Source organism: Glycine soja, chromosome 9 (assembly GCF_004193775.1).
Source record: "Glycine soja cultivar W05 chromosome 9, ASM419377v2, whole genome shotgun sequence".
Taxonomy (NCBI): domain Eukaryota; kingdom Viridiplantae; phylum Streptophyta; class Magnoliopsida; order Fabales; family Fabaceae; genus Glycine; species Glycine soja.
Genome location: NC_041010.1, coordinates 13771540 through 13843628, shown reverse-complemented (window position 1 = coordinate 13843628; position 72089 = coordinate 13771540). Strand labels below are relative to the sequence as shown.

The 72089-nt window shown below is 40.4% G+C and overlaps 2 protein-coding genes and 1 long non-coding RNA gene across 3 annotated transcripts; all 3 read left to right on the top strand.

The window, feature by feature from the left end:
* Window positions 1–33088: 33088 nt before the first annotated feature.
* On the top strand, window positions 33089–33338 carry LOC114425575. The gene is made up of 2 exons (XR_003669251.1): window positions 33089–33170; window positions 33271–33338. It is a non-coding gene; the product is annotated as an uncharacterized LOC114425575 (long non-coding RNA).
* Window positions 33339–33500: 162 nt separating this feature from the next.
* Window positions 33501–34689, top strand: LOC114368195 (mitogen-activated protein kinase kinase kinase 12-like). Its single transcript, XM_028325529.1, has 5 exons — window positions 33501–33507; window positions 33618–33685; window positions 34022–34144; window positions 34308–34395; window positions 34472–34689. Exons 1-5 carry the CDS (start codon window positions 33501–33503, stop codon window positions 34687–34689), a joined length of 504 nt encoding a protein of 167 aa, XP_028181330.1.
* LOC114367208 lies at window positions 34004–36172 on the top strand. The gene is made up of 3 exons (XM_028324347.1): window positions 34004–34144; window positions 34308–34395; window positions 34472–36172. Exon 3 carries the CDS (start codon window positions 35606–35608, stop codon window positions 36038–36040), a length of 435 nt encoding a protein of 144 aa, XP_028180148.1. The 5' UTR covers window positions 34004–34144; window positions 34308–34395; window positions 34472–35605; the 3' UTR covers window positions 36041–36172.
* The last annotated feature ends 35917 nt before the right edge of the window (window positions 36173–72089 follow it).

The window sequence follows — 72089 nt, the reverse complement described above, 5'->3', positions numbered from 1 at the left end:
ACATTAAATAATAACCCTAATGAATGACAACCCTACACTTGTCATCATCTTGTATTTTTAAAAATTAAAATAAAAACTAATATCAAAGTTGTTTAAGGTTAAAAATCACTTATTTGGGCCTAGAGAGGTCCATCCTATCATTGTCGTCGGGTTCACTTGGACCTTACCTCAAGGTCCTTAGAAGAAATTGGACTTGGTAGAAAAAATTGGAGGAAAGTTTCAGTTTTTAAAGAAAATTATCAAAGTTGATGGACATAAATTGAAGGAATGGGTGGGAATTGATAAAAAAAAAAAAAAAACAATGTCACTATTGGAGAACAATGCATGTGAAATTGTGAGTTGGTTTTGGTGTTGGGGGTGTAAAAAGTAAGGTTGTGGGTGGTTGGAAAAGGAAACACATATAGTGTGTTAGTATTTGTTGTCTGTGGTGGGGATTATTTGGTGATGAGAGGTGGTGATTGTATGGAGGAAACAAGACATTGGGAATTGATTGGATGATGGGTAGTAGGTGGGATGTAGGAAAAGGTGTTGAGGCATAAAAAAATAAGCGTGGTGAAAAAGTTTTGAATTAGCTAATAAAAAAATCAAAGGAAATGAATTGGAGATTGAGACAGGAATTTGTTGAAGCTTGGGCGCAACATTAAATGAGCTGGAATAAAATGCCTTGCGGAAATGGATAGAGGTAAGAAAAGGGCTGATGCTAGGTGCACCCAGCATTATTGCTAGTGCACCCAGCATATTATGTTAATGGACAAAAATACCCCCTTGGTAATTTTTTAAAACAAATGTGCAGCGCCCCTGATTTCTCTTCTTCTTCTCTCACACGACTGTGCACCCAGCGCCTCCCTATTTCCTTTTCTCACGCGACTCTTCTTCTTGACCTCTTCTTAGGCCACTCTGCTTCTTCTTGTGTCATTGTCTTCTTCTTCATCCTCGTTTGTCTCTGCGTTGTGCTTTGGAGCTTTGCATTGACGACATTGAAGACGTGAATTGGGCTGTGCTCCACCGTCGACGTCGAGGTAAGCCTATTCTCCCCATGGTTTTGGTTTCTGCTTCTTTTTTGGTTTGTAATGTGTTTAAGTTGATCCACATAGGGATTTAGTAGATCTGCATTTGAGGTAGGTGATAGGGTTATGCATACGGATCAAGTAGGATATAGATGATCCGTAATAGTATGTAGGATTACAGATGAAATAAGGATAATACAGATCAAGTTGATCCATACGAGTCTTATGGATCAAGTTGATCCGTAAGACTCGTACGGACCAAGTTGATCCGCAACACTCATACGAATCAACTTGATCCGTAAAAGTCTATTTTAATTTTAAAAAATCGAAAATAGGTTATAATTTATGAAAAATGGTTTTTATTAGGGTTTAGGGTTAGATTTGAGGCTTTTAGGTTGAAGTAGAGTACGATTGAGTAATGAAATAAGTTTCAAATTATGCGTTAATTCTTTGATGAAGTTGATATTGGTTTGAAATTTGGTTTTGAGGTTTTTTGGTTTGTATTGTATAATGTTTGATATTGTATAATGTTTAAATTGTTTGAACATGATGAGGCTTTTTGGTTTGGTTTTGAGGCTTTTTGGTTTGAATTGAAGTTGATCAAAATCATAATTGTACTATATATTTTGCTTTCCTTGGCGCATGAATCTCTCTATAGAATTCTGATTCTCACAGTTTAACTAAATTGTATAGATGCCAGAGTTAAGAAATGTGCAAAATTTTATATCTCTACAAAACTGTACAAAGTTCAAATCCCAAATTGATATGGCTTTCTATGTTATTTGACATTAAAAGAAAATAATATATATATATATATATATATATATATATATATATATATATATATATATATATATATATATATATTGACGAGTTAGAACTATTGAAGATACAACTCCTTGTGTCTTATGTTGAAAATACTACATAACAAAGTTCTTCATGTTGAGTCATGGATTATTCAATAATAATGTCATGGAAGGAAAACATGTTACATTTTTAATAGATAAAAGTAATACTTTCTGAGCTTCTTTAGCAATTGCTTCATTAGCTTCAGCTTGTGCTTCATCTTTTTCAAGCCTGCTTTTGAGGCAAATTACCTGACCCTGAAGCTGATCCCTCTCATTAGTGACATCATCCAGATCACTACTCAGATTTTTAAATGAATCATTCATTTGGCTAAAAACACTGTTCATTTCCAGGATTCCATCTTCTAAGCTCTCTGTTATCTCCATTCTTTTTGTTAGCTCATTGTTAGCCAATTTTCTCGTTGCCAAGGCGCCTTCAATATGAGTTCTAAGTTATTGATTTTCACTGACTTGCAACGTTAGAGCCTCACGTTCTTTTGAGAGATCCAACTCAAGAGCTCTAATTATGTCTGATTTGTCCTGCAACTGAGCTTCAAGAAATTGACAGTTTGTAACAACATCAACAAGTTCACCTGATTTAACAACTAGCTCCACTTCTAATACCTCCATTGTAGCCATAATTTTTTCAACTTCATCTTTTTGGTCTTTATTGTTTGATGCAGATTCCTATAGTAAGCTCAGATCATACAACAGTCCTTTTATTACATCATCCTTTCTGGATAACTCAACCTTAAGTAAGTTCTGCGTTCTGGTTAACTCAGAATCCTTTAGGTTCAGCTCATTCTTAAGTCTGCAAGATGAATTTTCCAACATATAGTTTACTTTCTTTAACTCTGTGTTTTGATGTTTGAGAAAATAAACCTGTTGGAAAGAAAATTCAGAAGCCACATCCTTCTCAATGACATCACCAATTACTTTATCATAATCAGCTTCTAGATCAAGAATCTTATCCAGCAGTCTTTTCTTTGCCTTGTTAGCTTCAACAAGTTCACCTTTCAATGCATGATTAGAGTAAGTAACATCCTTTAGAAACTCAATATTTTGTTCAAGGACCTTGCTTACTTCACCCATGTCTGTAATCCTTATGGCATTCCGGTTTAATTCAGTTACTAGGTCCTTCCTTTCCACTTTTCCCTATTTATATTGATAAGAAAAATTATAATTTATTAATAAATTAGAGTTTTAACCTTGTATAATAAATGATAAAATATATTTTATATTTACAATGAATAGTTTAAATTGATATAAAGTCATTTTTAATTGTTGATAATTTCTTAGTAAAAAAAAATATTAAAATTCAACTTAGAAATCTATAATAATAAATTTACAAATCCATTTACCGAGTAAGTCCAAATCATAATTATATTTATTATAATTTCTATAACCAAATTTGTAATTAATGAGTTTTAAATAATTAATTATGAATTTGAAAAATCTTTTAGACCGAATAATAAACGTATCTGTTTTCTAATTACCTTTTTGATTCAAATACTTTTAGTTGAATAATTTTTAATCATAGATTAGTCCATATTTATTAAAATACATACAAACAACTATATATACATATATATTCAATTAAAAAAATATTATTTCACTCTAATAAAAATTCAATCTTTTTCTTTAAAAAAAATAAAATGAAATATTTTTAATAATATTTTAACAACAATAAACCATTCATATTTATATGTTTTTAAAACTCAATGAATACTATTTTCAGCCAAACAATTTATCAATCATATATTCACAATTAATGTAATTTTATAAGTAATTATTTTGGAAGACAATCAAATTTTATTTATTTTTAATTAATTTTCATTATTTCCATTTACAATCCCACATTTATTATCTTTATATCAAATGTGATTACTCCTCCACCCATATATATTTTTGTCCAGTTTACAGTGCTTCTACAAATTGCTTTTAGATAGTTGTGAGTAGTGGTTTGCTTGCTCAAGCATTCACTTTGAAGATACTAACTGCTCATGGAAGACTGCCAACATATTTTGAAGAGGAATTCTAAGGAAAAAATATTCATCATCAACATCAAATACAAGCTAAGTAATGCAAATTTGTGTGTCCATCTTGTTTTTAGTTTGTTTTATTTTTGTTATAAACTGTCCTTTCACAGTTATTCCGTTCGTAAGGTGTACACCAATTTTAATTACAAAAAAAATGCATAACAATAATCGTAACCTTCTCGAGCTAGGGTTTCTTAATAGCCGCAAAAGGAGGCTATTTTAGGGAAAAATAACCCTTGGAACAAAACTTGGGTGGGCTGGTGACCTGTTCTGTGGTAGCACCGTTGAAAAAAAGGCCTATCAGTGGCGTGAGGCTTACACGCGTCAAAGACAAAAACGGCGAGTGGCAACGCGTCCGACGACAATTGGCCGTGAAACTTCAAGGATGGGCCGATCTGGAGAACGCACTTCTCTTGGTGGGTACTCCAGTCAGTTTCGCGGCAGTGGATGATGACGGCAGAAAATTAAATTAGTCCTTTTCTTCCACAAATTTTCACCTACAGGATATCATACCCAAGAATGAAATTTAATGAGGACAGTCTCCTACATGTTTGTTTTGTGTTTTTTGTTTTTAATAATAAAGTACTTTGATATGTTGTTAAGTAATTTGGTATTTTGTAAAACATGACCTTATGCTAGCATAGCCACTTAAATAGGACACTTGAAATGATGAGTGAAAAAAAACCAGAGAGTGAGAGGCCTTTAAAAAGATTCAACTTTTTAAAAAAAAAAAACTAACTTTCTAAGACAATAGTGCATTCTAAGTCGGTCTCGTGCTACGACCGTCTTAGAATGTAGTGTATTCTAAGTCGGTCTTCGAGTCTGGACCGTCTTAAAATGTAAAGTACATTCCAAGACGGTTGTGCTTAACCATTGTTGTAGACCCATTAGTTTTCTACGACACGTGCCACAACGACGTCACATAACCGACATAGTATGTTTAAAATAACCGATGTAGATTGTGCTTTTTTTAGTAGTGTCTTCTCAATCTCCATATCATCATTTGTTATTTACACTTCCAACGAATTTTGTTTACTTATTCATAAAGAGACAAAAGGATTATATATTGACAATGTAAATTTTTTTATATAATCATCTAATCATAACCTATGATGAATGATAAGTTTGTTAACTTTTAAAATAATTATCTTAAATTAATTCAAATGGTGATTTGTCATTTGATCACTATGTAAATTATTTTACACTATCAATGCATAGACATTAAATTCATTTTTAAATATATATTTCATAATTGCTTTTAAAAATATTCCACAATTACCTTAATTAATTCAAGAGTTGTGATGAAAATTATTTTAAATTATATATGGTTAATATAATTTTATAAATTATAAATTACCTTAATAATTATCTGAATTATATATAATTTATTTTTTATATTTTAATTAATTAAATAATTTGTTGATGGTATCCTAAATGAATATATTATATCTATGGTTTAATTGAACTAAAATAAAAGAAATAAAACATAAAAAAATTAATGATTAAACTAAAATTGTGAATTTTCTAAAGTAAAAAAACAACATCAAATGTCTCTATTTTAAATTGTAGGGAAAAATAAAGTAAAGTTAACAAAATAAGAGATATTTAAAGCATAAATCATCAATCATCTCTAATAAAATTAAATGGTTGATAAATTGTCTCTTTTTTATCTTATTATAATTAATAAATACAGCAAATTAACAATTTCAATTAACATAAAGTTATATTTTTTTTATGTAACATAAAGTTATATTAATATAATACAATCATGTGGGTTTACAGCTTCAAGAATCTCATTTCCAAAGAGATTGTACAAAAATTACATTAATTTAAAATCTTATATAAGAGATTTGAATTACAAGTTAGAAAATTATTGCAAGATAGTAATGCATTTTACTGGAATTGTGTTATGCAACTAAATGATTGGACATAAGTGGTTAATGTGATAAAATTAAGGTTGAATCATTTTACTGGAATCTTGATAGAAATGATTATTGGTAAGACTTTACTTACCTTCTGACCGAACTCCAAATTAGTCAAAATTCATTTTCCCTCATGAATCGAAGGGTTAAGACAAAAATAAAAAAAAATGAATTGTGTTATGCATTTTGATTGAACATTGAATATCGTTTATAATTTATATTAATATTTAAAAAAAAATAATTACCACCTATGATTATATTGGTTTTTAAGAAAGTTTTTGCAGTTTCAAATTTTTAAAGCAAAATACTTACTATTATTTTTTTATTAAATTGATTTTGGATGTAGAATTGGAACGTCTATGGACCCTTATGGACTCTCTTAGTAAGACATCTAGCTCTTGTTCCCTAACCATGACTGGTTGGTAAGAGTTCTAGCTTCCTATCCTTTAATGCTTCTGATATTGAAAATATCTGGATTATAGACTCTGGTGCTACTGATCATATGACACATCACTCTTCTTATTTTTCATCCTACATCATTTTAACTGGTAACCAACACATCACTATTGCTAATGGTTCTCATACCCCCGTTATTGGTTGCGGTAACATTCAACTTCAATCTTCCCTTCATTTGAACAATGTGCTCCATGTTCCCAAACTATCTATTAACCTCTTGTCTATTCATAAAATCACATAGGACTTAAACTGTGTTGTGACATTTTTTCATTCTCATTGTGTTTTTCAGGATCTTGTCAGGGGGAGGACGATTGGAATAGCTAAAGAGCATGGCGGGTTATTCTACTTGCAGCATGAGGACAATAAAGAGTGTACCAGACAGAAGGCTCTCACTTCCAATCATCAGACAAGTTCAGAACCTTGGTCATCCTGCCAAATATGACTTCAACACATGTGTCTAGGTCATCCTCCGTTTAGTGTCCTTAAGTCTTTATTTCCTTTTTTGTTTACAAAATGTCATTCAAGTCTTTTCATTGTGATGTTTGTGAGTTTGCTAAACACCGTCGATCATTGTTTCTTCCCTGTACTAGTAAAAGTTCTAAACCTTTTTATCTTGTTCATTTAGATGTATGGGGACCTGCACTATCAGTAATATTTCTAGTGCAAAGTGATTTGTTTCTTTTATTGATGACTGCACTCGGGTTAACTAGATATGTCTCATGAAAGACAAATTAGAAGTTTTCCAATTGTTTGAAAACTTCTATCATATAATTCAAACACAATTTGGGAGCCTGATTAAAAGATTGTGTTCTAATAATGGGAGAGAGTATGTGAATCAAAACCTTTCCAATTTCCTCAAAGATAATGATGTTGTTCATGAGTGAACTTGTGTAGACACCCTTCAACAAAATGGGGTTGCAGAAAGGAAAAATTGGCATCTCCTTGAGGTTGCTAGAGCTTTACTTTTCCAAATGTCTGTCCTTAAGTCTTATTGGGGGGAAGTTGTTTTAACCGCCACTTGATAAATATGTTACCCTCTCATGTTTTACATGGTGTTAGTCCTATTCAACTAATGACCACATTCTATCCTTCTATTTCCCTTATGACCAATCTTCAGAGTCGTGTCTTTGGATATCCTATTTTTGTTCATGTTCATGGTCCTCATTGGGGAAAGTTAGATCCTCGGGCTATCAAATGTGTCTTCATAGGTTATGCCTCAAACAAAAAGGGGTACAAATGTTATCACCCTTGTTGCAACCTACCCTTCGGCGGGAGGGCGACGCGTGACTCGCGGGATGCGTGTTCCATGAAAGGAATACGCGCGGAGTTGCCACCAACGTTTATTTGAGGAAAACGTCGGAAAAACCGGAAAAGACGCGATCTACGAACTTTTAAGTGAAAGGTGAGGGAGTTGTATTACGCACGGGGAAGGTATTAGCACCCCACACGTCCATCCCAAGGGACGGCAGCCTTTAATCGAATGTGCAAACGTGACTTTGGTTTTTATGTTCCCTTTTTATGTCTTTATATCCTTTTTATATTTTTCTCTTTTTGTGGTCGACAAGGGTGTTTCCCTTTGCTCCTATGTATTCCTCAATTGCAATGAGAAAATCAGACCTACGTAGTTCTTTCTTATCAAGTGATTCTTTTTTAAAAGGTGATCATTTTAAGGCGTTTGGACCTTGAAAATGATCCATTTTACTTAGTGAGAAATTGAAATGACAAACTTCAAAAACCTATTTTTATGGACGAGCTTGACTAGGTGAGTTGATTTTAGCCTTAGTTTCACTTTAGTTATTAGTCAATTCAATTAAGAATGTGAAATCCCAAAGAGAAAACGTCCGATTGATTTTCCGCTTTATTTTACTAAAAGATGTTTTTTTTATTATATTATTATTTTACCTCTTTTTTTTTATTTCCAACGTGGTTACGGCACGACCGAACGGTCGGAATTCATTTTAACCGAAGTTAACGGATAATACAATTCAAACGATCGATGAAAATTTATTTTATTTTTAGGTTAAGCGAGAAATGACTTAAGTAAAATGGCTTAAGCACGTCAAGAGGGGGTATAAAAAAGTAAATGAAACAAGAATAGAAATACACAAAACACAATGTGGACCACTACGGGTACATAGAATGAGTCGAAAAGCTTGGTTCGAGGTACTTACCTGTTGAAGATCGAAGAAAGATGAAGAACGAATGAAGAACGTCGAAGAACGGTCGAAACCTTTGCGAAAATCTTCACGAAAAACGTTACGGAAACGTTTCGGAAGCGCCTCGGCTTAGATTTTCTTCACGGAAACAATTTTTCCAAGCAAATTCGAAAGAGAGAGAAGGACCTCAGGGGCTGAACCCTTTCCCTTCTCACTTCCTCCCCTATTTATAGCAAAATAGGGGAGATGGTTGCCGCCTAGCTCGCCCAGGCGAGCAGGGTTGCTTCCTCTAGAAGCAACAGCCTTCTGGAGGAATCTTCTGGAGGGCCCAAGTGGGCCTGGTTACTATTTGCACCCCCATTTTTACTAAGTACACCCCCCTGCCCTTTTTTTGGTGATTCTTTTTTCGTAAAGTTACGGAAACTTACGAATTTCGTAACGATACTTGTTTTCTTTCCGTAATGTTACGGAACCTTGTGGATTACATAATCATCCCCTTTTTGACTTACGGAATGTTACGGAACCTCACTAGTTGTGCAACGATGCCTCCATTTGATTTCCGGTGTGTCACGGAACCTTACGGATTGTGCATCAATATTTTCTTTTGTTTTCCGGCATGTCCCGACATTTCACAAATTGCCTAATGATGGGTGCCAAGCACCTTACAAGGACCAAACAAAGGTCGCATGTCATCAAGCAAAGGTCCCCGGACGAAATTAGGGTATGACAGTTGCCCCTCTTTACTCGCCTTTTATTGGAGATAAAAGGAAAGTAAAGATAAGACACTAATTTCATTCCTCTCGATTGACGAGAGTCGCGGGTGACCATTAAATTTCCGCATGCAAATGACTTGTTGTTCCCGGGGAAAAAGGTGCAGAAGACGGTGTCAGTCTCTGCCTGCTATCAAGCGTTCTGTCTTACAGATAGCAAAAGAATGTTTATATGGATAACCACTAGGGTATTTCCGCCCGTCAGCGTGACTCAAAAGTCAGTATGACAGATCTTGTGAGTGCGGAAGATGATGTAAATCTCCGCGTGTCAACGGGCTTGTCGGCCGCAATTGACGAAGGGTGCAGAATGACCATAATTTGTCTCTGCGTGCCATCGGACACAACTGTGTCTGAACGGCAAAGGGGTGCAGAATGACCAAATTTTGTCTCCGCATGTCATCGGGCCCGCCGCCTCTGGATGACAAAAGGGTGCAGAATGACCATAATTTGTCTCTGCGTGCCATCGGACACGACTGTGTCTGAATGGCAAAGGGGTGCGGAATGACCAAATTTTGTCTCCGCATGTCATCGGGCCCGCCGCCTCTGGATGACAAGAGGGTGCAGAATGACCATAATTTGTCTCTGCGTGCCATCGGACACAACTGTGTCTGAATGGCAAAGGGGTGCGGAATGACCAAATTTTGTCTCCGCATGTCATCGGGCCCGCCGCCTCTGGATGAAAAAGGGTGCAGAATGACCAAATTTTGTCTCTGCGCGCCATCAGACACGACTGTGTCTGAATGGCAAAGGGGTGCGGAATGACCAAATTTTGTCTCCGCATGTCATCGGGCCCGCCGCCTCTGGATGAAAAAGGGTGCAGAATGACCAAATTTTGTCTCTGCGCGCCATCAGACACGACTGTGTCTGAATGGCAAAGGGGTGCGGAATGACCAAATTTTGTCTCCGCATGTCATCGGGCCCGCCGCCTCTGGATGACAAAGGGTGCAGAATGACCAAATTTTGTCTCTGCGCGCCATCAGACACGACTATGTCTGAATGGCAAAGGGGTGCGGAATGACCAAATTTTGTCTCCGCATGTCATCGGGCCCGCCGCCTCTGGATGACAAAGGGTGCAGAATGACCAAATTTTGTCTCTGCGCGCCATCGGGCACGACTGTGTCTGAATGGCAAAGTGGTGCGGAATAACCAAATTTTGTCTCCGCATGTCATCGGGCCCGCCGCCTTTGGATGACAAAGGGTGCAGAATGACCAAATTTTGTCTCTGCGCGCCATTGGACACGACTGTGTCTGAATGGCAAAAGGGTGCGGAATGACCAAATTTTGTCTCCGCATGTCACATGACCTCAGGGTCAGTATGACAGATCTTGTGGGGCGGCCGACAAAAGCAAGGCTCTTGCTCCTACGTATCCTCCAAGGAGGAACTCAGACCTACGTAGTTCTAGATAACTTGTGAGACTTGAAAAAGTCTCCACCGGAAGATGCTGACATCTCCGGAAAGGGTGCAAATGACCACACTGGACTTTGCTCATCAATCACACTTGGGGTCACTGAATGACGAGGTGCGGATAATCGTAAGGTGTCTCCGCGGGCTACCAGCTCTTGGGTCATGGTAACAAAAAGTGGTGCGGTCGACAAAAGCGAGGCTCTTGCTCCTACGTATCCTCCAATGAGGAACTCAGACCTACGTAGTTCTGGATAACTTGTGAGACTTGAAAAAGTCTCGGTGTTTTCTCCACTAAAATGCAAACATGCTTTAGCAAAGAGACAAATATTCCAACTGATTAGAGCAGCATATGCTTTTTTGAGTGAAAAACAATGCGTCTACCGGGGAAGGAGAGTATGCTGATGAAATTTTCTCATAACCATAAATGAGATTTTGGATGTTTAGCATTTCATTTCTAAATGACCATTTAGAGGAAACACTGGGTTCGACAAAAATAGAAGAAATCCACTCAAAGTGTATTAATCTCGCACAGATAAGTGTTTTATCCTAATTCCGAACCATAGATATGTCATAACTTGACTTTGCGAATTATTTCCTATCAAATCAAAGATTACATGTGTGATCATGGATCAATAGGACTTCCCTTGGAAATGGGTTTTTTTGGTGGGTTTTCCGGCTTTTGAGTTTTTTTGGCTTTTTCCTTTTCTGTTCTTGTTTGACGCGAGGTGAACAAGTCACCGACGCACATGATTTTGGTTGGTAATCAAAGGGAGAAGACCACTTTTAGGTCATGGTTTCCTTTCCTTCCTTTTGTTCATTTGGTGACAATTCTGTATTGTTCAGATATTGTCTGGTCAAAAAGACCTTTCTGCACATTTCTTCTAGTTTCTTTGATCAGGAACTTTCTTTCCTTCCTTTTTTACTTTCTCCCATTCTTTGGTTGGGAATTTTCTTTCTCCCACTCTTTGATTGGGAATTTCCTTTCCTCTTTTTTTCTTTCTCTTTGATTGGAAATTTCCTTTCCTCTTTTTTTCTTTCTCTTTGATTGGAAATTTCCTTTCCTTCTTTTTTGCTTCCGAGGGTAAGGATTGACATTCTCACCCTGGGTCAAGGTTTATGGTGAGTCAGGATTTTGGCTCAAGACTTGTAGAATGGCTAGACATGATACATGTCAGGGTTTGGTTTGGCTCAAGGATAAAAGGGATGCCCCACATTATTTCCATGACACAAATGCAAAAACGATGATTCGGAAATTTTATGCAAAACTGGTCATGCATGCACCTATGCGGACACTCAAGTGTCAAATTTTTATGGTCATGTGATGCTAGGGCTCAGGATTCATTTCCTCTATTTTAGTCAACCCAATGTTTCCAAAATATGTTCTTTTATCCATTTGTGCATTCATCCAAGTCCATTTTGGGTACTCAGGAAAATTTCACAGCATTCACCCTTCAGGTGTACACACATTTTTCCAAAAACTAGCTATGATCAGCGAATTTTTCTTCAAAGAAAAGTTGGAAGTCATCTCTTTTCAAAAGCATGTTGGCTTTTCAGCTAGACAACTTATTTTTCTTTTTTCTCTTTTTTTCCTTTTTTTATTTGTTTATTTCTTTTTCTTGTTTGTTTTTTTTTTCCTTTTTTTTCATGAGGTATTTTGCTACCTAAACATGTGTATATTTTTGTGAGGTATTTTTGCTATATACATGCATATCCAAGGTATCTTGCTACCTAAACATACATATATATATTTTGTGAGGTATCTTTTTGCTACATACATGCATATCTAAGGTATCTTGCTACCTAAACATACATATATATTTTGTGAGGTAGTTGTTTGCTACCTAAATTACATACATGCATATCTAAGGTATTTTTCACTACCTAAACACGCATACATATATTTTGTGAGGTATGACTACCTTTCGAGCTTGTGCTTATTTTATTTAAATTCTTAGGATCATCAGCAACTAGGTGTGTCCCAATAAGACTTGAGAAACAAAAGGTGATCAAATAGCAAGCAGAAATTTAAAAGTTACTAGGTTGCCTCCTAGTAGCGCTTCTTTAACGTCTTGAGCTGGACGCCTTATGACTTGTCGGTCACTGACCTAGTACTTTGCTTACCTTTGGCTTTGGACTTGGTCGCCTATTGGTCGGCCATGTGGTGTAGGCAATACTCAAACCTTTTTGTGGATGAGCAGAGGTGAACTCTAGAGGTGATGGCGATGCGTCTGTTGCCCGCTGCCGGCCATCCCCAGGCTGCTGTGGTGTTTCGCCCTGCGCCTGCCTGGAGACGCAGTACTTCTTGATGAAAGCTCGATTAGTAGGGGGCCTGATGACCTTGCTGGAGGTGACAGGTACTCCGTAGAACTTACAGAGACCCGTAATTAGAGCTTGAAAACTCCAAGACCCTGTTGGACTTCTTCGGGTCCACTGGGTGTCTTGCAGGCGCGATCCCTGCAAACAATAGATGAAATCAGAAATCAGTTGAGCGATGTGCATACTTACCTATGATGACGTGACCTTGCCGGGGGGGTACGAGCACCCTGTAGGACTGATAGAGGCCCGTAACCAGAGCTGGAAACCCCAGGGCCCTGTTGGACTTTTCCGGGTCCACTGGGTGTCTTGTGGGTGCGATCCCTGCAAATAGTAGATGGCATTAGAAATTAGTTGGAAATAATGCATACCTACCTATGTCGGGACGGCACAGACCAACTGATACTTCCGCAGGGGGAGATCGACATTACGATCACTGGGCAGAATGTTGCTAAGTAACAACGTCATTTATATCTGTGTAAGAGTGGTCATGTTGGTGCGCATGATCCACACTCGTCTCTTTGCAGCGGCCCGGGTGAAATCTTGCCCCGGTATGCATAGTAGCTGCGTGATAGCCTCCCTCTCTAGTTGTGCTTGCACAGTTGGTCGCCCTCCAATATTATGGGGTGGCCCAGGAACCGTTAAAAGGAAACTACTGGTCCCTTAACCGGGGGTGCAAGTCTCGGTTAAGCATTTAAGGATAGAGGACCTTAAATTCTCTTAAGTTGCGGATGTGGAGCACACTGAAAATGAGGACACGTAGCCCTCTAAAGGTGAGGGCGTGCAGCCCTCTCAAGGCGAGGATGTGTAGTCCTCTGGAGGTGAGGGCGTGTAGTCCTCTCAAGGTGAGGGCGTACAGCCCTCTGTTGGCGAGGACGTGTAGTCCTCTCAAGGTGAGGGCGTGCAGCCCTCTCAAGGCGAGGATGTGTAGTCCTCTAGAGGTGAGGGCGTGTAGTCCTCTCAAGGTGAGGGCGTACAGCCCTCTGTTGGCGAGGACGTGTAGTCCTCTCAAGGTGAGGGCATGCAGCCCTCTGTTGGCGAGGACGTGTAGCCCTCTCAAGGCGAGGACGTGTAGTCCTCTAAAGGTGAGGGTACTAGTACCCAAGGGTTCACCCTTATGAGAAAGCAAGAGATCGACTCATCGAGAGGATCGGTCATCCCAAATCCAAAAGATTTGGACATTTAGATGTAGGAAATCTATGTAGTTAACATGATTTTGAGGGATGCAAATGCATGCAACCTTTGTTGTGAAATTTGGGTAAATGCGGACTTTATATGAAACAATGCAATGTAATGGAAAGTTGTACAATGTTCATGACATTCTTTTCCTATTTTGTGATTTTGATTTTGATTTGATTTTTTTTTGGAAAACACAGATTGACTGTCCTTTTGAAAAAGGTGATAATTCATGCAACCTCATCCTATCTTTTTGCAAATCTCTCCGGGAATTCCCTCAGAGTGTATGTTCTTTTTGATTTAGTCACTTGACCATTTTGGAGTGACGGCAATGGAGCCATTTGATGTTTAATCAATCCATTGAAATCCTAGGGTTTGTCCCCCCCCCCCCCTTTTTTTGTTTAAAAACATCAACGGGTGAGAACTTTTGATCGGCCCGTATGTTCACTTGAGGCTCATGCACGGTGCCCTTCATTGCCCCAGTGTAAGGCTTTGAGGTACCAATCGTTGTCTTTTTTCATGACCTTGTAGGAGGGAACCTATTGGGTGAGAACTTCTAATCTGCCCCTAGGTTCACTTGAGGCTCATGCACGATGCCCCTCATTTCCCCAGTGTAAGGCTTTGAGGTACCAATCGTTGTCTTGTTTTCATAGCCTCGTAGTAAGGAAGAATGAAAGAAGCAGTTGATTCTTGCAAAAAGAATTTTCCAAGGATGAGAAATAGTTGAAGGATTTTTTGATGGATTAAGTCAAATGACTCCTATGTAGAAGCAAGATGTTTTGATGTTTTGATGATGCCAAAGGATCAAGTACTTCCAAGTTTTATTCAAGACAAGAATCCAAGAATCCAAGAAAATCAAGATATATGATCAAGTTGATCTCTAGAATCTTAGGAAGAAGTTTCCAAATTGAAAAAGCAAAAGGTTTGGCCAAAGAATTCTATCTAAATCATTTTAAATTGAGATTTACTCTCTAGTAATCAATTACCAGCAGCTGAAAATGTTTATAACAGTCACTAGAAATTCGAATTCAAAATTTATAATGTGTAATCGATTACACATGGATGGTAATTGATTACCAACAGTTTATTCAAATTTTAAAGCCTGTGATCGATTACACAAGTCTTGTAATCGATTACCAGAGAAGATTTTCAGAAAATAATTTCCAAGAGTCACATCTATTCAAATGGTTTATGAATGGCCATCAAAGGTGACTTGGAAACACAAATTTAAAGAGAGTTTTCATTGCCCAAAAAGTTTTATCCTCTCAAAAGATTAAGAGTTTTTCTGAACTGAAATGTCTTATCCTCTCAAAAAGATTCCTTGGTCAACCACTTGCATATTCAATAAGGAATTTTGATTGGTCTTCATTGTACAATCTATCTCTTTCAAGAGAGATTTCTTCTTCTCTTCTTCTTACTTCTGAAAAGGGATTAAGAGACCGAGAGTCTCTTGTTGTAGAGGATTCCTGAACACAAGGGAAGGGTTATCCTTGTGTAGTTCAGACTTTGTAAAAGGAGTTTTACAAAGAGAGTGGAAAATCTCAAGTGGGTTGCTTGAGGACTGGACGGGAAGTGGTCGAACCAGTATAAATCAAGTTTTCATTCCTCTCTTCCCTTAAACTTCTTTTATTTATTGCTATTTATCTTTTGCTTTAAAGAAGTTTATTTTGAATTGTCTTTTGAGTAATTCATGTTAAGGGTGCATTGTTAATCCAAAAAGAGAGAGTGAAAGTTTAATTGGGGAATAGTCTTTGTATCTTAATTCAACCCCCTTTTTCTTAAGGTAACTGAGGCCATTTGTCCAACATCCTATTCTTGACAACTCGTTTCTCTAAGAAGACAAACTTTCTGGAATGATAAAATGAAGTCACATGAACGTCTATATTTTTACTTGAAAACACAGTCAATCAAATGCCTTTTTTATTTTTTTATTTTGAAACTTATTTTTTTATTTTGAAACTTATTTGTTTTGAACTTTACTCGTTGTTTTACGGCACCCCCACCAACGTGCAAGACGAGTAATCTCTGATTGAACAGTCTTAGAAGTCAACACTCAGGAGCGCAGGTCGCTTGAGCAAACAGACCAATGGCTTGCACCCACATTCCAGTGAAAGTTGAATAAGCAAACATGCGTTTGTGAAAGGATGAGGGACAAAGATATCAACTTTATCCATTTCATTTAACATTGTAACTGTGGTTTACAATAATGGCATAAACTTGGAAATCCTGATGAGTCATTAGAGACACCTAACAACAGCCTTCAAAATTGCCCCATGTGTGGCATCTCTTGTCAATGTCAGGATTTACACGCAATTCTCCTCAAATTTCAGCCAGCCCGCATCAATTAGACCTTGCACCTTACGCTTCAGAGCCCTACAATGCTCAATGGAACGCCCCGGGGCTTCTCCGTGACAAGCACACATTGCGTTCGAGTCGTATTCTCGGAGAAATGGAGGTTGATGAACCTTGGCTAGGGTTATGGCTACCATTGAATTATCAAGTAGATATGGGAGCAAGTCAGCATAGGACACTGGAATTGGGGTGAATTCTACAGGCTTTCTCGCTGCAAAATTCCTTTTTGTTGGTGTTTTTTGGTTTGTGCTAAAGGTGGTCTTCGTCATTGGAAGTGCGGTAGACTGGCTTTGTGGTTGATTTAGGGATGGCCTTTGTGGATAACTGGGTGGTGGGTAATGAGGAGGTTTGTTATTGGCTGAGTAATGACATTGTTGGGTTGGTGGGAAACTTGGCCGTATAGGAATGGCAGTCACAGCATGGGTTTCTCCCTCTTTCTCACCCTCTTCATTTGCCCCAGTTTTCTCAGTCGTCCTAGTAGGATGATCAAATTTGCCTCTTTTCGGACCCACATTGATCCTTTCACTGGCGAAGACCAAATCTGCAAAGCTTTGAGGGTGCGTAGCCCACCATCTTTTCATAGTAGAGTACCGATAATGTGTCTACCATCACGATTATCGTCTCCCTTTTTGCACATGTTCTGTAGTTGCATCCTATCCGAAACCATATCAGAATAGTACTGATACTGCCTAACGAAGGCAACCATTAGGTCCTTCCAAGTATGGACTCGGGAAGGTTCCAAGTTAGTGTACCAGGTAACAGCTACCCCAGTAAGACTTTCTTGGAAGAAATGTATTAGCAATTCCTCATCTTTGCGTATGCCCTTATCTTCCGACAATACATCTTTGGATGGTTATTGGGGCAAGTAGTCCCCTTGTACTTGTCAAAGTCCAGCACCTTGAACTTGGGAGGGGTGATGATATTGGGTACTAGGAACAACTCTTCTAGGTTAGCAAAGGCATAATCTTTACCTCCTTCAATGGCCCTGAGCCTTTCCTCTTTCCCATTTCTGCCATAGCATGAGGGTTTTTAACCGCTGTGGAATGTGAGGGTTGTGGTTGTGGGTGACACTGAGGGCCCTCCAAAGTGTTTTGCAGGGGTATACCACCAACTGCTTGCCCTTCAGTGGCATATCCGAGGCAAGCTCGAAGTCGGCTAGATTGTGGTGGGGCATTCCATGTGTCTCCTCCATGGGTCGAGAGACATGTGCATGATTAGATTGAGGTTGTTGGCTCTTAATGAGTATGGGTGTGGAGTTTATTGAGATTTTCATTGAGAGTGTATGCCACATTGGGTGGTGTATAGTTGGGAGGCAAGCCATATGATGGGAAGGCGTGCTCGTTTTGAATTTGCACATCATGGGGTCGTCCGTACTTCCCAAATTTTTGCCTACCATATTTGAGGTTGGATGATTCATTTGCTTGAGGCCAGATGGGAGCATCGGGTTCACCTTAGCGATAGCGCTAGTAGCGGCAACTATAACCGCATTGGCTTCCATTATCTTCTTCATGCTCATCATGGCCTCCATCATTGTGGCCATTTGCTCTTTCATGGCCTCCATGTCGGCCTTCATCTTCTCTTGCACCTCCTCTGCTTCACCCATTACTCTAGCTCTAGCACGAGTTCGGTAAGGGCGCCGTAAAGCGTGTCCTTTTCTTTTTTATAACAATGATTAAGTTCATTTTATTATATTTTATTTTATTTTTCAAGGAAAGAATGCAATGAGCAATGCAACCAATGAAAAGCATGGATGTATGCGAATGATGTACAGTTGAAGTATTGCGAATTTTTACGCAGGATATGGGGTTGAATCAATTTAGATTTTCAACATGGTCCATGATATCTTTGTCAAGGTGAAACTGGAAGTAACAAGGACATCAACAATCCTAAATATGTTTGGCAGTAGACGAAGCAGTGATGTGACTCGATTCATCTTTTGCCCCAATTTTGCAAGACGGTTACTTCCATATTTCAACTTGACTTGATGAACCTTTTTGTAAAAGCATGAGCTTGGTTCAACCCTATAATCCAAGGAATGGCAATTCTGATCGCCAATACTTCAATAACATCTCATAGGGATGAATGACTCGGGCATACTTTAAGTTATGCATGGAAAATGAAATTGAGATGCCCGAAGAAACATCCTTTCTTAGTTAACCATGCATTAGGTACCATGTTCAGTTATTTTGTTTTGTTGTTATGTGTTTTTTTTATTTTTAGAAATGGGCTTATGATCCCAACATGGTTGGCTCATGGTGCCTAACACATGCAACTAAGAATGTAGTATGAAGTTTCACGCTTCCCCTTTTGTGTTTTTGTTTTGTAGAGGAAAACGCAAGGATGAGCAAACATGAAAACAAATGGTATGCAATTTTGTAGATCAAAAAGTTTGTTGAACGTATATGCATGATGATGCCATGACTCATGCAAAATGTGAGGCTGTAATATGATAACAGACAAATGCAGGAACGATATGTTCATTATGATGCCATGAAGAGATGTTTATGCGATGCATGATATGAATGCATTTACGGACACGAGAGCCCGAAAAATTATCTCTTCTTACTTGCGCATTTGGGGGCGCAGTGCCCCATGTGTACAATTAAGAAGGTGATATGGACCTTCTGGCTTCCCGTGACAAAGGACGAGACCAACATACAATGCATGCTAGAGATAAAATGCGGGAGTGACTTGATTCGCACTGATTTTTGGAGTAAAAACGTGGGATAAACTCATTTTATTCAAAAAGTTATAACTAGTCAAGATCTGAGCGACAATACAAACTTCCTAGCGGTTTCTAATCATATGGTCCATTAAGTCTATCATATGCTGACAATAGCTGAGAAATCCGTGGATCTCCTCGGGGGCGGAGTAGGTGTCCGCCATTGCTTTGGCATTGGCTAGCAATCGGGGAAGTTCTTGACTCCTGTTCAAAGTAAGAGCAAATCGGTCCATCCTCATTGTTGCCTCTTGGTGCAATGAATCAATTACCCTTTCCCTTGCTTCCCTTTCTGCTGATATCTTGGCGTACTCATCCTCTAGCCTTTGCTCGTGAGTCGCCACTAGATTTAGCTTCTCTTTGCACTCATCGATGATGGCCCACATATTCCCTTCAGTCTCGCTTAGCCGTTGGGACAAATTTCTTTTCGACCTAAGGCAAGCCTTTAGCTCGTCCTTCAAGATCATGCCTTTGACCCGTGATGATTCCTTTCACCTCTTCGGAGGTTGAGCTCACTATTGCTGCCCTATAAAGCCCCTCAAAACTTTGCTTTGGTCGTGTTCTTCTTTTCAGGCCTTCTTGGTTTCTCGTTCCAAGGCTTCAGCGGTGGCCATATTGACGTCCCTTAGTTCATCATACTCTTTTCAGACTTTGATGGCTATGGACTTGAACTTCTCTTCGACTACCCGGGCTCTTTCAAGCTCTGTCTTTAGGGCTTGTACCTCATCACTTTCTTCCGAAGCTTTAACCTCATCGTCTCTCACAGTCTTTAGATTTGGGAGCCAATCCAATCCTTGTGTTCGGACTCTCAGCCACATATGATAGCCGCCGATGATCCCATTACTGCTTCCCCTAAGCTCTTTGTCCTTTCTTCACGCCGCATCACATGCCTTGTGAACTCCTTAGAGTACCCTCGCATTGGGGTCACTGAAACCCCGTGCGATGAAAGGCGTGATGCTTTCGTCTGATAGCACTCCTCTCATGGGGTAGCCAAGCTGTCTTATGGCGAGGATGGGATTATAATTAATACAACCCTTTGTTCCCATTAAGGGAACATTTGGAAATCCTTCGCATGAAGATAGAATCCTGATTCTTCCTTCCTTCTAGCGAGGGAACCAATTAACAGACGCCCCTCTATGCTAGCCAAGAGTTGGTCCCAATTCGTCTTTCTTTTTTCGACGCACGAGCAGTGACCTTGTAGCGGATAGACGGGCCTACCTTATTGGAGAAAAAGGTGCAAAACCAGCCACACATAGAGAGCCGGTGTACAACAAACAATTCTTGCGCCGCTCTTTTCACACCTCTGGTCGAACGTGTCATGCATGGCCAAAAATGGCGACGACCGGGCTTTCCTTGCCATGATGAAAGGCGAGGAAAGCGTCAATCGCTGCTAGGTCCACTAACCCTTCCATATTTGGAAAGAGGACACCTCCAAAGATCAAAAGCGCTAAGATGTCAATAAAAGAAGCCCATTCGCCTTGATTTTGCCAAGGCCTTTGCCCTTTCCTCCAAACACTTCCTTGGTACTCCGACTACTCCATTTCTGTTTTGCTTTACACGGTCCAACTCTTGTGCTGAGATTTTCACTACCTTGGCAACTCTTGTCGTGGAGGGATAGAACCCAGAGAAAAGATATGGCTTCCTTCCTCCCAGTGGGCATCCCAAGATTTCTTCAAACTCTTTCACAGTCGGCACTAGCTGGAAGTCCTCAAATGTGAAGCACCTTAGGGGCTGGTCATAATACTGGGAAAGGGATGCAATCGGTTCCATGGAGACTTCTACCCTAGCTAGGTCCCAAATCTTACCATAGGCTTTGCGGAAGGCTTGCCGTTGAAGTTGACCCATTAATTGCCCCAACTCTCGTAAACTAGTGACCTCTAAGCTCTTGATTTTGACTTGATAGAACCTCTTTTTAAGCTAAGGCTTTTGACTTGATGTTTTACTAAAGTGAAATAAAATCTAGTGCGAATCGAAACTCCGACATCTATCATGGGTGGAATGGATGAATGCATGAAGAAATGCATATGACACAGATGCAATTTACGAATACGGGAGCCCGAGAAACTGTCTCCTTCTTAGATACAATGTCTAGGGGTAGCAAAGTGCCCCAATGTATGTATTTAAAACGGTGTCACGGACCCTTCGTTGGTTTGTTTACAGAGGGGATCAAGACAGAACCCATGTGCGATGCATATGCGAAAGGCGCAACACGGGAATGTACATAGTATGACAATACTCACTGAATATAAGCAAAAGGGTATATGAAACTTATGCATGGCAGTGTGAAAAATGGCACGCAGCGTGTTTGCTCCGTGCCCCTATTTAAGGGACCTATAAGGGAGAGAGCTAACTAGGCTTTTAGTAATAACCCCCAAGGTAGTCATATCTCTCTTGATGGTTTCTAGAGGTATCATCCCCTTCGAAGAACATACTGCAGCAGTAGGGACTACTAGCAACAATATGTTTTCAAAGAGAAAAACTCTAGATGAGGGTTCACTGTAATCAAGCAAGTCGGAGACCTAGCATGATCACGGATTCACCTCCACTCCTTATGTTCCCACGAACCCGGGTATAGGGCCCCTTTTCAACTCACAGTGTGTGCAAATAGTGTTGGTGTTTGTGTGCATCAAATGAATAAATATTTACCTCATGCATACATTTTAAAACGCACTAAAAGCAACAAAGAGTTTATAATCACAAGAACATAAAAAATAAAGGGAAACCAACAAAGGAGAAAGTCATGATAAAACTTTGCACAAGATTAAACGGCCTAACTCTCTAAAAATAGTCCCCAGTGGAGTCACCAACTGTCGCAACCTACCCTTCGGCGGGAGGGCGACGCGTGACTCGCGGGATGCGTGTTCCATGAAAGGAATACGCGCGGAGTCACCACCAACGTTTATTTGAGGAAAACGTCGGAAAAACCGGAAAAGACGCGATCTACGAACTTTTAAGTGAAAGGTTCGGGAGTTGTATTTACGCACGGGGAAGGTATTAGCACCCCACACGTCCGTCCCAAGGGACGGCAGCCTTTAATCGAATGTGCAAACGTGACTTTGGTTTTTATGTTCCCTTTTTATGTCTTTATATCCTTTATACCCTTTTTATATTTTTCTCTTTTTGTGGTCGACAAGGGTGTTTCCCTTTGCTCCTACGTATTCCTCAATTGCGATGAGAAAATCAGACCTACGTAGTTCTTTCTTATCAAGTGATTCTTTTTTAAAAGGTGATCATTTTAAGGCGTTTGGACCTTGAAAATGATCCATTTTACTTAGTGAGAAATTGAAATGACAAACTTCAAAAACCTATTTTTATGGACGAGCTTGACTAGGCGAGTTGATTTTCGCCTTAGTTTCACTTTAGTTATTAGTCAATTCAATTAAGAATGTGAAATCCCAAAGAGAAAACGTCCGATTGATTTTCCGCTTTATTTTACTAAAAGATGTTTTTTTATTATATTATTATTTTACCTCTTTTTTTTTATTTCCAACGTGGTTACGGCACGACCGAACGGTCGGAATTCATTTTAACCGAAGTTAACGGATAATACAATTCAAACGATCGGTGGAAATTTATTTTATTTTTAGGTTAAGCGAGAAATGACTTAAGTAAAATGGCTTAAGCACGTCAAGAGGAGGTATAAAAAAGTAAATGAAACAAGAATAGAAATACACAAAACACAATGTGGACCACTACGGGTACATAGAATGAGTCGAAAAGCTTGGTTCGAGGTACTTACCCGTTGAAGATCGAAGAACGATGAAGAACGAATGAAGAACGTCGAAGAACGGTCGAAACCTTTGCAAAATTCTTCACGGAAAACGTTACAAAAACATTTCGGAAGCGCCTCGGCTTAGATTTTCTTCACGGAAACAATTTTTCCAAGCAAATTCGAAAGAGAGAGAAGTGCCTAAGGGGCTGAACCCTTTCCCTTCTCACTTCCTCCCCTATTTATAGCAAAATAGGGGAGATGGTTGCCGCCTAGCTCGCCCAGGCGAGCAGGGTTGCTTCCTCCAGAAGCAACAGCCTTCTGGAGGAATCTTCTGGAGGGCCCAAGTGGGCCTCGTTACTATTTGCACCCCCATTTTTACTAAGTACACCCCCTGCCTTTTTTTTGGTGATTCTTTTTTCGTAAAGTTACGGAAACTTACGAATTTCGTAACGATACTTGTTTTCTTTCCGTAATGTTATGGAACCTTGTGGATTAGATAATCATCCCCTTTTTGACTTACGGAATGTTACGGAACCTCACTAGTTGTGCAACGATGCCTCCATTTGATTTCCGGTGTGTCACGGAACCTTACGGATTGTGCATCAATATTTTCTTTTGTTTTCCGGCATGTCCCGGAATTTCACAAATTGCCTAATTATGGGTCCCAAGCACCTTACAAGGACCAAACAAAGGTCGCATGTCATCAAGTAAAGGTCCCCGGACGAAATTAGGGTATGACAACCCTCAAAGTCATCGTGTCTATGTTTCCAAGGATGTCACTTTTCATGAAAAATAGTTTTTCTTCACTAGTCCTCTGCTTCAGAGGGAGAGTAGTCTAGAAGCTGAGATCCTCGAGTTGTCATATTTTTCCTTGTTATAGGATTCCACTCCTACGGAGGATGACAAAGACCCTAAACCAGCATCATCACCAGTTCAACATAAGGAGGATAGGCGCTTTGGGAACCAGTACTAGCGAAGAAAAAAACTTGACCTAGTCCAACAACTTCAATCATCTGAATTGGAGGTAAAAACTCATACTCTTGAGGACACCTTAGATGCCTATTGTGAATCTAACCTTGATGATTTGCCATTTTCCTTAAGAAAAAGAAAAAGATCTTATGCCAAATATCTTATATCCCAATTTGTGTCTACTAAAAATCTTTTTCTACAACACTTGAGTTTTATTTCAACTATTGATTCTATCAAAATCCCTACATCAGTACAAGAAGCCTTAAAAGATGATAATTGGGTTCGAGCCATGAATGAAGAAATGGGTGCATTGGAAAGGAACGAGACTTAGGAGATTGTAGAGAGACCGAAAGACAAAAAGGAAGTGGGTTATAGGTGGATATATACAGTTAAATATCAGGCTGATGGCACATTGGACCGGTATAAGGCAAGGTTCATTGCAAAGGAATACACCCAAACCTATGGGATTGATTATGAGTAGACATTCGCTCCAGTGGCAAAAATGAATACAGTCAAGATCATCATTTCCTTAGCAGCACACTTTGGTTGGGAGATGCTTCAATTTGATGTAAAAATGCATTCTTACATGGAAGCTTGGAAGAAGAAGTATACATAAAGATTCCACCTAGATATGGTTCCACTGATGGAGGATATAAAGTTTGCATACTAAAGAAGACTGTATATGCTCTCAAGTAGTCTCCTTGGGCTTGGTTTGGTAGGTTCACTCAAGCTATGGTATCTTTAGGGTACTAGCAAAGCCAAGGTGACCACACTCTCTTTATAAGACATTCCCAAGATGGTAAACTTACTTTGCTCTTGGTCTATGTCGATGATATAATTATTGCAGAGGATGATGAGCTTGAAAAAATAGACCTTGAGGGAGAGGTTGGCTACCCAATTTGAGATGAATGATCTCGAGAAGCCAAAGTACTTCCTCGATATAGAGGTTGCATACTCTAGGTAGGGTATCTTCATTTTTTTAGAGAAAATATATAATTGATCTCCTCAAAGAAGCTGGCAAGTTGAACTGTAAAACCATTGGAGCTCCCATAGAGCAAAATCACAAGATTGGAAATGATGAAGAAAGCCCAAAAGTAGAGACGACACAGTACCAGAGACTTGTGGGAAAACTTATCTACTTATCCCACACCAGGCCTGATATAGCCTATGCAGTTAGTGTAGTGCAGTTAGTGTAGTTAGTCAGTTCAAGCACGATCCAAGAGAGAGACATTAACAGGAAAAAAATAGGATCGTTTAGTACTTGAAGTCTTCTCGAGGAAAAGGATTGTTGTTTAAAAAAGAGAAAATTTATCCATGAAAGTATATATTGATTCTAACTATGTAGGATCAATTGTTGGTAGGAGTTCCACCACAGGAAACTGCATGTTCTTGGGTGGAAATTTAGTAACATGGAGGAGTAAGAAGCAAAATGTGGTTGCAAGATCAAGTGCAGAAGTAGAATTCAAAGCTATGGCTCAAGGGGTTTGTGAGTTGTCATGGATGAAGATCATACTTGGTGACCTCAAAATAAAATATGAAGCTCTTATGGGATTGGTTTGTGATAATAAGTCTGCCATCAGCATTGCACACAATCCAGTTCAATATGATCGAACAAAGCACATAGAGATAGATCAACATTTGATTAAGGAGAAATTGGATAGTGGTCTTATAGCCGCCGAATACATCCCTTCAAAGCTTCAGTTGGCAGATATGTTCACCAAGGGACTTCCTATGGAACAACTTCAAGACCGTACTTGCAAGCTGGGAATGATAGATATACATTCACCAGCTTGAGGGGAGTGTTGTGATACATTCCATAATTAGCACAAATTTTATTCTATAATTAGTTCAAATTTGATTTGTACAAATTTTATTCCATTGTATTTCTTTCTTTAATTTGGTTACTAGCAGCTTATAAATAAGTCTTGTATTCACTCTTTGAAAATACAAAATTACAATAATATTCAGATTATTATCTTTCAAGTTAAAGTTTAAGCTTACATTTTTATAGTAACTATGATATGATTTTATTCTTAAATTTCCTATCTTATAAAGTTCTTAACATTCATTTTTTTGTATTATTCAATCTAAAATGTGCTTGATATATGACTTATTTAAAGAAACAAAAATATGGGATGACACAAAACGGACATGGTTGGGTATCAGTTTTTTTCATTTCTGTGAGGAAGGGAAGCGTGATTCACAGGTGGGTTTGAGGAGGTGGATTGTGGGGAGGGCAAAACTCACTTTGTGTTCCAATGCCATCCCTATTTGGATGTATTTTCTTATATTTAGTATTATTATTATTATTATTATTATTATTATTATAAATACAATTTTATATTTCCCTCGTAGGATCTCAAAAGCAAGCTTCCAGAGAAGGAAAATTTTGGCTTTCCAGTATCAGATGTTGGAGCTTTGTAGGTTGAATGTTTTCTATTGCATGTTTCCTCTTCTTTGGTGTTTTATATTGCTAGCTCAGTTTAGCTAAAACTTACTGTGGCATGTGACTAGGTTATAAAAAATTGTGACCTTGAAGAGCTGACAGAGCTGGTTCTAGGACCTTTGGGACTGTATATCATGGAAAATGGAGGGGCACTGATGTCGCAATGAATCAGATTAATGATAGGTGTTTTGCTGGAAAGCCTTCCTGTAAATATATATACATATTGATCTAAACACGCAAATGAATTTAAATGTAATATTCATATCAAACAACGCAAGCTAAAAAAAAGAGCACAAGCGTACCTCCAGCCATTGCAGATCAAACACGAAGTGGTGCAAGCACGAACCCGAAGGCAGCTTTGTTTTTCTAGACCCTTACTCACTCTGAATAGATTGTGTATTTTTATGAATAGAGAAGTAGGTTTGGTGATACAAAACTGAGAGCACCCCATCCTATTCATAGAGTCTGCCCATCATGGAGCTCAACCAATTTATATCAGAACGTGGGTTTGAGGATAGGGATGTGAGTTTGTTACTGAACACGGTAGAGATAAGGGTTAAATGTGGGAGGAAAATGGACCACAGTCAGAAAACAAATTCCCGAAAAAACTGCAACAGGAAAAAACAGTGGAAGGAGAACGTGGACCCATCCGAAAATTCCCTCATTCTCCCACTTGGTCCATTTAACTCAACATCAACCATAAAAAGAAACATTATATATGAGTCATTGCAATAGGTCCTCTGATTATGAGTAATATATTCCATGTACCACAATATATCTTGTCTCTCAACACTAGCTCTCAACTTAATGAATAAATGATATGTTTATTCTAGATCTAAACCGAATGATTTTGCTCGAAATAAATAAATATGTGCACAAATCCATATGAGAAAATATCTAACTGAATAAGAGTTTCATTGAAAATAAAATATGTACGTACAATAAAATTACATCATGGAACCAAGTCGCATTCCTACTACATGATCCTTAAAATTCTTTGGTGGAGTGCCATTAGTTAAAGGATCAGCAATCATCAACTCAGTGTTGACGTGTTCAATGACCACTTTCTTCTCTTTAACACGCTCTCTTATGGCTAAGTACTTGATGTCGATGTGCTTACTTCGACTTCCACTTTTGTTGTTTTTAGCCATAAACACCGCATCAGAGTTGTCACAATACAACTTTAATGGCCTGGAAATAGAGTCCACAACTCTAAGGACAGACATGAAACTCTTCAACCATACACCATGTGAGGTAGCCTCAAAACAGGAAACAAACTCAGCCTCCATAGTGGAAGTAGCAGTTAAGGTTTGCTTGGTACTTCTCCAAGATACAGCTCCACTAGCTAACATACAAATATAATCAGATGTTGATTTTCGTGAATCAATGCAACTAACAAAGTCTGAATCAGAGTAGCCAATCACTTCCAGACAATCAGTTCGTCTGTACATGAGCATGTAATCCTTTGTCCCTTGAAGATATCTCATCACTTTCTTTGCAGCTTTCTAGTGGTCAATACCTGGATTACTCTGATATCTTCCCAAAACTCCAACAGCATATGCAATGTCAGGTCTGGTGCAAATCTGAGCATAAATAAGGTTTCCAACAATTGAAGCATATGGAGTATTCTTCATGCGTTCCCACTCAAAATCATTTTTTAGGCACTGACTCAAAGCAAGTTTGTCACCCTTCACAAGGGGAGCTATACTTGGTGAACAATCTTTCATGTTAAATCTCTCTAAAACTTTGTTGATATAAGTCTCTTGAGACAAACCCAAAATGCCTCGAGATCTTTCCCTATGGATCTTAATGCCAATGACATAAGATGCCTCACCCATATCCTTCATATCAAAGTTCTTCAAGAGAAATTGTTTCACCTCATATAGCAAACCCTTATCATTAGTTGCAAGCAAAATGTCATCCACATATAACACAAGAAAGCAAATCTTACTCCCACTGATCTTTTGGTATATACATTGATCCATGATGTTCTCTTCAAAGCCAAATGAAGTGATGACATCATGAAACTTCAGATACCATTGATGGGAGGCTTGTTTCAAGTCATAGATTGATTTATTAAGCTTGCAAACTAAGTGCTCACCTTTAGTAGAGGAGAATCCTTCAGGTTGTTTCATGTAAACCTCTTCCTCTAGATGACCATTAAGGAATGTCATTTTCACATCCATTTGATGTAACTCAAAGTCAAAATGAGCTACTAATGCCATAATTACTCGGAAGGAATCTTTCTTAGATACAAGAGAAAAAGTCTCTGTGTAATCAATTCCTTCTCTTTGAGTGAACCCTTTGGCAAAAAGTCTTGCCTTATGTCTCTTAATGTTTCCTTGTGAGTCTTTCTTGGTTTTAAAAACCCATCTACATCCAATGGCTTTTACACCACTAGGAAACTGTACGAGATCCCAGACTTCATTTTATGGCATTGTGCCACAAGTTTGATTCTTTAGAACTCATGGCCTGTGAAAACATTTTAGGATCATTTGTAGCTCCAATGTTGTAGTCTGATTCTTGCAGATACACTACATAATCACTAGGAATTGCTAACCTTTTGACTTTAGTAGATCTTCTTAAAGTTACCTCATCACTTTCTTGAGGAACTTGTTGCTCAACTGGTTGTTCAACATTATCTTGATATTCCTCATCAATAACTTGATCTGTATAATTGTTTCCAATAATTTGTGGATTTTCAATCATTGGTTGTCTAACACTTGTTTGTACTTGAGGGGTGTGAATGACACTCAATCTGTCACTTGAGCTAGAGGGTTGAGCTTCATAGTGATCCTTTTCAAAAGCAATATCCTGAAATTGATCACTCCCACTAATCAAGTCATTCTCAAAAAAAATTGCATTTCTTGATTCCACAATCCTAGTGCTATGTGATGGACAATAAAATTTATACCCTTTGGACTTTTCAGCATATCCAATGAAATATCCACTAATAGTCCTTGGGTCTAGTTTCTTCTCTTATGGGTTATGAAATCTCACTTCAGATGGGCATCCCCAAATGCGTATATGCCGCAAACTCGGTTTCCAACCTTTGAATAACTCGAAAGGTGTCTTTAAGAAAGCCTTGGTTGGAACTCGGTTTAATATATACACAGTCATCTTTAATGCTTCAATCCATAAGAATTGAGGAAGTTTTCTATTACTTGTCATACTTCTTACCGTGTCTATTAAAGTTCGGTTTCTTTTTTCTGCCACACCATTCTGATCCGGAGAACCAGGCATAATGTACTGGGCAACAATCCCATGTTCCTAAAGAAACTTTGCAAACAGACCAGGTGCTTTTCCATTCTCCGTGTATCTATCATAGTACTCTCCACCTCGATCAGATCTCACGATCTTAATTTGCTTTCCACATTGTTTCTCGACTTTAGCCTTAAAATTTTAAAGGCATCCAAAGCTTCATCCTTAGTACGAAGTAAGTAGAGATACATATATCGTGAATAATCGTCTACAAAGGTGATAAAGTATTTCAAACTACTTGCATCCGTATCTGGACAACAAATATATGTATGTATGATTTCTAATAGGTTTGAGCTCCTCTTTGCACCCTTTTTAGACTTGTTAGTTTGCTTACCCTTAATGCAATCCACACAAGTCTCGAAATCAGAAAAATCCAACGTATTAAGTACTCCTTCATTTACCAATCTCTTAATTCTCTTGATAGAGATGTGTCCTAATCTACGGTGCCACAACATAAAGGATTCCTCATTCACAACACATCGTTTAACCCCAAAAGCAACATGCATAGAATTATAAGTAGCATCATTTCGCAATTCAATATAGTAAAGACCATCGAGTAATGCACCAAAACCAATAATTCTAGATTTATTAATTAAAGTAAAACCAGAATCCGAAAAATTAAAACAAAAACCCAATGGCGCAAGTCTCAATACAAAAATCAAATTCTTAGAAAAACTTGGAACACAAAAAGTTTTTTCTAAACATTAAATGAAATTGATGCTTAAAACCAAATTGCACATCCCAATGGACTCAACATGTGAGCTCATCTTGCCTCCTGAATAGATGTGCTGCTCACTTCCCGCTGGCCTCCTTAGGTTTTCCGTATCCTGCAAGGTATTAGAAACTTGGACTGTAGAACCAAAATCAATGCACCATGTGTTATGATTAATACTAACCATATTAGATTCATAACAAACAAAGGAGTACCTTTCTTGTCCATCTAGCTCTTAAACTTTAAGCAGTCTTTCTTCATGTGCCCTTTCTTCTTGCAAAAGAAACACTTGGACTCTTCCTTTATGACTGGCTGAGCAGGAATCTTGCCCTTGTTTTTTGGGTTGATCCCCTTTCTTCTTTCCATGAACGGTTAAGTTCACTCTTTCGCCCTCTTCCATAATTAACCTTTCCTCTTCTTGAACACACATGGTCATCAACTCATTAATTGACCATTTGTCTTTATGTGTGTTATAAGAGATTTTGAAGGGAGCATATTGCAAGGGCAGAGTACACAAAATATAGTGTACTAGGAAAGAATCAGACATGGTAACCTCCAAGGCTTTTAGTTGAGCCACTATATCCCTCATGCGCATGATGTGATCACGTACACCCCTTATCCCTTGGAGCTTTAAGGATGAGAACTACATTATAAGGGTGCTAGCAAAGGCCCCTTATCCGATGTAATAAAATGATCATCAATGGCCTTCAAAAGATCCTTGACTTTTTCATACTGATCGATAAAACTACAGATACTAGCAGATATATTAGTCTTTATGAACATTACGGACAGACGATTAGATCTCTCCCACTTTTCATAAAGATCGGCAACGTCTGGAGTGCTAGTTTCAGTAATGCCTGGTGGTTCGTCTTTCCTAATAGCATAGTCAATATCCATCCAGCCTAAACGAAGGAGAATTTTCTCCCTCCAAACCTTATAATTGTCCCCTTTCAATTCGGGAATATCACACTTAATATCAGAAATATTTGCCGATTGATTAACTGCAAAGTTCCAGAATACATTCTCATTATTCATAATTTGAGACTCAATAAATTATCATGTTTTACCAATGTAAAATATATATTAGTTCATGAATCTAGTGACATACAACTTGCCTATGGGCCAAAGTCCTACTCAATTAGATTCATACTTATGATAAAACTATCAAATCATGTTCCTTTTTCTCATTTCCTGTGGGTAAATTAAGAAATATAACCTAATATTTTATCCTAATTAATCATACAAACGTAACAAAATTCTTGTGGGTATATTTTATCACATTAAATATGATTAATCACAACCAATGTTTTTTAAATGTGATTTTTTTATACTTAATATATAAACCTAATTAATTAAAGATGTTGTGGCTATTCTTTAATTAATTAAATCATATTAATCACTTAACATTAATTCTTAATAAGAGTTAAATATTTACATAATATTCTAAATAATGTAAATAAATTGAATAACATTGCATAAAAATATTCAAGATAACTTCGCATGTATAGAATCATACAACAAAACTTCAAAAGTAAATAAATAATATATGCATACGATTATCCAATATTTGAAACATATAAGCTCTTGACCATTAAATTTAATGTGCATAAATTATTTAGCTTAATATTGCATGTTTAAATACCAAAATAAACATAAAATTAATCTTAATAAATAATTCAAACACACTAAAAGGCACTTAATAACTCATATTTAAATCATATTGATTAAGTAGATAAATAATAAATTAATATGCCTTTTCCTATAGGTGAAAAATGGCCTTATAAACTGTCATAACTCAATTGAAGTTTCTAAATTTTCGTCGATGCAACAAAATCTCATTTAAAACATTGACAGTCTAGCGTAGAAAAGCACCACTTTACATAATAAATTATTGAGATTTATTAGGACCTCTTATGTTAAAAGTAGAAGGAGAGGATCCAAAATCTTCTTTTCTTTTTTTATTTTAATATATAAAAGATTACTCTTTCAAACTTCCGTGATATTTCTTCCAACGGTGCCATATTATACCTTATTCTAAATTATCATTACACTGTTCATCTTTCTTCTCTACTTTTCTTTCCATATTAAACAGAACAGAACAGCGTTACTCCATATAATTCCAAAACAGAAGCAAGGCAGAGGCATTTTGGCTTTGATACCAAATGTAAATATATATACATACCGATCTAAACATGCAAATGAATTTAAATGTCATATTCAGATCAAATAGCAGAAGCTAAAAAAATGAGCACAAGCGTACCTCCAACCATTGCAGATCAAACACGAAGAGGTGCAAGCACGAAGCCGAAGGCAACTTTGTTTTTCCAGACCTTTACTCACTCTGATAATGTATTTTTCTGAATAGAGAAGTAGGCTTGGTGATACAAAATTGAGAACACTCCATCTTATTTATAGAGTCTGTCCTTCACAGAGCTCAACCAATTTGTATCAGAACTTGGGTTTGAGGATAGGGACGTGAATTTGTTATGAACGTGACAGAGATACGTTTGTGCTCGGTTGAACGTGGGAAGAAAATAAACCAGATTCAGAAAATAAATTCCCAAAAAAACTGCAATGGGAAAAAATAGTGGAAGGAGAACATGGACCCATCCGAAAATTCCATCACTTCAGAGCAAGAGCGCCGGGTTTGTGTCTCAACATTACTGCTTCTGATTTCCATTTCATACTTCTTTCTTTGCTATCCAACAAACTGGCTAACATTGTTCATGGTTTATACATCAAGCAGAGAGCAGATTTTTGGAATGAGGCAATCAAGCTTGCTGACTTGCATCATCCGAATATGGTAGCATTCTACAGTGTTGTGCTTGATGGCCCCAGAGGTTCTGTGGCGACAGTAACTGAGTATATGGTTAATGGTTCTCTAAGAAATGCCTTGCAGAAGAATGGGAGGTAGTAGTGGTCGTGTATTTGTATAAGTTTAGATTACTCCAATTTAATATATAAATGTTTCCATAATGGTAAATGTTTGAAATTTATGTGATGATATAAGGAATCTTGACAAGCGCAAGCGTCTTTTGATTGCAATGGATGTGGCCTTTGGTATGGAGTACCTGCATGGAAAAAATATAGTTCACTTTGACTTGAAAAGTGACAACTTGCTTGTGAATCTCCGGGATCCGCACCGCCCAATATGCAAGGTTGAAATATTATTCTGATGTGATCATATTAGAAATCTTGTTCTTCTGTATCATTTTACATTAAGCATGCATTACACCATGCATGAATAGTTAGTACACCAATTTCCATAGGTTCAGGCTTACACAATGATTTATAATTAGCTTCACCTCTGAAACACCATTTTTTCCCAGAATTTTTTTGTACTGGTTTTCTGGTCAGGTATTTGCTTTCATGGTCCACACAGACACAGCACTACGTTTAGCATAGATCATTTTTGTATATGGCCTGTTTGTTGAAGTTATAAACAGAAGTAATTTTAAGATTTGTTTTGTTAGAGATTTTGCATAACGGAAAAATTAAAGTTTGTTTTGTTACAATTATAAAAAGCCCTTTTTATATTGAAAGTTGGTTATTTCTTTTTCGAGATCTATTCAAAGTAACTTCTCAAAAATAATCATAATTTTTTTAGATTCTATTTTTTTTTTGTTCAAAAGTATAAAGCCCACTAAAAGTTGTTGAAGTGATTTCTTTCAAAATAAAAGTGATTTCCTCGTTAAAAAATGCAAATGGGCTCATACATTTTTTTGTATCCTGGTTATTGACCTATCTGACTTTCAATTCAGGTTGGTGACTTGGGTCTGTCCAAAGTGAAGTGCCAGACTTTAATATCTGGTGGTGTTAGAGGAACTCTACCTTGGATGGCCCCAGAACTGCTAAACGGGAGCAGTAGCCTTGTTTCAGAGAAGGTTTATTTGATGCTTTAACTTATTTGAAACATTGAATTTTTTTTTATATTATTGATAGGAATTGAACTTGGGTACAAGAGGTTTACAACATTGATTTATTTTGATGCTTCCTTCATATTCTTTTCGTTGTATGACCTACTGTTTCTCATATTTGTCTATTCAGGTTGACGTGCTTTCATTTGGTATTGTCATGTGGGAACTCCTCACGGGAGAAGAGCCATATGCTGATTTGCACTATGGGGCCATCATAGGTAATAATCCATACTGGGCCTTTTATTCACTAATCACTAGCTTTTGGTTATTGAGATGTTGGTTTTTTTCAAACAGGTGGTATTGTAAACAACACATTACGACCTCCAGTTCCAGAATCTTGTGATCCAGAATGGAGATTGCTGATGGAGAGGTGCTGGTCATCAGAACCATCAGAAAGACCTTCCTTCTCTGAGATTGCTAATGGATTACGTTCCATGGCAACCAAGATCTCTCCCAAAGGACAAAATCAACAGCAGCAACCTGCTGCACTGCAAAGTCAAGTTCAGAAATGAGCTCCAACAACTGCAGGATGATTAATCCCTGTTTTGAATCTGGTTTGTCTTTTTCATCCATTCAATGGATCAACCCTTTTGTTCAATATTATACCATAGGAAAGATTTGCAATTGTTGGTAACGCAAGGTCAATAGTTGTCGGGCCTTTTAGCACCGCTGCATATTCATGTATTACACCAAAACCAAAGTGAATATCATGTCGTTTTAGTTAAACAGAAAAGGAAAAGAAATGTTGTTCATATTTTTTTAATTCTTTTTAGTGTTTGTAAAAATGGATATTGTAAAGAGTCACTTACAGTAATGTTGTTGTTATGGTTACTGTTATTTCCATGTTTTCAAGTGATTATCGGTCCTTTCTGGTGGTGTGTTACTGTATGTATTGACCTATGACATTTCCTTTTTCTTCAACACATGCCACTAACTGGTTTGGTTTGACATGTGGCTGCCCCCAACAACTGAATTTCTTTGCTACTCTATGAATATACGTGGGAGCCACCAACAGCTGAGCATGACACAGAGTACCGTTGGGGTAGGCTTTAGCCTTCCCTAGTTCCCGTTAGGTGTGGGGCACATGAAATTAAATTCATATATTATACTATCATTTTCACATTTCTTTTCTTTTTCTAGTATTTAATTGTATTATTATTGTCTTGAGTGATGGACATGCCAATTGCCAAACATTGCCAAACTCCAGATCGGACGCTTCCAGATCAAACAATTCTTTTTCCTTTTTCAATTAATATTTTTTTGGTTGGAGATGTTCAATACAGCTGTAGCTTAATTTTCTTTGACATTTCCTCCTCTGCATCTCTTTCTCTCTCTCACTGTTTCTTATAATCATCACCAATAAATGCTATCCACATAATTAAAATCCCCTCAGCTTCAACCCTTACAACCTGTCAATTCTCTGAAAACATGGCTGCTTCTGAGGGAAGGCCATTGGTGGAGGCAGTGGAGCACAAGGAAGATTTCTATGAGCACCAAGAGCCAAGTGGATGTGGGTATGGATGCTTTCGGGGTTTCGGGTGGAGTTGGTGTAGTCGTAGAGGCAGTGAAGAAGGTAAAGGCCTGGTGGAGCAGAAGGGTGATTCGAGGCTGAGTTATAAATTGAGGAAGATAAAGGAGTTTTCAGAAGTAATTGCAGGTCCCAAGTGGAAAACATTCATCAGAAAGATAAGCGGGTATGGAAGGAAGCAGCAGCAGCAGAAGAACAGGTTTCAGTATGATGAACACAGCTATGCTCTCAACTTCAATAGTGGGGCTCAGAGCGAAGATGATGACATGCCCCCCAGTTTCTCTGCTAGATTCAGTGCTCCTTTTCCCTCCACTCGTCGCCAAACTGAACAATGATTTGTGCGTGCTTGCTTCTGAAGAGATTTCATTGCTTAAATGTGTTCACTTAGTATTTTTCATCTGTAGAATCATTAGTTATTCGTTCTGTAAAGATCATTCTTTTTATTCAAACTATTGTGCTTTTAGTCTCTTCCTTCTCTTGCTCAATTTTCCTTAACAGAAAAAGAAACAGGACATGTAGCATGATGACCCACCCATTCAATTTCAGGCCGAATGTTGACTAAAATAATTCTCTTTTTTGAAACAAAATGGAAGATTTGGATGGAGACAGGAATGATATGAGATGTAGTATACAAAGGAGGAAACGTGTTCCAATCGAAGACGTTGAAAACAAACCATTCTTTGATTTCTTTTCCTTTACACTTTGTCAGTGGCCGAAGAATCTTAAGTCGTGATTCGGTTTTGTGGTATAAAGGCTAAAGAAAATATGTCCCGTATCAACTTGGACACCTTTGAGATGCCTTTCAAATTCAATTACCCTTTTAATCGCTCAAACTGCCAAACAAAACCAACAATAAAAAAATAGATAGAGAAATATCTTCTCTACCCTTATATGACTATCATGTTTGTCTTGTTATATATATATATATATATATATATATATATATTAATTACAGAAAAGAAGTTCATCTGAATATATTTTATATTAACTAAATATTTTATCCTTAGACTGACTTTAATCCTTATATATAAAATATTTAACATATTGTAACTTACGTGAAAAACATTATCAAATAAATTTTTATTATTTTTTTATCATTCTAACACCAGTACAAAATATTTACTAATTTTATTGATGATTAATCTTTAGTGTTTAGTGGAAAACCTAATTAATCAATCATGTATAGTAGAATTTCTTCTTCTAATCAATCATTTTTTTTTCAAAGATGCAAATCTGATACGTTATTCAAAAATAATAAATTTAATTTCCCTTAGACCAACTATGTTACGATCAATTTCTACTATTTGCACACATTACATTGACATTAAATTTAATCCTACCATTTACTTACATTGCAACATGAAATTTAATCCTTTAATCTTGTAATGTTTTTTCGTTTTAATTTCTGTGTGACATAAATTTATACTTTATTTTAGTCCTTATAATTTTTCGTTTTTTGAATTGTTGTTACTTTGATAATGTTTTCTTTTTAGTCTTTGGAAGAAAAAAAAATATAATGCCCACTATAATATTGATAAACAATGAAGGTTAATCTGGAAACTTTTTTTATATACACTAATAAAAAAAAGGTTTTCTACATCGGACAATTAACATCGGTTATTGTAAGAACCGATGTTAACGAAAGCGCGGTGGCATTTTTGTAAATAAATGGAGTTACTTAACATCGATTTTAGAAAAACTGATGTTAACTATTTGATGTTAACATCGGTTATTTAAATAACCGATGTTAACATGATGTTAAGATGAATATGTTAACATCGGTTTTGGAAAAACCGATGTTAACTTCATAGAGTTAACATCGATTTTGACAAACCCAATGTTAAGGAGTTGAACTTAACATCGGTTTTTTAAGAAACCGATGTTACCTTGTTGATGTTAACATCGGTTTTCTAGAAACCGATGTTAACTATATTAAGTTAACATCGGTTATCCTTTAAAAACCGATGTTGTTATGTTTATAAGTTAAAACGTTGAAATTTCACAACCTGCACGCTCGAAAACCTTGCAGTCTCTCTTCTCTTTCTCCTCCCACCTGAAATCTGTCGAAAAATCGCTCGCTCGACACCCACATTGTTTTCAATACTGTCGGAAACCGGTCGCTCGAACCCACAGAACCCCCTATCGAAGAAAACCCTACACTGCTCTTGGAACTGTTCCTCGAAGAAAACCCCACATACACTCCTCCGCTAAGGACCAAGGGTGCTGAAACAGTCGTCGATGCTCAAAGCTCAAAGCTTTCTCCGCGAGGTACGTAGGTCAACTTTGTGTTCTTTGTGTTCTCATCTAGCTTTCACCTTTTCCTTTCAAATTCATGCCTCATTCAAAAACTACGAGACTGAAGTGACGTGTGTCCTTGGGTAGCCTATGGTGCTGTGTTACTTCAGCTAAACAACAATGTAATTGATAATTTGAGATGGGTGATGATGTAACTTTGATCAATATTTTCGGGATGTGGGACTTCTAGACTGAACTTTTGGTTTTTTGATTCCCCTGTTTCTGGTTTGTGTGTTTTGTTGTTCATGTGTTCTCTGCTGGGTTTCCCAGTTTGTGTTACTCGAACTGAACTGAGTGTTGGTTTTCCTGGTTAGACTGTTAGAGGCCTTTGTCTTGTTATAAGGTTCATACACATTACATGATCTTAAAATATTGTCTAGCAAAATAATTAAATGACATAGGGAAAATGACAAGTTTCAAATTTATTTGATTTGATGAACAAAGAGCCCAAATTTGACTCCTTAAATGTACTATGATTATAAACTTGTAGTTGCAATTGTGATCTTGTATTGTACACGTGGGTTGTTAATTTGTGTTTTGAACTTGTTAAAACATGTGTTTAGATACTTGTGTCATTAATATGTACCCTTTGCTAAACATGTGTTTAGCTAATAGCAACAACAACAAAACCTTATTCCACTAGGTTCATTATATTTGTCTTGTTTAATATGTACCCTATAATATCATGATTGGGCATATGCAGATTTGGGTTTAGTGTTGTGTAAATGTCTTAGGTTTAAAGGTAATGAATTACAAAAGGGTAGTGGTTAGACTACTTTCATCATGTTACCCCTTGTGACCCCTATTTGGGAAATTAAAACACCTAGAAAGCTTTACTTGTGTGAAAATTACATGTTTGGTGAAGTGTCATGACCAAGTTGTGCTCTTTCATTGTCTCCAAAGCCAAATATCTGTCCACTGCTAGTGATGACCACAGTGTGGTACAAGCCAGTGCTAATTTGGGAAACATGGTGACCTGTCAAGGTATCTAAGATTCTAGGTTTCAATACTTTATCAGATACCCTTCTATCCAGGAATCCGAGGCTGCCAAATCCCATTGAGCCAAAGCCATACACTAAACCAGAATTAAATATAATTAACCAGTTGATAAAAGAAAATAAAACTAATTAGCTTAACATTTTTCATATTTGACCCTGTGAAGAAAAATTTTAAATGCTAAATATTACAGTTGCTGCATGGGTTGTTCCAAGAACACAGGGCACTGGTAGTCTATTCTGAATGCAGAAACCATAAACCAGAATATAGAATTCAGAAAATTACAAAAATAAATACATAAAATTCTGGGGTAAAATATTTCCAGTTTAGGAATAATTGGCTACTCATTCTGGGGTAAAATATTTCCATTTTAGGAATAATTGGCTACTTATTTACTCGCTTCTTGTTATTGCTGCTTATTGTCTATTAATTGAAACCTAAAAGCTACATAGATACATAGATGCAGTTCAAACCTGAAAGCTACCAAGATGCATAGATGCACTTCAACAAGTTCATCTTTATATGCTTAGAAATACAGGCATTCATGAATTATAAAATTAACTATTGCTGCTTATTGTCTATTAATTGAAACCTGAAAGCTATGTAGATAGATACAGTTATTGGCAAGTTCTGTTCTTTCTTATTCAGCTGAGATTCCCATTGATTTAGTGGTTGTATTCACAAGAGGACAAGGCAAAGTTAGAAAAATACTTAATTAAGAAAAATTCTGATTGTATGTTAATTGTTTTTTATTGTTGAGATTATTAGCTCTGATTGATGTATGTTGTTTTGTCTTTGTCATGACAAGTTGTATTCTGTGTTTGTATTGCAGCAGTGTAACCCACTATTGTTCAGTACAATCCAGCATCAACACAAGACTAGCCACAAGCAGTCTCAGCTTGAAAAGCACAGGTAAGCCTTGTACCCTTCACTCTTTTCTTGCTTCTACACTGTTAGTTTGTAATGATGCCTTTTCATTTTCAAGTAGGATGCAACCAATAAAAAGTTTATATATACTATGAAAGAACTAAAAATTAACATTTTACGATAATTCATTTTCTTTCATAAAATACTCTAAATAATCTCCCAGCCTTTCTCCTTTTTTTTCGGTACTTGGTAGTTGCTAGCCCTTCTTTGTATACTAGGTTAAAATTACAAGAGCTCTGAAAAATATAGCGTGGCAAAGATCAACATAATATGAAATTTAAGTACCCTGATGCCTAAACATGAATCAACTTCATAAACTAGCACTAAACACCTCTAACACAATATGAAATTTAAGAACCCTCACCATTTCATTAATACTGCATATACTTGAGGAAAGACATTTTGGTTGAGATTAAACCAGCATTATACCACCCCAACAGATCATTATACCACCCCAACAGCACAAGGAATCAGAAAGAGGTGCGTACAAATGAAACAATAGACCCATCAAGGAGCTGAAAATCTTGATGTATGCACTTTTATGTTAGACTTCTTCCACCCACTTGATCCATTGAATAAATAAATCACTAAAGTTCTATTATATGGTACGTATTGACAGAACAACAAGAACAAAAGCCTTATCCCACTAGGTATTGACACAAAGAAGACAAAATCCGAGTCATGCTTCATGTACTGAGGTATATATGATAGAACAGGGCAGCTGATACTGGACTTGACATTACTACTAAGCTCTTCTTGGTCACAGCTTCGAGTATTGAGTCATTTATGTTGTAACAGAACTGATATCAAAGCAAGAGAAAAATTATCATACGAGCTCTGTGTTCAAGTAACAGAACCATCGGTCAGCACCTTCCCCAAGACAATGAAGTACTTGTTTCCAGCCAAACTAAACAGCTATATATATATATATATATATATATATATATATATATATTCCAGGAATTGGTATATTTAATTTTTTAGCTCATTCCACCATTGGAATACTATATGTTTATCACCAACCCCAAATACCGGATATGGAAAAAAAAAGCTGAAGCATTAATGAACCAGATATTGTCTCCCAACACCTCAGGCAGTGACATAAGTGCATAACCCATATTTATGTTAGAGCCCACCTCAGCTCAGAGATGAGACAATAATGTGAACCTAGTACTTGTAGCATTTGTCCAATCTAAGGAACATGACTTATTTAGCTCTGCCTGGATTATTTTTTTTTTGTCCTTGTGTTTAGGGTTTGAACTTAATATGTTTTAATAGGTGTGAGTTGTGTGTCTGATTTCAGGAAAAACTCTATCAGTGGATCTTGAGGCAACAAGAGGGTGGATCAAGAGTTGCAACTGTTGATATACTCAGCTACATTCAGGTTGATTTCATGCTTTGGTTATTCTCTATTTTGTATATTATTGTTTGGCGTACATTACAACAAAATTAGAGGGAGACAAAGAACGGGTGAGGAATTATAGCTGTGGAAGTTAGTGAGAAGAAGGTGCCTGTGTGTATCTTTGAGATGATTGTCAATTTTACATCTTTAAGCCACGCATAACAAAATCATCATTTTTTTACCCAAACATGTTTTTAACCGACCTGAAGGGTGTCGTGTAATCCATGTACCCGAGGTTGCTTGGTGGAATAAGGCTTTGTTGTTATTTGCCAAACCACACTCCTGAACAATAATGCTGATGGAAAAGAAAATAGAACAAGAAAATAATTTATAAAATATCATGTTAGTTTTGTTGTCTTGAGTGGAGCTTTTGACTGTTTTTTGTAGAATTGTTCTCTGGTATTGATGCTTGCTTAACTGATTAGTTGTATTTTGTTCTGTAGGCTGGTTAATGCAGGCCTTCTTTTCTAAATTGCTTTCCTTTTTGTCCTGTTAGTGTTGCAGTATTAACTTTTTATTTCATTTGCTTTCCGTACCCCCTTTTGACGTGCTTTAATCATTTATTTAAGTCATTTTCTCACCTAATCAAAAATAAAATAAATTCTCATCGATCATTTGAGTTGTAATATCTTTTAATCTCTGTTAGAATAAAATCTGACCGATCTTTCACGTCGTAACCACGTTTAAAACCAAAAACAGGCAAAATAATAATATAATAATCAAAAAATATCTTTAAATAAAATAATCAAAAAAGATTAATCGGACATTTTCCTTTGGGATTTTCTTTCTTAATCGAATTGACTAATAACCAAAGTGAAACTAAGGCTAAAATCAACTCACAAATCAAGCTTTTTGTCATCACCAAAAAACCATTTTGAGGTCCAACGCCTTGAAATGGTCTTCTTTTCTTTTATCAAACGTAGATATAACTTTGTCACCTCTTTCAAAAAACCAAGAGATCATTAAGGGTCCAATGCCCTAATGTTTTCTCTCCTTTAAAAAAGTCAAAAGATCGTTTAATGGTCCAACGCCTTAAATGGCCCTTTTGTTCAAATCAAAATATATCTTGCAAAAAAGATAAAAACAACTTAACCAACGTTTAGTTCTCGAAGAACTACATAGGTCTGATTTCCTTACCACAATCGAGGAATACGTAGGAGGAAGGGAAACACCCTTGTCGACCACAAAAATACAAAAAGCATAAAAAGACATAAAAATGTAAAAAAGGAAAATAAAAATTGAAGTCATATTTACACACTTGATTAAAAGTTGTCGTCCCTTGTGACGGACGCATGGGGTGCTAATACCTTCCCCGTGCGTAAATACAACTCCCGAAACTTCACACTTAAAGTTCGTAGACCACGTCTTTTCCGGTTTTTTCCGACGTTTTCCTCGAATAAACGTTGGTGGAGACTCCGCGCATTTTCCTTTCTTGGAAGACGCATCCATGAGCCTCGCTTTGCCCTCCCGCCGAAGGGTAGGTTGCGACAGTTGGCGACTCTACTGGGGATGCTTGTTTTTTAGAGTTAGGCCAATCAATCAGTGTGCTTTCCTTACCATGACTTCCCTTTTGTTCTTTTTCTTTGTCTTTTTCCTTATGTTCTCGTATATATAAACTCTTTTGATGTTTTTTAGTGTGTTTTATTAAATGTGTGCATGAGGTAGATATTTATTCATTTGATGCACACAAACACCAACACTATTTGCACACACGGTGAGTTGAAAAGGGGCCCTATACCTAGGTTCGTGGGAACATAAGGAGTGGAGGTGAATCTGTGGTTATGCTAGGTCTTTGACTTGCTTGATAACAGTGAACCCTCATCTAGAGTTTTTCTCTTTGATAACATATTGTTGCTAGTAGTCCCTACTGCCGCAATATGTTCTTCAAAGGGGATGATACCTCTAGAGACCATCAAGAGAGATATGACCACCTTGTAAATTATCACTAAAAGCCCTTTTAGTTTCCTTCCATGTAGGTCCCTGAAATAGGGGCACGGAGCAAACACGCTGCATGCCATTTTTAACACTGTCATGCATGTAGTCCTAAATGTCATGTACGCCTTTGCTTATATTTGTTTGTGGATATTGTCGTGCTATGTACATCCCCGTGTTGTACCTTTCGCATATGTATCATGCACGGATTCCGTCTTGATCCCCTCACTTTTTTCAAACCGATGGAGAGTCCGTATCACCTTCTTAAGTACATACGTCGGGCGCCATGCTGCCCAAATGTGTATCTAAGAAGGGGACGATTTCCCGGGCTCCCGTATTCACAAATTGCATCTGTGCCATATGCATTTCTTCATGCATTCATTTTTCTTTACGTACTCCTCACGTTTGGTTTTTTAGGAAAAACGCCATAACTAAACGTGCCCCAAGGCATCCCTATCGCTCCAGATCCAAATCTAGGACGATGGGTGACCAAGAGGAGATACAGGAACAGATGAAAGCCGACATGTCGGCTTTGAAATAACAAATGGCTTCCATGATGGATGCCATGCTAGGAATGAGGCAACTTATGGAGAATAACGTGGTCACCGCTGCCGCTGTTAGTTCGGCTGCCGAAGCAGACCCAACTCTCCCAGCTACCGTGCACCATCCTCTCCCAAACGTGGTAGGACGAGAAAGAAGCACACTGGGGCACCTCAGCAACCCCCATCTGGGATACAACCGAGTGGCTTACCCTTATGGATTACCACCTAATTACACGCCACCAGTCATGCGTGATGACGCGGATCATGTCTCTTCCCCCATCCTTGAAGGGGAGCCTCCTCGACAGTCTGACGAGGTTCACGAGGATCGTAGAGAGTATGCCCAAGGAGACATCGATTTCTACCCCCCAGTCCCCGTCGAGGGGCCGGCGCCCAACACGCTACCTCAGCCCAACCTCACGAGAGAACCTCAAAGCCTCCCATCGAAGAGAGATTGAGAGTCGTTGAAGGCTTTGGCGACTATCCGTTCGCAGACATGGCAGATCTTTGCTAAGAACCATCTCAAGATGTATTGTCGCAAGATGGGAGCACATTCTAGGGATGAAAAGTTGTTGATGCACTTTTTCCAAGATAGCTTGGCTGGAGCTGCGATCGTCTGGTACACTAATCTGGAAGCTTCCTGCATCCGCACTTGGAAGGATTTGATTACTGCCTTCCTTAGGCAATATCAGTACAATTCCGATATGGCTCCCGACCGGACTCAGCTACAGAACATGGTTAAAAAGGAAAATGAGTTCTTTAAGGAGTACGCTCAGTGTTGGAGAGACCTCGCAGCCCAAGTGGCCCCTCCCATGGTCGAAAGGGAAATGATTACCATGATGGTAGACACCTTGCCGGTGTTTTACTACGAGAAATTAGTGGGCTACTTGCCCTCCAGCTTCGCAGACTTGGTATTCATCGGGGAAAGAATCAAAGTGGGTTTGAAGAGAGGGGAGTTCGATTACGTCTCCTCCACAAATACCAACGCTAGGAGGATCAGAGCAACTGGGGCAAAAAGGATGGAAGGAGATACCCATGCCATCACTTCAGCCCCCGCATGGATCAAACCACCACAGACCTCTCATGGTACCCATCAGTACGCACAACATCACCCAAGCTTCTCAGCTCACGCCGGGGACCCGTCCAACTCGGCACCCATACAAGCTAGGGCGCCTGCGCCCATACAGAGGGAGACCCCCCAAGCTGCAGCTCTAACCCTGACTCGCCCAGCTGGCAACGACCACTTTGGCGCCGGTTCCAACGTGATAAGGAACTTTCCTCCAAGGCCAATCCAAGACTTCACCCCGATCCCCATGACGTATGAAGAACTCTTACCATCCCTCGTCGCCAACCAGATGGTTGTGATATCTCCCGAAAAGATTTACCAGCCTCCTTTCCCAAAGTGGTATAACCCTGACGCAACCTGCGCATACCATGGGAAAACCCCGGACCACTCAACTGAACAGTGCTTGGCATTCAAACGCAAGGTCCAAAGTTTGATAGAAGCGGTTAATGCCATCGAGTCGGATAAGCTGCGCAGTTTCAAGCCTTTGAGAGACGTGATGACTCCCAGAAGGTTTATCTACGAGGCCCTACAAAAGGGGGGCATAATTCCCCCCGATGGGCACGAGGAAGATTCCTGTTTGATGCATCCCGGCGCGCAACATAACATGGAAGCATGTTTAGCAGTAGAAGACCTGTTGCAACAGGTAATAGACCAAGGCCGTTTGGAAATCGACAATAAGGGGGTGAAGAGCCGCACATATGCATGCAGTCCACAGATGAGGAGGGTCTTAGAAAGCCTAAACCTTGGTGATATATTTCACCAGAGACACAGCTCCCCAAACGCCCCAGTACCCCTCAGTAGTTAGACCTGTTCCATTCCCCTACAAAAATAGCCACGCAGTTCTGTGGAGGTATGCGCCTCCAAGCGAAAGGGAGGAAGAAGCCACCGACATCAGCTCGTTGTCGGCCAAGGTAACCAATATCACAGGATCGAGCGGCGTAACCCACAGTGGTCGCGTGTTCGCACCCCCCGATCTTCTAGCACCACCCACAAGCGTTAAAGGGAAGGCGAAGGTAGCGGAAGAACAAAGTGACAAAGTGATCCCCGCTTCGGGCGAGGATATTCCAGTAAAAAGTCTTTCGGGGAAAAAGGATGGTTGTGGCAAGAAAGAAGTATCGCTAGAGGAGGCAAACGAATTCCTCCGCATTATTCAGCAAAGCGAGTTCAAGGTCATTGAGCAGCTCAACAAAACCCCGGCCAGAATCTCTCTCTTGGAACTGCTCATGAGCTCTGAGCCTTATTGGGCTTTGCTAGTGAAGGTTTTGAACGAAGCTCATGTAGCCCAAGACATCTCCGTAGAAGGCTTTGGAGGACTCGTCAATAACATCACCGCCAACAACTATCTCGCCTTCGCTGAAGAAGAAATCCCCACCGAGGGGAGAGGACATAATAGGGCTTTGCATGTGTCAGTCAAATGCATGGACCACATTGTGGCCAAGGTACTCATCGATGACGGTTCCAGTTTAAAGGTAATACCCAAAAGCACATTGGAGAAATTGTCGTTTAACGCTTCCCATCTAAGGCCAAGTTCCATGGTGGTTCGTGCCTTCAACGGCAGGCGCCGAGAGGTGAGGGGAGAAATCAACCTCCCTGTGCAGATAGGCCCCCATACCTATCAGGTTACGTTCCAAGTAATGGATATTAACCCGGCTTACAGCTGTCTTTTGGGACGCCCGTGGATCCACTCGGTGGAAGTCGTTCGCTCTACACTCCACCAAAAACTGAAGTTCGTAGTAGAGGGGCATTTGGTCATTGTATCGGGGGAGGAGGACATCTTCGTAAGTTGCCTGTCCTCTATGCCATATGTGGAAGCCGCGGAGGAGTCATTGGAAACGGCCTTCCAATCCTTTGAGATAGTAAGAATTGCCTCCGTAGATTCCCTCTCTGGGCATCCTTGCCTGTCCGATACAACAATGATGGTGGCCCGGGTAATGTTGGGGTATGGCTATGAGCCCGAAATGGGTTTAGGCAAGAACAACGGCGGCAGAACCAGCCTGGTAAGCACCAGAGGAAACCGCGGGAAGTTTGGATTAGGCTATAAACCCATGCAAGCGGACATAAGGAAAAGTGTCGCGAAAAGGAAGAGCAGAGGCCAAAGTTCGCAGTTGGGTCAACAAGTCGAAGGGGTCCTGCCCTGCTACATCAGTAGGAGCTTTATAGGTGCGGGTCTAGGACACGAAGGCCAAGTCATCGCGATATGCGAGGATGACTCTCCGAGTAGGTCGGATTTGGTACTATCATGCCCTCCTGGTTTCCGACTAGGAAATTGGCGAGTGGAGGAGCGCCCGGGCATTTATGCGACAAGCATAATGTAACCCTTTGTGGCTTTTAAACTCTATGGTTGGGCCTAGGCTTTAGAGTTTCCTTTTGTTAAGGCATTATGTCTTTTGTTCTTGAATTCATAAATATAAAGATCTTTCTTCATCTGTTCCTGCGCCTCTACCCATTCTCATTCATTTGCATGTTTATTTGTTTACGCTTAAAACACCAGATCCGACGACGAGTCCCTCGAAGGTACTAATACCTGGGACCCGACCACCGATTTCAAGCAAGAAGCCGGTCAGATGGAGAGTGAAGAGGACGAGGATGTGGGACTTCCCCTGGAGTTGGAGAAGATAGTCGCTCAAGAGGACTGAGAGATGGGGCCTCACCAAGAAGAGACAAAACTAGTAGACTTAGGAACCGGCAGTGGAAAAAAGGAAGTAAAGATAGGCACGGGTATGACTGCACCCATCCGTGAAGAATTGATGGCCCTGCTAAAGAACTACCAAGACATCTTTGCCTGGTCATACCAAGATATGCCCAGTTTGAGTTCTGACATCGTACAATACAGATTATCTCTAAATCCTGAGTGTTCCCCGGTAAAACAAAAACTGAGGAGGATGAAGCCCGAGACATCCTTGAAAATAAAAGAAGAGGTAAAGAAACAATTTGATGCGGGTTTTTTGGTTGTTGCTCGGTACCCATAATGGGTTGCCAGCATTGTACCAATCCCTAAGAAGGATGGGAAGGTGCGAATGTGCGTAGATTATCGGGACCTAAATCGAGCCAGCCCCAAGGACAATTTTCCTCTGCCGCACATCGATATCCTCGTGGATAATATGACCAATTTCGCTTTGTTTTCCTTCATGGATGGGTTCTCCGGTTACAATCAGATAAAAATGGCGCCAGAGGATATGGAAAAGACTACCTTCGTCGCCCTGTGGGGGACATTCTGTTATAAGGTGATGTCCTTTGGACTCAAGAACGTTAGGGCAACTTATCAACGGGCTATGGTGGCTTTGTTCCACGATATGATGCACCGAGAAATCGAGGTCTATGTAGACGACATGATTGCCAAGTCTAAAACCGAGGAGGAACACCTTGCCAAGTCTAGAAGTCGCGCCATATGCTAGCGTTACTAGGAGTGTGGTGGTCAGGTTCATTAAGAGGGAAATCATCTGCCGATATGGTTTGCCGAGGAAGATTATCACGGACAATGGCACCAACTTGAATAACAAGATGATGGGGGAGATGTGCGAGGAGTTTAAGATCCAACATCACAATTCCATGCCCTATCGACCGAAGATGAACGAAGCCATGGAGGCAGCCAATAAGAATATCAAGAAGATTATCCAGAAGATGACCGTGTCATACAAAGATTGGCATAAAATGCTCCCATTTGCGTTACACGGTTACCGAACCTCAGTGCACACGTTAATCGGGGCAACGCCATTCTCATTGGTATATGGAATGGAAGCTGTGCTACCATTTAAGGTGGAAGTCCCGTCATTAAGAATCTTGGCGGAATCCGGATTAAAGGAATCGGAATGGGCCCAAGCACATTTTGTTCAGCTTAATCTCATAGAAGGCAAGCGTTTGGCCGCCATGAGTCATGGGCGTTTATATCAGAAACGAGTGAAGAACGCTTTTGACAAGAAGGTACGCACGCGCCAGTTTAGCGAAGGGGACTTGGTGCTAAAGAAAGTCTCCCAAGCTCTGAAAGACCACAGAGGGAAGTGGGCCCCGAACTACGAAGGGCCTTTCGTTGTAAAAAGGGCTTTCTCCGAAGGGGCCCTGGTGCTCACCAATATGGATGGCGAGGAGCTACCTTCACCCGTGAACTCCGATGTTGTCAAGCGATACAATGCTTAAGGACCTGGGGCATTTGAGGAAGTCGCTGCATGTTCTTTATTTTTGTGTGTTCTTCTTGGTTTCCCCCAGGGATTCCTGTCATCTATAAATTTTCTCATCGCAGTCTTCTAAAAGAAAAGAACGTGGGATTGAGGTTTTGGTCCTCACTTTGTGCGTTAAAATATGTACCGTATTTGATAACCTGAGCCTTTTCGCTCAGTCCATGGGATGCCCTAAGCGCTTAACTGAAACTGAACCCGACCAGCTTTCACTAAAAGATTATTGCATTTTGAAAATGCTCATGCATCCGCATACACATGCATATTTGTTATCTTATGACAGGAGCAGAATCGTCTTAGACGATGGTCAAATACCAGGCCAAATCCAAAGACAGAGACAGGTCGAGGTAAACAGTAACGTGGCCACAGTTTGCTGCGCAATGTCATTTCCTGCTTTCAGGTACTTAGGGACGGACGTGAGTAGAGGCTAGGCCCATGATCGATGGATCGTCGTCCCATGCCCAGCTCCAGACAAGCGGGAGGCGCAGCTGGGAAGCAACCTAGTATCCTTTAAATTCCCAGTTATTATTACTGTTTTGTCTTTAAGGTAATGGTCGGATGCCTAATCTACCCTAAGGGAGTTCGAGTAAGCGAACGCCGACCCATAGAGAGCGCATACCTGTGTCTTAAAAAAAATAATACAGGGTTAGCTCGCCTGGGCGAGCTGAGCTTGCCTGGGCGAGCACCCCTGCACCTGGAAACATAAAAATGAGGGGAGGGGGAGTTTCTCTCCACCCAAAACTCCCCTCCCTCATTCAAAAAACACAGCACCCACGGGTTTTACAGATTTTCTCCCCTAGGCCACCATTTTTGCACTTTTGCTTCCATTTTTAGTGTCTTTGGTCACTCCATACAAGTAAGTGCACTACCCTTTGCTTTCTAGCTTTCCATTGATGCCTTTTATACTTTGAATGGTACATAATTTGACCAATTCCGTGAGACAATTTGGGGAAAGTTTATGCTTTGTTTTTTTGAATTGAGGGGTTGTAGGGGATGGCCTTAGGCCTAGGTTGTATTCTGAAATGATGGGGCAAGCCACATTGCCCCCATTCCCTTGTTGTTGGTACCCAAAAGTGCGCCCACGAAGTGCTCGGTGAAATGCCTCAATGGTATTTTTGCCTAAGTTTGTAGATATGGCCTTTAGATTGGATTTGTGTATGTATGATTACCATTTTTGGATGCGGACAGCTTGCAAAAATTAGGATAAAAGCCAAAACATGACATAGGCCTAGGGGGCCCAAGCCTTTGATTTTTGAAATGCAAGAAGGTATGAAAGTGAGAGTATGTTGGTGAGGTGTCCCCTTAAGGCCAACACTTGGTTTGGGTTGCACCATGATTTCTTTGTATCTAGATGGTGTGAAAATGTTGTTCACCATGTACATGTGTATGTTGAATAGGTAGCTAAATGTTTTGCAAATGTGCACATATGTTGAAAATGGAACGAAAATGCTTCTCAAAATGGGAACATATGACATGAAATTGCCTTTCAAGAATGTGAACGAGTAGTACAAAAATTGCTTTTCCAATGAAGATGCAACATGAAATTGTTTTCAAATGAATGTAAATATGTGCGAATATATATGTAACATGAAGTTGCCTCTCAAATGTATGAACATGTATGTAAATAAAATGTGAACATATAACAAAAAAATGAAGTAGGTAGGTAGCAAAATGCCTTGGAAAATATGTATGGATAGTTTGACCCATGGCGTAAGGAATTTATTTGCCAAAAAAAGTAGGTGCATCTTGTAGAGTGTCGTTCATCGAGAGAAAAATAGGTATAAGTGTATGAATGTCCTAGGAGAACCCGCACATTAGCATGTAAGCATTCCTTTCGAAATTCATATGGATGTTCATGCTTCGTTGGAAAAAGGGTACGCTGTTTGGCTTGATCTCGCTTTCATTTTGACTAAGTTTTTTTTTCTTGAACTAACTTTCTAAACGTTTTTGCAGGAAATGGCTCCGAAGAAGCTCTCCATGAAGAGGTCTAGAAGAGATGTTGCAGCAGAAGGGCCCAGTGCCACCCCCGAGTTTGATAGTCATCGTTTCCGGAGCGCCGAGCACCACCAGCGCTTCGAGGCCATCAAAGGATGGTCGTTCCACAGAGAGAGGCATGTCCAGCTCAGGGAGGATGAGTATACAGACTTTCACGAGGAGATAGCTCGCAGAAGATGGATGTCGCTGGTGACTCCCATGGCTAAGTTTCACCCTGAGATAGTCCTAGAGTTCTATGCTAGTGCTTGGCCCACAGAGGAAGGAGTGCGAGACATGCGTTCGTGGGTGAGGGGTCAGTGGATTCCCTTTGACGCAGATGCCTTCAGCCAGTTCCTGGGAGACCCGCTAGTTTTGGAGGAAGGTCAGCAGTGTGAGTTCAGCCAGAGGAGGAACAGAGCCGATGGGTTCGATGAGGAGGCCATTGCCCAGCTATTGTGCACACTAGGGCAGGATTTCGCCCGGACCGCCGCAGGGAGGCGGCTGCGGATCATCCGCACCAACATGACCACTTTGACCCAGACATGAATGGCACTGCTGCTCAACAATGTCTTACCTAGCGATCACAACTCCGATCTCCCTCTACCTAAGTGCCAGTTGGTGTATGCCATCCTGACACGGATGAGCGTCCACTTGGCCCAGGTGATTGCTGACGCCATTTATTTGTTTGCAGGTATGGCGCCTACCAGGCACCCTCTAGACCCAGATAAGTCCAACAAGGCCCTGGGGTTTCCAATGCTGATCACGGGCCTCTGCCAGTCATTCGAAGTTCCCGTCACCCCCAGTAAAGTAATCCGACCGCCGATCACCCGGGCCTTCATCGAGAAGTACTGCACACCTAGGAAGGCGCAGGGTGATGCCCTACTCCGAAGCAGTTTGGGGTTGAGGTCGCATGGCCCGGAGACTAGCCCGAGGCCCAAGCAGGGGAGGAGCCTGCAAGATCCACCGGTGAGGCAGATGAATCCGATATGGATGAAGAGATGACTGACCTGCTCGGTTTCTTGGGTGGGAGTGGAGCCACGTGACCAAGGTCACCGTACTTTTGTTACTGACATTACTATTTTCTGTTATTGTCTATATTGTTACTAACATTACTGTTTTCAGTTACTGTTTTTGTTTTTGCTAAAATTTTGCGTTATGGCTCTCAGTTATTTTGCCACCATTTTTTGCGACTAAACATTTCGTGCGTTTTTCATTTACCTTGTGGTTAGACGTAAGTAGGTAGTGCACGCCCTCGTCCGCACGGCCTTTTCAGAAAGAAAAAAGGGGGGAGAGAGAGAAAGGAAAAAAAGAAGAAAATAATAATAATAATAATAAATTGTCTAGCTAAAAAAACCAACATGCTTTTGAAAAGAGATAACTTCCAGCTTTTCTTTGAAAAATTCAATGATCATAACCAGTTTTTGAAAAGAAAAAAATGTGTATACACCTGAAGGGTGAATGCTGAGAAATTTTCCCGAACGCCTAAAATAGACTCAGATGAATGCATGAATTGATAAAAGAACATATTTTGGAAACACTGGGTTGACTTAAATAGAGAAAATGAATCTTGAGCCCTAACATCACATGACCGTAAAAACTCGATGCTTGAGTGTCCACATAGGTGCATGCATGACCAGTTTTGCATAAAATCTCCTAATCATCATTGTTGCATGTGTACCATGGAAATAATGTGGGACATCCCCTTTACCCCCAAACTGCTGGCCAAAAACCTGACATATATCATGTCCAGCCTTTCCACAAGCCTTGAGCCAAAATCCCAACTTGTCATAAATCTTGACCCAGGTTGAGAATGTCAATCCTTGCAAAAGAAGAAAATTCCCAATCAAAGAGTGGGAAAAAGCAAAAACAAGGAAATTCCCAATCAAAGAGTGGGAGAAAGCAAAAAAGAAAGAAAATTCCCGATCAAACATCGAAAGAAAACAAGAGAAATACGAAGAAAGGTCTTTGGGCCAAACAATATCTGAACAATACTGAATTGTCACCTAGTAAACAAGAAAAGAAAGGAAACCACGACCTAAAGTGGTCCTCTCCCTTTGATTGCCAACCAAAATCTCGTGCGTCGGTGACTTGTTTGCCTCACACTAAAAAAAAAAACAGAAAAGGAAAAGGCCAAGAACACTCAAAGCCAAAATTCCCACAAAGAAAAAAATCCCAAGAAAAAGTCCTATTGATCCATGATCACGTATGTAATCTTTGATTTGATAGGAAATGATTTGCAAAATCAAGTCATGACATGTCTATGGTTTGGAATTAGGATGAAACACTTACCCGTGTGAGGTTGATACACTTTGAGTGATTTTCTTCTATTTTTTGGTTGGACCCAGCGTTTCCTCTAAATGCTTGTTTGGAAACGAAATGCTGACATCCAAAATCTTGTTTATGGTTATGAGAATATTTCATCAGCATACTCTTCTTCCCCAATAGACAAATTGTTTTTCATCCAAAAAAATGTATATATGTTGCGCTGATCAGTTGGAAGCTTTGTTTCTTTACTAAAGCATGCTCGCATTTTAGTGAAAAACACTGAGACCTTTTAGTCTCACAGTTATCAAGAGCTACGTAGGTCTGACTTCCTCATCACAAATCGAGGATACGTAGGAGCAAGAGCCTCACTCTTGTCGGCCGCCCCACAATTTCTGTCACACTGACCTTGAAGTCAGGTGATGTGCGGAGATACACAAGTAATTTCTCCGCACAGTCAATTTCTGTCACACTGACCCTGAAGTTAGGTGACGTGCGGAGATACACAAGTAATTTCTCCGCACAGTCAATTTCTGTCACACTAACCCTGAAGTCAGGTGACGTGTAGAGATACACAAGTAATTTCTCCGCACAACCAATTTCTGCTACACTGACCCTGAAGTCAGGTGACGTGCGGAGATACACAAGTAATTTCTCTGCACAGTTAATTTCTGTCACACTGACCCTGAAGTCAGGTGACATGCGGAGATACACAAGTAATTTCTCCGCATAGTCAATTTCTGTCACACTGACCCTGAAGTCAGGTGACGTGCGGAGATACATAAGTAATTTCTCCGCACAGTCAATTTCTGTCACACTGACCCTGAAGTCAGGTGACGTGCGGAGATACACAAGCAATTTCTCCGCACAGTCAATTTATGTCACACTGACCCTGAAGTCAAGTGATGTGCGGAGATACACAAGTAATTTCTCCGCACAGTCAATGTCTGTCATACTGACCCGTGAAGTCAGGTGACGTGCGAGCATACACAAGTAATTTCTCCGCACAAACATTCTTTTGCTATCTGTAAGACTCAATGCATGATAGCACGAGGACACTAACATCGTCTCCTGCGCCTTTTGTCATTTAGGGACGATCGAGTGCAATGGCGGAGGTTCCGCTGGTAGGGATATTGACCGGCCGAATGACATTCCATTCGAACGAAATTAGTGTCTTACCTTTACTTCGCTTTTATCTCCAATAAAAGATAAGTAAAGAGGGGCAACTGTCATACCCTAATTTCTTCCAGGGACCATTGTTTGATAGCATACGACCTTCGCTTGACCGCTTCGAGGTACTTAACACTCATCGTTAGGCAATTCGTGGAGTTCCACGACATGCTGGAAGTCGAAGGGAAGCATTGTTGCATAATCCGTAAAGTTCTGCAACATTCCAGAAGTCAAAGAAGGGATTTTTGCGTAGTCCGTAAAGTTTCGTAACATTACGGAAAGAAAACAAGTATTGTTACGTAGTTTGCAAAGTTCCGTAACGTTACGGAAAAAGCTTCAACAAAAAAAAGCAAAGGGGGTGTATTTAGTAAACAAGGGTGTGCAAATAGCAATCAGGCCCACTTGGACCTTCCAAGATGTTCCAACAAAAGGCGGTGCCTTCTGGTGAAAGCAACCCAGCTCGCCTGGGCGAGCTGGGCGGCAACCACCTCCCTCTTTTCCCCTATAAATAGGGGAAGGAGGGCAGAACAAATTCGTTCAACCCTCCTGGTATATGAGATTCACTTAAAATTAGTGAGAAAAATTGTTTCCGTGAAGAAAATCTATGTTGAGGCGCTTCCGTAATGCTTCCAAGACGTTTTCGTGAAGATTTTCCACCGTTCTTCATCGTTCTTCGTTCGTTCTTCGTCGTTCTTCGGTCTTCAATCGGTAAGTTCCCGAAATCGAACCTTTCAATTCATTCTATGTGCCCTTAGTGGTCCCCACTTGTTTCGCGTACTTTTATTTTTATTTCATTTACTTTCCGTACCCCCTTTTGACGTGCTTTAATCATTTATTTAAGTCATTTTCTCACCTAATCAAAAATAAAATAAATTCTCACCGATCATTTGAGTTGTAATATCTTTTAATCTCTATTAGAATAAAATCCGATCGATCTTTCATGTCGTAACCACGTTTAAAACCAAAAAGAGGCAAAATAATAATATAATAATAAAAAAATATCTTTAAATAAAATAATCAAAAAAGGTTAATCGAACATTTTCCTTTGGGATTTTCTTTCTTAATCGAATTGACTAATAACCAAAGTGAAACTAAGGCTAAAATCAACTCACAAATCAAGCTTTTTGTCATCACCAAAAAACCATTTTGAGGTCCAACGCCTTGAAATGGTCTTCTTTGCTTTTATCAAATATGGATATAACTTTGTCACCTCTTTCAAAAAACCAAGAGATCATTAAGGGTCCAATGCCCTAATGTTTTCTCTCCTTTCAAAAAGTCAAAGATTGTTTAATGGTCCAACACCTTAAATTGCCCTTTTGTTCAAATCAAAATATATCTTGCAAAAAAGATAAAAACAACTTAACCAACGTTTAGTTCTCGAAGAACTACGTAGGTCTGATTTCCTTACCACAATCGAGGAATACGTAGGAGCAAGGGAAACACCCTTGTCGACCACAAAAATACAAAAAGCATAAAAATACATAAAAAACGTAAAAAAAGGAAAATAAAAATTGAAGTCATATTTACACACTTGATTAAAAGTTGTTGTCCCTTGTGACGGACGCATGGGGTGCTAATACCTTCCCCGTGCGTAAATACAACTCCCGAACCTTTCACACTTAAAGTTCGTAGACCACGTCTTTTCTGATTTTTTCCGACATTTTCCTCGAATAAACGTTGGTGGCGACTCCGCACATTTTCCTTTCTTGGAAGACGCACCCATGAGCCTCGCTTCGCCCTCCCGCCGAAGGGTAGGTTGCGACACCATAGTAAAGATTTGTAGGATAAAAAACTTCCCACAAATTGAAATGGCGAGTATTATGATTTTGTTACTTGGATATCAACTCATGTACAGAACCTAGTTACATACTTTGAGGAATTAAACTTAACCACAAAGTGATCATGAAAATTATCAATTCCATGGGGTTTTAGGGGACAAAACTGAACATTAAAATAGAATGTCTGTCTAGAGAATTAAGGTAATTCTAACATGTAATTATAAGTAATCTTTGTATGCATCATTTGAGCACAAAGTAGGTTACACTTATTTTATTATGAATTGTTTTGGTACATGAATATTTAAGTCAAGGCATATTATAAATCTTAAGGAATAGGATATATCATCTGCCCAAAGAAAACCAACCAACAAAAACGTCTCAGTTGAATTAAATTCCACTACCTAGTTAATCTCTTCTTAAAATAATTAAATAAAAGATATGAAACTAGCTTTAACTTTTGTTTTTGTCTTTGCTTGGCCAAAAAGAACAGTGGTAGTTAGTTTGTGGGAAGCAGCTTTTCCATTTATATGTGATGCATGATTTCTAGATGGAAAAACAGGTCAACCTAGGCCAATGGTGGGATGGTGGGTCAACTGCCCTTTTTTAAAACTTAGTTGAAGGTCAACCCATCAACTTTTTAATAGTGGGTTAGTCTGTGTAGCATGGCTATAATTATTTATTGCTTTAGTGATAGCTTCTTTGTTCATAGTTGAAGGTCAACCCTTTTTTAATTATTTATTGCACCCATTTCTCTATTCATTTTGTTGGTTGTCCAACTTTTGTCCTTTAGTCTGGAGTGATTGAAAGGTAGGAGAGGATAAAATTAGCTATCATCACCATCACTATTGTTGTTGTTGTTACTTTGGTGTGAATCCGAACCAAGTTGAGCGACTAGGAATGCTACATCCTTATTTTCTAGAGCACCAACAGCTACTGCATTAGACAAACACACATAGACAAACACACACACATAGACAAACAGACACACACACACACACACACATAACCACTGGAACCAATTCACAAATACACAGACACACACACATAGAAAAACACACATACACACACACACACATAAAGAGACCCACACACAGAGTCACACACACACATACACACACATACATAAAGAGACACACACAATTTAAAACCATGTTTGCAATCTTATGCTTCCACTCAATTTGCAAATTTATGTCCTCCCCTAAATTGAAATTGCGTAGCTGGGATTAAGATACAATGAAGCAACATGAAGATTGTTATGTAATTGCAAATCCCAGTGAGTATCAATTATCTTCCACACTTTGTTATATCGTGACTGTTGATTCTTCCAATTTGTAGCTATTTCATCTTTACCTCTATACACAGCTTCATAAATATATAGCATTGATGCAATCCTACCCCGCAAGGGCATTGGATAGAAAACTCCAAGTAGATTGGGCCAGAGATGCAAGAGAAGCCCTAGGGTTCTTATGAGCCTTAGGGTAGATTTCGGGCCCATGGGCTAAGTATGAGCCCACTTATCTTTGTAAATATTAGATTAAGGTTTCATTATTTTTGGGCCTTGTATTTAGGGCTCCATAATGTAGGTAGAGTATCCTAGAAATATAGGATTTTTCAGCCCTTGTATTTTAGGGCACCTAGACTAGTTTTTGTATTAGGGGTAGTTTTGTAATTTCATATGCACTAAGTGGATATTTGATGTGTGTGGTTGGAAATAAATTTAATTGGATTGGTATGATGCAAGCTCCATTGGAGCTTGAAGGCCTAGGATCTTCTTCATCAATGGATTCCTTTGCTTCTTGGAAGATAAATGGCAGCGGAATGGAGAAGGAAGAGAGAGAGGAGACGCCACTTAAAGGAGAAGATGAGTCTAGAAGAAGCTCACCACCATAGGAGGCCATGGATAAGAGCTTGGAGGAAGAAGGAGATGAATGAAGGGAGAGGGAGAGAAGAGCATGAAATTTTGTGCTCTAAATGAGCTTTGAAATCTGAAGTTTAATATTCAAATTATCAAAGTTGAAAAAAATGCACACACATGAACTTTATTTATAGCCAAAGTGTCACACAAAATTGGAGGGAAATTCAAATTTCACTTGAATTTGAAATTGAATTTGTGGAGCCAAACTTTGGAGCCAAAATTTCACTAATTATGATTAGTGAATTTTAGTAATGGTTCAGCCCACTAATCCAAGATCAATTCCAAGATTCTCCACTAAGTGTGCTTAGGTGTCATGAGGCATGAAAAGCATGAAAGACATGCACAAAGTGTGACTATATGATGTGGCAATGGGGTGTAGTAAGCAAATGCTCATCTCCCCCTCTAAAATTTAATTGGATTGGGCTTCTACCAATTCAATTAAATTTATTTCCAACCACACACATCAAATATCCACTTAGTGCATGTGAAATTACAAAACTACCCCTAATACAAAAACTAGTCTAGGTGCCCTAAAATACAAGGGCTGAAAAATCCTATATTTCTAGGGTACCCTACCTACATTATGGAGCCCTAAATACAAGGCCCAAAAATAATGAAACCTTAATCTAATATTTACAAAGATAAGTGGGCTCATACTTAGCCCATGGGCCCGAAATCTACCCAAAGGCTCATAAGAACCCTAGGGCCTTCTCTTGCATCTCTGGCCCAATCTACTTGGAGTTTTCTATCCAATGCCCTTGCGGGGTAGGATTGCATTATTCCCTCCCCCTTGAAAAGGATTTGACCTCAAATCCCGAGGTTCTTGAAACTCTGGGCTTTTTTCCTCAACACATGTAAAAAGAACAAAAACATATGTATTAGTGGTGTTTAGTATGTTGAAGTAAGGTAAGGTCTGAAAACTCATTTCCTGGGCATCTTCCCATGAAGGAACATGGTTCCTCACCAACTCAATGAGTGGTGCTACAAGTATAGAAAAATATGGGGCAAACCTTTTGTAAAAGTTTGTTAAGTCTTGGAAGCCCCAAATTTTTCTTACACTTGGTGGAGCGGGCCATTCAGGAATGACCTTTATTCTCTTAGGGTTCATGGGAACCCCCTGATCACAATTTAAAAAATTAAGAAAAGTAAAGCAATAGAACATACCTTTTTCTGTATTTTCATGTTGATTATTCCTACCAAAAAGTATGACAAACCTAAGGTGTCCCATATGAGTGCCTAAGTTTGTATTGAAACTAAAAATAAGAACACACCTACCTAATGAGTCCCTATGTACACAAATCATGAAGATGTTGGGTGCACGAGTGATTTTACAAAAGAGTGTTGCACCACCCAAAGCATTCATCACACCACCTATTTTAGGGATTTGGTGCCTAATAATACTTATTTTGGGCACCAACAAAGCACAAGGATTTAATCTCTTGCGAACCAAACCCTCATCCAACAACTCTTTTACTTGAGGAATAAACTCAAGCCTAAGAGATGTGGCAATGCTAACAAGTGTCTTTTTACAAAGGAGAAAATGTGGAGGTTGTCTAAGAAGGGAAATTTCTTTAATATTTGTCTTTATTTCAAAATGTCTTTCCTTCTTAGCTAACCTCTTGGAGGAGACACTTACCTCCTTACACTCCTCCTTAACCATTAAAGGTTGTACTTCTTCTTGGGGGTAGATCTCTTCACTAGATTCTTCCCCTTTTGCTTCTTCACTTTTACTAGAGAGCCAAATAAACAAAACAAGCATGGATTCAGACGTGAATTGCTTCACGAATTTCACAAAAATGAGCCATTAAAGGACCAAAACACATCAATGGAGAGCCAAATAAACAAAGGAAATTGCACTTACTTGTGGGGAATGAATTAAAGCGTGAAAAGAGAAGCAAAAAAAACTCAACGATGGAAGCTTGGGGGCTGTTGTTCTTGTAATTCCCATGAGCTTGGGGGTTTTTGAAGTGAGGGGGAAGAGTTTTGGGTGAGGAAAACGTTCCCCCTCCACTCCTTTATATTTTCGTATAGGGGTTGCTCGCCCAGGCGAGCTCAGCACGCCCAGGCGAGCTCAGCTCACCCAGGCGAGCTAACCTGTACACCCCCTTTTTTTTTGGGAAACATTAAACTTGCCTCCCCCTCCCCCCCCCCCCCCTTACGGGTTAGCGTCTGCCTACTCGAACCTACTTAAGTTAGAATCAGGCGTCGATTACTTATTTAAAACAAACAATAGTAGTAAATACTGTGAATTCAAAGGATACTGGGCTGCCTTGCAGCGACGTCCTCCGCTTGCCCAGCGCCGGGAAAGGGACGACGATCGGTCAGTCATGACCCTATCCTCCATTTGCATCCGTCCCTAAGTACCTGCAAGTAGGGAGCAAACAATATGTGGCCAAGCGTGACCGGGTCATCGTCTTACCTTGGTTGATTTCTATCGTCAACTTATCTCAACTTCTGATCGTGGCCTAAGACGATTCTATCCCTGTTACCACAAGATATGCATGTGTACGTGCATGCATGAATGTTTTTTAATGCAATGATTTTCTTAGTGAAGGTTGGTTAGGTTTAGTTTTAATTTAAGCGTTTAGGGAACCCCATGAACCAAGCGAAGAGGGCTCAGGTGATTATAAACTAACACAAGGTTTAAAACCAAAGGGAGGACTGAAGCCTAACCCATCTCCTCTTCTTTTCAATAAATGAGACAAATACAGTGAAAGGGAATCCCTGGAGGAAACCAAGAAGAACAAAAACTCAGAAGTAAAAGAACATGCAACGGTCTTCTCAATTGCCCCAGACTTCAAGCGTAGTATTGCTTAATGACATCGGAGTTCACGGGCGAGGGTAGCTCCTCGCCATCCATGTTGGTGAGTATCAGAGCACCCCTAGAAAAAACTCTTTTCACCACGAAAGGTCCTTCATAATTCGGGGCCCACTTGCCTCGATTGTCCTTAACAGTGTGGGACATCTTCTTCAGCACAAGGTCCCCCTCGTTGAACTTGCGCGGGCGTACCTTCTTGTCAAACGCGTTCTTTATCCTTCTTTGATACAGACGCCCATTGCTCATGGCCGTTAAATGCTTACCTTCAATAAGGTTGAGTTGGTCGCAGCGTGCTTGAGCCCATTCTGACTCTTCTAGGCCTGACTCTGCTATTATCCTCTGAGAAGGAATCTCTACCTCAAATGGGAGTACTGCTTCCATCCCATAAACCAAGGAATACAGCGTTGCCCCAGTAGAAGTTCGTACTGAGGTTCTATATCCGTGCAGGGCGAAAGGCAACATCTCATGCCAATCTTTGTATGACACTGTCATCTTCTGGACAATCTTCTTAATATTTTTATTTGCAGCCTCTACAGCCCCATTCATCTTTGGCCGATAAGGGGTGGAGTTATGATGCTGGATCTTGAAATCCTCACACATTTCCTGCATCATCTTGTTGTTCAGATTGGTGCCATTGTCAGTGATGATCTTCCTAGGGAGTCCGTATCGACAAATCAGCTCCCTCTTGATGAATCTGACTACCACACTTCTCGTGACATTAGTATAAGAAGCTGCTTCGACCCATTTGGTGAAGTAGTCTATCGCCACAAGAATGAAGCGGTGACCATTCGAAGCCTTAGGTTCGATGGCCCCAATGACATCTATCCCCCACATGGAAAAAGGCCAAGGGGCGGACATAACATTCAGAGGATGTGGCGGAACATTGACATTGTCCGCGTATGCCTGACATTTATGACACTTCGTTACATGGGCGCAGCAATCACTCTCCATGGTGAGCCAGTAATAACCGGCCATAAGGATCTTCCTGGCCATAGCATGCCCATTGGCATGTGTCCCAAATGAACCCTCGTGGATCTCCTCAATCATGAAGTTCGCCTATTTGGCATCTACGCATCATAGGAGGGTCATGTCGTGGTTTCGTTTGTACAAGATGGTACCACTTACAAAGAAACCAGTAGCCAATCTCCTCAACGTCCTTTTGTCATTGTTAGAAATCCCTGGTGGGTATTCTTTGTTCTTGACATATTGTTTGATGTCGAAGTACCACGGTTTCCCATCCCGCTCTTCCTCTATTGCGTAACAATACGCTGGCCTGCCCTGAGATCTGAATTCGATGTACGGCAGATCCCCGTGTGGGGCAAGTTGAAACATGGATGCCAGGGTGGCTAATGCATCGGCCATTTGATTCTCTTCCCGAGGTATGTGGTGGAAAGAAATGTCGTCAAAGAACTTGGCTAACCTCAAGATGTGAGTTTGATAGGGTATCAACTTCGGATCCCTAGTTTCCCATTCTCCTTTCAACTGGCGTATCACCAAAGCTGAGTCTCCATACACTTTGAGTAGTTTTACATCAAAATCAATGGCCTCCTGAACCCCGAGGGTGCATGCTTCGTACTCGGCCATATTGTTGGTACAATCAAAACCTAGCCTAGCCATGAAAGGAATACACTGATCATCCGGGGATACAAGGACTGCCCCTACTCCATGGCCCAAAGCATTAGATGCCCCATCGAAGCAAACAATCCATTTGTCTATGTCCTCGTGCGTCCGCTTCTCTTCGAACAGGGCCATGATATCTTCATCTGGGAACTCAGGGTGCATCGGCCGATAATCCTGGAGGGGTTGCTGGGCCAAATAATCTACCAAGGCGCTTCCCTTTACCGCCTTTTGGGTGACGTACACGATATCGAATTCAGATAGTAGTACCTGCTGATGGAACCTTGCTTGTGGGGCTTCTATGGAGGCTGGATCTTTGAGCTTCAAATGAGGTCCTTTAATGGTGATTTTCCACCATGGAGATGCAGCGGAAGACAAAGGAGAAGAGGTGAGAGGAGGCGCCATCCACTAAGGAATAAGCCATGGAAGAATGAGCTTCACCACCAAGATGAGCCTTGGATAAGAAGCTTGGAGAGGATGCTTCAATGGAGGAAATGAAAGAGGGAGAGAAAGAGAGAGGGGGGAGCACGAAATTGAAGGAAGAAAAAAAGGGAGAGAAGTTGAACTTTGAGTTGTGTCTCACAAGACTCTCATTCATCAAAGTTACAACAAGTGTTACACATGCTTCTATTTATAGACTAGGTAGCTTCCTTGAGATGCTTTCTTGAGAAAACTTCCTTGAGAAGCTTCTTTGAGAAAACTTCCTTGAGAAGCTAGAGCTTAGCTACACACACCCCTCTCATAACTAAGCTCACCTCCTTAAGAAGCTTCCTTAAGAAGATTCCTAAAGAAGCTAGAGCTTAGCTACACACATATCTCTAATAGCTAAGCTCACCTCCTTGAGATGAGAAGCTAGAGCTTAGCTACACACCCCCTATAATAGCTAAGCTCACCCCAATAACAAAATACATGAAAATACAAAAAATTCCCTACTACAAAGACTCCTCGAAATACAAGGCAAAAACCCTATAATACTAGAATGGTCAAAATACAAGGCCCAAACGAAGGAAAAACCTATTCTAATATTTACAAAGATAAGCGGGCTCATACTTTGCCCATGGGCTTGAAATCTACCCTAAGGATCATGAGAACCCTAGGGCTTTCCCTTGGATCTCTGGCCCAATCTGCTTGGAGTCTTCTATCCAATGCCCTTGCGGGGTAGGATTGCATCACCTGCCACCTAGCGATTCGTCCCGTGAGGGCCGGTTTCTCAAAGATGTATTTCACAGGATCCATTTTGGAAATAAGCCACGTGGTATGGCTGAGCATGTACTGCCTAAGCTGATGTGATGCCCATACCAGAGCACAACACGTCCTTTCTAGCATTAAGTAATTCATCTCACATGCGGTAAACTTCTTGCTTAGATAGTAAATGGCTTGTTCCTTTTTCCCAGAATCATCGTGCTGACCCAACACGCACCCCATAGACTCGTCCAACATGGTCATGTACAGGAAAAGAGGTCTTCCAGTTACAGGTGGCATGAGCACCGGGGGGTTTGCGAGACTTTTTTTTATCTTCTTGAAGGCTTCTTGGCAGTCGCTGTTCCACAGGACCGCCTGGTTTTTACGTAATAGCTTGAAAATGGGCTCACATGTAGGGGTGAGTTGCGAGATAAATCTCGCGATATAATTCAACCTGCCCAAGAAACCTCGAACCTGCTTCTCCATGTGTGGTTCCGGCATTTCAAGGATGGCCTTCACTTTCTCGGGATCTATCTCTATCCCTTTCTGACTTACGATAAATCCCAGCAACTTCCCCGACTTTACCCTAAAGGTGCACTTGGTTGGGTTTAGCTTCAGTTGGTATTTTCGCAACCTTCCGAATAGCTTACGTAGATTGACGAGGTGTTCGTCCTCAGTTCGAGATTTGGCAATCATGTCATCTACGTAGACCTCTATTTCCTTATGCATCATGTCATGGAACAACGCCACCATGGCACGCTGATAGGTTGCCCCAGCATTTTTGAGCCCGAAGGCCATCACTTTATAGCAAAACGTCCCTCATAGGGTGACGAAAGTGGTCTTCTCTACATCTTCGAGTGCCATCTTTATTTGATTATACCCCGAGAAACCATCCATAAACGAGAAAAGGGCGAACTTAGTTGTATTATCTACCAATATATCAATGTGGGGCAGAGGAAAATTGTCTTTAGGACCGGCCCAGTTTAAGTCCCGATAGTCTACACACATTCGCACCTTGCCATCCTTTTTCGGGACCGGGACAATGTTGGCCACCCACTCCGGGTATCGCGCCACAACTAAGAAACCTACATCGAACTGCTTTCTTACTTCTTCTTTGATCTTCAAAGACATCTCAGGTCTCATCCTTCGTAGCTTTTGTTTAACTGGGGAAGACCCAGGATTCAAAGGTAACTTATGCTGCACAATGTTGGAGTCCAGACCGGGCATGTCTTGGTATGACCATACAAAGACGTCTTGATATTCTTCAAGAAGGGTTATCAAGCCTTGGCGGATAGGTGCGGTCATACTAGTTCCCACTTTTACTTTTTTCTTTTCCTCTCCGGTCCCTAAGTTTACCAGTTCGGTTTCTTCTTGGTGAGGCTTCATTTCGCGTTCTTCCTGAGCGATCAACCTCTCCAACTATGGTGAAAGGACGTCCTCTTCCTCTTCTTCATTCATCATTTGGCTTACATCTCGGTCGAAATCGATCGTCAAACCCTCGTCGTTAGGATCCTCAAAGAATCGACCCTCATATCTATACCAATCAAAACAAAAGAAACAAAAACATGCAAAATGATATGAGGAAAGGTGGGACTGCAAGAACAGATGAAACAAGATCTCTTTGTTTATTTAATAAGGTAGGTTTCACAAAAACAAGAGAGAAAGGAAACTATAGCCTCTAATTACATTGAATCAGTGGTATAGACCTCTGACTGGATTATCACGCGCCAGTTCCCCACTTAGGAATCAGGATGGCATGGTTGCATGAAATTTGGCGGGTCTTGAGGGAACTCCCCTCCTACTGCGGCCACCTCTTCCTCGGACACCATTCCGGCACTGGTGAAACACTGGCTAATACGGTCGGGCCATACTCTATCCGCCCGAAGTCTTGACGGCACATTCCTCCTCCCCGGCATCCCGGGTTCATACCCCAATCCATATTTATATGGATTTCCCTTAATATTGACTACGTCGGCATTCCCGAGGCTCATACCACCAACATATCCTCTTCACCCGACACTATCACTAAAAGTCCACCCACCGCGAACTTCAATTTTTGGTGAAGTGTCGAAGGGACCACTCCCAGCGCATGAATCCAAGGTCTCCCCAAGAGACAGCTATAGGCGGGATTGATGTCCATCACTTGAAACACCACATTGCAAGTGTGGGGGCCTATTTGAATGGGAATGTCGATTTCTCCCATCACTTCCCGCAGAGTACCATCAAAGGCTCGTACCACCATCGAACTTGGTTTTAAACGTGATACACTAAAAGGAAGCTATTCCAAGGTGGTCTTCGGCATCACATTTAGACTCGATCCATTGTCGATAAGTACCTTCGCAACGACATGGTCCATACATCTCACCGACACATGTAGAGCCTTGTTGTGTCCTCTCCCCTCAACGGGAATCTCTTCTTCCGCAAATGTGATATAATTATTGGTGGCTATATGATTAACGATGCCTTCAAAACCCTCCACTGAGATATCGTGGGCTACATGGGCATCGTTGAGGACTTTTATCAACAGCGCACGATGAGGCTCGGAGTTTATGAGCAGTTCAAGCAACGAGATCCTTGCTGGAGTTTTATTCAGTTGCTCGACTACCTTAAACTCGCTTTGTTGGATGAGGCGAAGGAACTCATGAGCCTCTTCCAAAGTCACTGTCTTTCCTTGAAGACCCGCCTTCTTTTCAGCCCCTTTTACCACCGGAGAATCCACTTCTTTCGAGGGGGTGGCTACATCTGTGGGCTCTTGGACCATGGGCGCTTTCCCCTTGGAGGGCAACTCCACCGAGTGAGGGGAAGCGAACACCCGACCACTGCGGGTTACGCCACTAAGGCCGGTGATGTTGGTCACCTTGGCTGACAGGGAGTCAACTTCGGTTGCAACTCTCTCCCTGAACGCGGGAGGGGTATACTTCCACGGAATGGCCATATTGCTTTGATATGCAAAGGGCGTCGGCTTGGGCGCTGTCCGGGGGTATATGGGTGTGGAGCCGGTCCCTTTCCTAGTAAAACATATTACTAGGGCCTTGGGGGTTAGGGGAACCTTTTTTTCTTCCGACTGCATGCAAATCTGTGGTTCTTCCCTCCCTCCTTTGGACACTTCAAGCCGCCCCCAGTCCATGAGCCGCTGAAGCAATTCTTCCACCGCGGGACAGGTTTCCATGTCGTGTGACTCCCCGAGGTGAAACAAACATTCGCCCCTTTCGTCTCCGCCACGGGAGACCATGCACGCCGCTTGCAGCGATTGGTAGATGAAGCGTCTAGAAGTAGCCACCTCTCCTAATCTCTTTGCCCGCGATGGCCCATTCTCTTCGATGGCATTTACGCTAGCCCCTCCATGACTAGCTAGCGGGTTGGTTTTAACATTTGAGCCTTCCTCTTGAAACGATAGCAAGCCGGCACTAATTAGGTGCTGCACCTTATACTTGAACGGGATGCAGGAGTCAATGTTGTGTCCGGGAGCTCCACTATGGTACACACACTTGGCACCCGGGTCGTACCACTTGGGGTAGGGTGGCTGGAAGACCCTCCCGGGTACCACCAAATGATTCTCCAATAATGAAGGCCATAACTCGGAGTATGCCATGGGAATAGGAGAGAAGTTATCTTTCGGGGGTGGGCGCTGTGCATTATTATAGCTCGCGCCGGGGGCTGTATTATTGACTGGCCGGGGAGTGGCTGGAGCTGTGTGTTGGGCCGGCGCTCTTTCTGCTGCGGGTGGTCCTTTTACTTGAGTCGGGTGGGAACTCCCGGCTCGGATTGAAAAGTTCGGGGGGTTAGGCTGGTATGAGCTTTGGATATTTTGGGGTGCTTTCATCCATGTTGGGGCGGAGGTGACCGCGTGGGTATCTCCTTCCTTTTTCCTCGCGCCCACCACTGGGGCTTTTCTGTTGTTGTTGGGGGCCGTGTTGGAGGCATATTCGAACTTGCCTTTTCTTAGTCCAGATTCAATTCTTTCTCCGGCGAAGACGAGATCCGCAAAGTTAGCTGGCATGTAGCCTATCAGCTTTTCTTAGTAGAACGTAGGCAACGTATCTACCATGATTGTGATCATCTCCCTCTCCGTCATGGGCGGGACGACTTGGGCTGTGAGATCTCTCCACTTTTGGGCATATTCTTTAATGGGCTCATGTTCTCGCTTGGTCATACTCTGAAGCTGGTTCCGATCAGGAGCCATATCCGTATTGTATTGGTACTGCCTAATAAAGGCATTTGCCAAATCCTTCCACGACCGGATCTGAGATGCTTCCAGATTGGTATATCATGCCACTGCTGCTCCGGCCAAGCTGTCTTGAAAGAAATGTACCAACAGCTTTTCGTCCGCAGAGTACGCCCCCATCTTTCGGTAATACATCCGAAGATGCCCTTTTGGACATGTCGTCCCTTTGTACTTATCAAAATCCGGCACTTTGAACTTGGGAGGGATGACGATGTCAAGCACCAAACATAGGTCCGCTAAATCCGAGAACGGGTAATTGCCGAGGCCCTCTACCGCTCTTAGCCTTTCTTCAAGTGAATCAATCTTTCCCATATCTTCTGTGAAGGGAACGGATTCTTTTACGGGCGCGGGTGAAGACGGGACATGGCGGACTATGTTTGGTTGGGGTAATTCATGGGGGGCTGGATCCTTGAGGGGAAGCAGAGGGCCTAGATGGGCATCTCCTTCGTTGTCTTCTTGCAGGGGATAATCGGCATAAGGAGGAAGTTGCCCCTCGAAGGTAGGGGCTTAGCTCACATCTTTCGGAGTGGCACGGGGAGTGAAGTCTGGAGGCAAGCCATAAGGGTAAGCTTGCGGACTGTACCTCCGACCGAACACCGTTGGGTTTCTATCTCGGCCCAAGTTTATTGCGGGCTGTAGCACCGGTTCCGCTTCCCTAACTGCATTGGAGGCGGTCGCCGTGGCATTATCCTCTAGAGTTTTCTGGAGTTTTAGCATGGGCTCCGTGATAGAAGCCATTTGATCTTTTAAGGCCGATAGGTCGGCCTTCATCTGCTCTTGCACGCCCTCTTCATTATCCATTTTTCTGGATCGAGTGTTATAGGGGTGCCTTTGTGCTTTCTTAGTTATGGTGAATTCCCTAAAGAAACAAACAACGGTGAGTATGCCACCAAAACATGAATATGCAAATGAATGATCGGAGCACTTAGATCCACCTCAAAGTTTTTTAGATAACATGATGAGTTCAGAACTTCTCGTTTTATAAAAAGAACAAAGCTTTCATCTAGCCAAGATTATACAAACGTGTTACAACAAAACCTAACGGTTTCTAATTATATGGGCCATCAAATCTATCATGTGTTGACAGTAATTGATTAGCCCATGAATTTCCTCAGGGGCTGTACACACTTCGGCGATGGCTTTTGCTTTGGCTAATAGTCGCGGGAGGTCTTGACTTCCATTCAAGGTCAAGGCGAACCTATCCATCCACATAGTCGCTTCTTGATGCAATGCATCAATCACCCTCCCTCTTGCTTCTTTTTTGGCGTACACTTGTGCAAAATCCTCTACTAGCTTTTGTTCATGGGTCACAGACTGGTTCAACTCTTCCTTGTACTGCCCTATGATAGCTAGCATGCTTTGCTCCGTGGCTTCCAAGTGTTGAGCCAAACTCCTCTTGGATCTTGCGCAAGCAGCTAACTCTTCTTTTAAGATCATGCCATGCACCCGTGACCGGTCTCTTTCCTCTCTCCGGAGCTTGAGCTCATTGTTGCTACCCCACAAAGCTCCTCGGAATTTATCTCGGCCATGTTCCTCCTTGCGGGCCCTTTTGGTTTCTTGTTCAAGGGCTCTTGCAGTGGCCGCGTTTTCCTCTCGTAACTCAGTGCACTCTTTCCGGATGTGTGTAGCGGCTGACTTGAATTTTTCTTTGGCGAGTCTTGCCTTCCCTAGCTCTAATTTTAGAGCTTGGACTTCCTCATCTTCCTCCGGAGCTTCGAAGTTCTCCTCATCGATAACTTTCAACTTAGAGAGCCAATCTAACCCTCGCGTGTGAACTCTTAGCCATCCATGATAACCACCGATGACGCCATTACGGATGCCTCTAAGCTCCTTGTGTTTCCTCAACGGACTTCTCCACGCCTTGTGGACTCTTTGTATAACCTTGAGACTTTGCGCGCCCAAATCCCTCACAAGGAAAGGCGAGAGACTTTCTTCTGTTGGCGCCCCCCTCATGGGGTACCCTAGCTGTCTTATGGCAAGTGCGGGATTATAGTTAATACAACCCCTCGTCCCTATCAACGGAACATTAGGGTAGTCCCCACACGAGAAAAGAACTCCCTCCTTGCCTTCCTTCCATCGAGGAAACCAATTGATTGCGCTGCCTCCTATCCCAGCCAAGTGTTGGTCCCAATCGACTCTTCTTTTTTTCGACGCACGAACGATAACTTTGAAGTGGACACGGATGTCTTATGTCTTGTTTGAATAGGTGCGAAACCAGCCACACACAGAGAGCGGGTAAGCAACAGACAATCCGTGCACTATTTTTCTCGCACCTTCGGTCAAAGGTATCAAATAAATCCGCCAAGATAGCCACCACTGGACTTTCCTTGCTATGGTGATATGCAAGGAAAGCATCAATTGCGGCTAAGTCCACCAAACCGTCCACGTTCAGAAAGAGGACAACCCCAAAAATCAGCAAAGCTAGTGTATCTGCAAACGGGCCCCACTTCTCTTGGCTTGCCATGTCCCTTGCCTTGCCTTCCAAGTACTTCTGCGGCAGGCCTACTACGCCGTTCTGAGTTTGCTTCATGCGATCCAACTCTTTTGCCGAATCTCCGACCACAACTGCAATCTTACTCAAGGAGGGAAGAAACCCGGAGAACATGTACGGTTTTCTTCCCCCAAGAGGGCATCCTAATATCTCCTCAAACTCTTCAACAGTCGGTACCATTTGGAAGTCCCTAAACGTGAAGCACCTCAACGGCTGATCATAGTACTGGGCGAGGGATACGATAGCTTCCGTAAATACTTTCGCTGCGGTCAAATCTAGAATCTTCCCATACACTTTGCAGAAGGCTTGCCTTTGGAGAGGTCCCATTAATCGTCCCAATTCCTTGAGGCTAGTGACATCTAGACCCTTAACCTTGACTTGATAAAATATTTTGCCGTTTTGATTTGTCCCCATCATTTACCTAAAAAAGGGGTGGATCAAGACTCTGATATGAATTATGCAATGCGTATGCATGAAACGGAAAGAAAACAAAACAAAGGGGTAATTCACACGTACCAGACCGCAAAGATCCATCTTTTTTAATGCTACGTTTTAGGCATCATGGTGCCTCAACGTAGTATTAAAAAGTTACATATTACTCTAAAGAAACAAAACATCACTAGCAAAACTATAAACTAGTGCTATTTTACCAAAAAAATGCATGAGAACAAAATGGCACGGAGCGTGTTTGCTCTTTGCCCCTATTTTGGGACCCTATAGGACAATATCTAGGGGTCTCTAATCACTACCCCCAACAATTCATAACTCACACGGCTATTTTCTAGAGGTCTCTAGCTATTTTTCCCACAAAATATGGATTAAAAGAAGTTACCACAAAAAAATTCAGCAAAAAATAACAACCCTAGCTACTAAAACAAAAAATCCCAAATAATTCAGCATGGGTGGTCGCTAAAATCCGTCTCTAATTGATTTCTACTACTACCCTGTTTTTCCGCAAGCTGATTTCTACTACTACTATGTTTTTCCGCAAGCTGATTTCTACTACTACTCTGTTTTCAAGCACAATCTTCACAGCAAAACACCCAAGACTGAAACAGGGGAAACGCTTAATGGGAAAACTGAAACAGAACACACATTAAACAAAATACCAGGACACTAAACAACACTAACACACATACTAACACAATACTAACAATTAAACATAAAACACCAAAGGATTAAACACACAACACTAGCTAGCTATTATGAACCTTTGGACACTGCTCCCCGGCAATGGCGCCAAATTTGATCGAGGTCGTACCCGAATCAAATAAACATGAAAATGCAGTAACTAGGAAGTGATCCTAGGTCGTTTCCCAACTAGCAGTGACAAGCCAAATGTTCATAATATACTTGCAGTAACAGTAACGATGGGGGGGGGGGGGTTTGGTTGTTTGGTAATTAAAGAGCAGAACAAATAAAATGGAATACGAAACTACTAATATTAAAAACGGGTTGTTTCCTCTGATTCAGAAGCCACTCTCTTATCCTGGGTTATGGAGAATTCGTCCCTAACAGTCAACCACTTAATCCAACCCTATTTCAATTTACTAAGCGAAAATCAACTTAGGGTTTTCAATACGTGATTAGGCACCACATACACCAGTTAGCCCTTCGTGGATT

Bases quoted from the DNA above. Each gene is read 5' to 3' on its own strand.
- LOC114368195 (XM_028325529.1), top strand. The intron at 34,145-34,307 runs GTTTATTTGATG...TTGTCTATTCAG, and splicing joins GTAGCCTTGTTTCAGAGAAG to GTTGACGTGCTTTCATTTGG. The intron at 34,396-34,471 runs GTAATAATCCAT...TTTTTCAAACAG, and splicing joins GCACTATGGGGCCATCATAG to GTGGTATTGTAAACAACACA.
- LOC114367208 (XM_028324347.1), top strand. From the start codon at position 35,606: ATGGCTGCTTCTGAGGGAAGGCCATTGGTGGAGGCAGTGGAGCACAAG.